This window comes from Phoenix dactylifera, unplaced genomic scaffold, assembly GCF_009389715.1.
Source record: "Phoenix dactylifera cultivar Barhee BC4 unplaced genomic scaffold, palm_55x_up_171113_PBpolish2nd_filt_p 000085F, whole genome shotgun sequence".
NCBI classification, from domain to species: domain Eukaryota; kingdom Viridiplantae; phylum Streptophyta; class Magnoliopsida; order Arecales; family Arecaceae; genus Phoenix; species Phoenix dactylifera.
Genome location: NW_024067677.1, coordinates 1402200 through 1473861, shown reverse-complemented (window position 1 = coordinate 1473861; position 71662 = coordinate 1402200). Strand labels below are relative to the sequence as shown.

The window sequence follows — 71662 nt, the reverse complement described above, 5'->3', positions numbered from 1 at the left end:
GGCACAGGCTCATCGTTATGTCTTACTTCACAGTGACTTAATATCCGAGTATCGCAGGTCAGTATGGCTATAAGAAATCACAATTTACTGTCATATCAGATATAATATTCAAAATAAATAATTTTTTTTTCGTGCAGAGAATTTTTAGTGGCTCAGCGAAGCGCCAATAATAACATTCATCCTACCCCAAGGATTGAGCAAAGATGGTTGGTTGAGTTATTTCCTGAATGGTTATTAAAATAGATTAGACATTGAATCCTATTAGGTCTTTTATTATATTTTACGATCGGAACTTTGAAAAATTAATTATTATTTGACTTAAATTTTTTTAGGTACCGACCATGATGGAGAGACATTGTTCCAATGAATTAATAATCCTTGCTCGAGGTCCGAACAATATTGTCAACAGATATGATGGGTTCATTATAAATGGTTTTAAATTTCATACAAAAAATGTGAAAAATTTAGAAAAAACCCAAAATAGTGGAGTTATGGTTGAAGCGGATGGAAAAAATTATTATGGTGCCTTAACAGATGTTTATGAGTTAGATTATTACGGAAACTTTAAGGTAGTATTATTTCGATGTGATTGGGTGGATATAAACTCATCTAGAGATTTGAGGCAAGATATAAATGGCTTCACACTAGTAAATTTTTCAAGATTGATACATACTGGTGTGCTATTGAAAGATGACCCATTTGTTTTCATCTCAAGCTCAACAAGTGTTCTTCATGCAAGACTCGAAGGATGAAGATTGGTCTATTGTTATTAAGACTAAACCTAGGGACTTGTATGATATGGGAAAAGGGTTAGCAGAGGAGGAGGATGAGACTTATACTCAGTGTATGCCTTTTAATGTTCCGCCAATTAATGAACTTAATTCTACTAGTTTGGTTAGGATGGATGTTGAATGAGAGTTGGCTAGTTTCTTAATGGTAAGAAAAACATTACTTTTATGCATTAAATTATTTTGCAATTTATAAATTATTTCTATACTTTTAATTTTTAACTAATATTGATTCTTTTTTGTGCATACTAGATTACAACATGCCGCGAGGAAAACGTTTCAGAGATATTGAGTTTCAGCACACATCCGTGGGATCTACTTCTGATCGTTCCCAGCAGCCCGATGAGCCCCATACTGAGTCCGGGTCCCAGTCTGCGCACGCGCCACTTGCAGATTGTCCAGACACGGATGACGTGGACGTCCTGGGTATTTTGATTTACAGTTTTTATATTAATTTCTCTTACAATCTAACTATTTTAAATCATTTGCCTTTAATGGACTTCTTATTTTATAGATGGACTGGGGAGAGTGAGGAGAACACAAGGGCCCACTCGAGCACGGGATGTATGGTCCCTACCTGAGGATGAGAAGATTGTCGTCCATTGCAACGAACTGGGGCAGCCCATCAAGAATGCTGCAAGCATTTTATCCACTTTTTTAGGATCGGTTGCGCGGAAGGGACAATTGTGTCCGCTCAACTATACGAAATGGAACGAAATGCTTCATTCGTATAAGGTTGAGCTTCTTAGAGTTGTTGAGGTAAAGAATTGAAGTTGCTTACTATCTTCAATTATTTTTTGATTTAACATTGATATAACATTTTTGACTTTGATGTAGACAAAGTTTGTCCTTCCTGCAAATAGCCATGATTGGTTGCTGAAGTCGGTCAACCGCAAATGAAAAAAATATAAGGCGAAGCTAAAGGCGGATTGGAAGCACGAGGGCATGACTGAAGAGGAGGTGGCCTGTGTTTGTCCTCCAGATGTAATCTCTCATCAGTGGAGGGAGCTTGTCCTCTACTGGTTTTTCGAGAAAGCTCAGGTTGTGTATATTTTTTCAATACCTTATGTTGCTGGAAATTGGACCCGGGGGCTGCCGCGAACCGAGGGGGGAGGAGCTCCGCCGCAGGGACGGTGGACGGCGGTGGCGTCGCCTGGCGGCGTCCTCCTGGCGAGTCCTGCAAAAAAGCCGGTGGCCGGGCTTTCCGGCGCCGGCCCTCCGATGCTTAAGTCAGAGGGGGCTAATATGTGAGGGGAGTCAGGAGAGGAATGTTTGTTCTGTGTGTATTTGTGTCCGTGTTGTATTGTCTCCCTCCCCCCCTTCCTCCCAGGTCCCCTTTTATAGGAAGATATTATGTTACCTGGGAGGTGACGGGGGGATTTGTCCTTTTTTGTGATAATTGAGCACGATTTCGCTCATTAATGGCGTAGTGGAGAATAAGGCCGAATCAGACCGGAGTCAGGGAGTTGTCGCGATTGATCGGACCCATTGGAGTGGTTGAACCGTCAGCCGTTGTGGACCTGGGGTTCGTAGATGGTAAGTGCATTAATTACCGAGTGAACCAGCGGTCAGGGAGAGCCATACGCTTTGATGGTTCAGCGATCCGGAGATCATCTTGAGCCGTGTTCATTTAATGACTGAGTGCATCGGAGGCCTGAGGGGGCGTCATGCATTAATGATAGGTCGTGCCAAATACCCACGGAGATCTCGTGCTTTGAAGGCTTAGAGATGGTGGCAGGTTGTAGTGGAGTTGTCAGGTCCCTTAGAGGGTTAGGTGGGGATTGAATATTTGGCTAAGGCACGGGCCCGGCCCAGGTTCCGAGCCGAGCTGGTTGCCTAAGGGAATGTCCTGTGGCGGAGTTGCTTCTGGTCGGCGCTCTCTGGTCGGCTCTTTCTAGTCGAGCGCCTCTGGTCGGCGCTCTTTAGTCGAGCGCCTTTCTGGTCGGCGCTCCTTGGTGGGGCGCCTTTCTAGCCGAGCGTCTTTCTGGTCGGCGCTCTTTGGTCAAGCGCCGCTGGTCGGCGCTCTTTGGTCGAGCGCCTCCGAGGCGGCATGACTTGGGTTTTTCCCCCAACACTACCCCCCGACTTCCGAGTTCCAGCTGGCTATCAGCTTGAGCGCGGGAAGTAGTTTTAGTTGGGTTATTATGGATTCCGAAAATTTTAAATAATTGCGCGTTTCAAATTATCGGGTGCTTCGAGGTGCCTTTAATAGGCGGCGTCTCTTCTTTCCCGAAATGTCTCATTATTGGGACACCTTCTCCGAAGCGTCCTCGCGTCGTGGGCTTATGATGGGGCCGCACGATCCGATGGGGCGCTCCGGTGTTCGAAGCGTCAACCTAAATTAATTGTGACGCTCCGTCTTTTGCGTTGACACGTATCGCAATCTGAACGAGATGCAGCATTTTTCTCGCTGATCCAGGCCGTTGGGGAGGTCTATATAAACTCTCCCCTGGCCTCCCGTTCCCTTCTTATTGCCTTCTTCCTTCAGCTCTTTTTAGTCCGAAGTTCTTTTTCTCCGGCGTCTTCCACAGGTCCCTTTTTTCCTCTCAACCTTTCCTTTTTCCTCCTAATGGGTTCCGTCCCAAGTGAAGTCGAGTCCACCATGAGCGTTCTGGAGGTCGAAATGACCGAAGAGTGGTTTTTTCCTCTTCAAGGGTTCCGTTTGGAACCCGCCAAGCGGGGGGATCGGGTAACCGATCCTCCGGTAGGCCGGATTGGAGTGTATTTGGAATCACTCTGGGCTGGCCTACGATTTCCTCTTCACGGCTTCGTGAATGAGTTGCTGACGGTATACCAACTGGTTCCGGCACAACTTGCTCCGAACGCCTGGAGGACAGTGATCGGTTTTCTGTCCTTGTGCTTATTGCAAGGGATTCCGACCTCTGTCAACGTCTTCCGGCGACTTTTCGTGTTAAAGTCGAATCCGGGAGACGGAGAGTGGCTCTACATCGCCCTTCGGGCGGGTCGGCCACTCTTTCAGGGCGCTCCCTCGTCCATTCATGACTGGAAGAAGAAATTCTTCTTCCTAGGTTCTGAACGGACCTGGGGGTTTGACCCTAAGTGGGGGCCGACCCAGCTCAGGTCTATCAACAAACCCCCCAAGCTTTCTCCACGTGAGCAGGGGATCATCGACACCATCCGGAGCCTCGGAGACGGTATTTTACTGAGCGGCCTCATAAGTGAGGACGCTCTAGTAAATGTTGGCTTGAGCTCGGCGCGTCCCCATGGTAAGAATAGCAGCAAGGTGTCTTTTTCGTTTTATTACTGTTCTAATGTTCTAATCCTGCTCGCCCTTGCAGATATCGCAAAAATGGTGACCAAGAGCGAGGTCCTATACGCCCGATTTCAAAAGAGGGCGGCCGAGCTCTCAGGGGAACCAACCGAGCCGAGGAAGAAGGCAAAGACCTCGGCGACCTCGGCGACCGCAGCGGCCGAGGTGGGCGCTTCTCGCCCCGCGCGCTCCGATGCTGGTCGGAGGGAGGGCGCGGATCTCAGGGGCACGGGCTCTCGGGGAGGTACGGTGGTGCTCCCGTGCCCGGTGCCATTGTCACAGATTCCTGGTCGGCAGGATGCCCCAGTTGCCGACCAGGGGGGGAGTTCCGCGGGTCTGGCGCTTGCGCGCCCCGCTCCAGTCTTGCGGCAGTCAGACCGGCCGCCTGTCCGACCCCAGCCCTCCAGCTCCGAGCCGGGGAGCAGCCAGGGGGCTTCGGGGTCGGCTCCGCCCAGGCCAGCCGAAGTTGGCCTTCCGGGCCTGTCAGGCTCGGGGGAGCGGGTGCCTTACGCACCCGTCTGGTCGGTATTCGAGGGCGATTCAGCCCTCGATAATCCTCAAGTGGCGCGCGAAGTATTTCGGGTCGCGCTGCTTCCGGCCGACCAGGTTAAAGTACGGTCCATGAGCTACGGTGCTTTTATGGACGCCACCCTCTGCAACGCCGTCCGGGTAAGTTTAAGTCTTCCTGTTTGCACAGTTGTGCATATTTTATTTTAGTTTCTTACGTTTTTTGCGTCTCTTTTACAGCATTTGCATGAGACGGAAATGCTGATGCACATCGTACAAGACTACCGGGAGCGGGCCCGGAAGCATCAGTGAGGGCACGAGGAGGCCGAGGCGAGATGCCAGGCGTCCGAGGCCGAGCGTCAGGTGCTCCAAGCAAGGGTGGGAGCAGCCGACGACGAGATCCGAGCTCTGACCGCCGAGCTCGAAGAAGAGAAGGGCGCGCACACGCTGGCGAGATCCGAAGTGCGCGCCGTAGAGGCTCGTTTGGCCGAGGCCGAGCTGGCATTGGCCAGCCGCGAGCAGGAGGTGGGGAATGCCCGCCTCAGACACTTAGAGCTCGAGCGGGAAATAAGAAACCTCGAGCGGAAAACTGCATACCACGAGGCTCGGGAGCTCGAGGCTCGGGAGCAAGCCCAAAGCGCGGTGAAGCTCTTCCGTGAGTCGGAGGAGTTCCGCGACCTCCTAGAAGAGGAGGGCGTGAACGGGCTGATTCAAGGCTTCAAGGACTTTCGCAACCAATTGCGGCAGCTCCTTCCCGACTTCGACCTAAACCTGCTCAGACCAGGAGCGGGAGTTGAAAGGTCCAAGGCGGCGGCTGAGGCTCCGGAGGCTGAGGCAGAAGCTCCGGAGGCCGACCAGGGGGGTCCGGCCGAGGCGGCCGAAGCCATCCCCGAGGTTACCGAGATGGCTTCCGAGGCTGTTCCTGGTGCCGCCGAGGCTGCTGAAGAGGAGGCCTTGACCGCAGAGCCGGCTATTCTCGAAGCCGCCGAGTCCGAAGCTGCCGAGCCCGAGCCTTAGTGTATTTTTTAAGTCGGGATGGTCCCCACACTTGTAAGGGCCGAGCCCGAGCTCTGTACTTAGCCTACGGGCTTTTTGAAATGAATATACACGTATTTTCCTTATATTTGCGACGCCTTGTCTTTGGTAGACTTAGGTTCCTCTGCCTGGATCCTCTCTAGGCTCCAAAGGCATGGGCTCTATGGCCCCAACTTCGTCTGCCACAGGACTTGCGTTTAGGCTCGGCTTGCCGAGCTCCATTGCTCGGTCCTTCGACCAGCAATATAGCGATGCTTACGCCTAGGGTGTTTGGGCTCGGGGAGTCTTTCCGAGCCTAGCCCAGAATTCGGCCGAGCCCTAGGACGGTCACTAGGACTTAATTTTTTAGCAAAGCTAGTGAACTTTGAGTCCGAGCCTCGAGTTGCCGGGGCGGACCGGATTCTTTTCCGACGAATGGGTTGAATGCTCGTCAGCTCGCGACGGGGATTCACCGGGCCTAGTATAAACCAAGCTTGCTGTTAATCGGTGTACGTAGGAGGGGCGAGGCCGGGCGATGATTGGCCCGACCAGGTACCTCGACGTCAGTCGGGGGTTTATTCAGATAATTAACCAGGGATGAAAGTAAATTGAGAACGTAGACATTGAGTGGGTACCTGGTACCGTGAGCATTCTTACGCCGAGGCGACTGAAGACGCTCCTCTGCTCGGAGTCCGTTCTTTGAGGACGTCGGCAGAGAGAAAAATCCAAGAATAGATAAGATAATGTAAAAACATTAAATAAATGGGTACCTGGTACCGTGAGCGTTCTTACGCCGAGGCGACTGAAGACGCTCCTCTGCTCGGAGTCCGTTCTTTGAGGACGTCGGCAGAGAGAAAAATCTAAGAATAGATAAGATAATGTAAAAACATTAAATAAATGGGTACCTGGTACCGTGAGCGTTCTTACGCCGAGGCGACTGAAGACGCTCCTCTGCTCGGAGTCCGTTCTTTGAGGACGTCGACAGAGAGAAAAATCCAAGAATAGATAAGATAATGTAAAAATATTAAATAAATGGGTACCTGGTACCGTGAGCGTTCTTACGCCGAGGCGACTGAAGACGCTCCTCTGCTCGGAGTCCGTTCTTTGAGGACGTCGGCAGAGATAGGAAAATTCAGCTTATTGCCAACCACGGACTTTTCGCTGATCATGAACAGGACAACGAGCCGAGCTCGCTAGTCGATGAAGACCGCATCCCGAAGTATCGGGGCATCCCGACCGTGGTCGGGGTAGGAGAACGAGCCGAGCTCGTTGGCTGAAGTCGGTGGAGAACGAGCCGAGCTCGTTGGTTGAAGTCGATGGAGAACGAGCCGAGCTCGTTGGCCGATGAAGACCGCATCCCGACGTATCGGGGCATCCCGACGTATCGGGGCATCCCGACGTCTTGAGGCATCCCGGCCGTGGTCGGGGTAGGAGAACGAGCCGAGCTCGTTGGCCGATGGAGAACGAGCCGAGCTCGTTGGTTGAAGTTGATGGAGAACGAGCCGAGCTCGTTGGCCGATGGAGAACGAGCCGAGCTCGTTGGTCGGTGAAGACCGCATCCCGACGTCTCGGGGCATCCCAACGTATCGGGGCATCCCGAGGTCTCGGGGCATCCCGACGTCTCGAGGCATCCTAACCGTGGTCGGGGTAGGAGAACGAGCCGAGCTCGTTGGCCGATGGAGAACGAGCCGAGCTCGTTAGTCGGTGAAGAACGCATCCCGACGTCTCGGGGCATCCCGACGTATCGGGGCATTCCGACGTATCGGGGCATCCCGAAATATCGGGGCATCCCGACGTCTCGAGGTAGGAGAACGAGCCGAGCTCGTTGGCCGATGGAGAACGAGCCGAGCTCGTTGGCCGATGGAGAACGAGCCGAGCTCGTTGGTCGATGAAGAACGGGCCACGAACTCACGAACAGCTTCAGGGAGTCCACGTAGGTACTTCATCCCGAAATATCGAGGCATCCCGACCGTGGTCAGGGTAGGATAATGAGCCTGGTACCATGTGATAGGAGAATTGGTGAGCTCAAACAAGTGCACAAACCAGTACAATTTATCAAAAAATGATACTTATGGTTGAATAATGAGGACCCCCTGGGGTTCTACTGGTAGTACACGCGGAGGTTTTCAGAACTCCAGCTTCGTGGAATGGGAGTCCCATCTAGGGACTCTAGCTTGTAAGTTCCGGGTCGGCGGATGCACGTGACTCGGTAGGGTCCCTCCCAATTCGGAGCTAATTTCCCTTGCTCAGCTGGTCGGGAGGCCTCGGCTCTTCTGAGGACAAGGTCCCCTGCTTTGAAGGATTTGACCTTGACCCTGGCGTTGTAATACTGAGCTGTCTTTTGCTGGTACCTCGCCATGCGAACTCGGATGGCCTCCCTTGTTTCCTCGATCAGGTCAAGGTTGTTTCTAAGCTGCGAGGAGTTGGAGCTGGCATCATGATGTTCTACTCTTGGAGAAGGAAGTCCGATCTCCAACGGGATGACAGCTTCCGTCCCATATGTCAGGTTGAAGGGAGTCTCGCCGGTGGGGACACGGAACGTGGTCCGGTAAGCCCACAGGACATTGTATAGGTCTTCGACCCATTGTCCTTTGGATTTGTCGAGCCTGGCTTTGAGCCCCTGCAAAATAGTACGGTTTGTTACCTCGGTTTCTCCATTCGTCTGAGGGTGCGCGACCGAGGTGAAGCGGTGGTCAATGCCAAGCTCGGAGCAGAATTCTCTGAAATGGAAGTTGTCGAACTGGCGACCGTTGTCGGATATGAGGATGCGGGGGAGCCCGAATCTGCAAATTATGGACTTCCAGACAAAATCCCGCATCTTCTGCTCGGTGATCCGGGCAAGAGGCTCAGCTTCCACCCACTTTGTGAAATAGTCGATGGAGACGACCAGGAACTTCCTTTGCCCGGTAGCTAGTGGAAATGGCCCTAGAATGTCAATTCCCCACTGGGCAAAAGGCCAAGGGGAGCTGATTGAAGTTAAGGGAGCCGAAGGTCGGCGTTGGACATTGGCGTTTCTCTGGCATCGGTCACATCTTCGGACGAAGTCCACAGCGTCCTTCTGGAGTGTCGGCCAATAGTACCCTTGGCGCAGAATAATTTATGGGCCAATGCTCGTCCTCCCAGATGGTTTCCACAAATCCCTTCGTGGACTTCGCGCAGGGCATAATCAGCCTCCGTTGGGCGAAGGCATCTGAGGAGGGGAGAGGTGAAAGATCTCCGATAGAGCTTTCCCTCATGCAGTATGTACCGGGTGGCGGAGCGCTTTATTCGGCGAGCCTCTTGTTCATTACTGGGGAGGACTTCATCTTGCAGATAGCTGATGAGCTCGTCCATCCAGCTTGGCTCGTACTCAATGCAAAGGGCCTGCTCGGGCTCCTCTGTACTGGGCTTTTGGAGATACTCCAGTGCTGCCGCCTTGGGGAGCTCGCTCATGCGGGAGGACGCCAGCTTTGATAGCTGGTCGGCCCTAAGGTTCTCCGACCTGGCAATATGTTGGATGTGGAAAGAATCCAAGGTCGAGGCGAGATCCCGTACCTTCTGAAGATATTTCTGCATTGTAGGGTCTCTGGCTTCGAAATCACCCATGATTTGGTTGACGATGAGCTGAGAATCGCTGAAGGCCTTCAGGTCCTTTACTCCCAGCTCTCTGGCTAGCTTGAGCCCGGCGATGAGTGCTTCGTACTCCGCCATGTTGTTGGAAGCAGGGAACTCGAGGCGCAAGGCTTGTTCAGCGACCACCCCCTCCGGGCTGGTGAGGATGAGACCTGCCCCGCTACCCCCCGAGTTTGAAGAGCCATCGACATGCAGAGTCCATGTCAAACTCGGGGTCTGCTCCGTTGGTGGCTCAGGCTCGGGCTCGACCTCATCCGGTATGGTACACTCGACTATAAAGTCTGCGAGCGCTTGTGCTTTGATCACCGGTCTGGGTCGGTACTCGAGGTCAAATTCTCCGAGCTCGATGGCCCATTTAGTGATCCGGCCTGCACGGTCTGATCTTTGCAGGATCTGCTTGACTGGCTGGTCGGTCAGCACAGCCATTGTGTGGGCTTGGAAGTAGGGCCGGAGCCTCCGAGCTGAGATGACCAGAGCATAGACAGTCTTCTCCAGCTTCGAGTATCGGGTCTCAGCATCCCTCAAGACCCAGCTGGTGTAATATACTGGCTTTTGGAGTTTGCCCTCCTCTCGGACCAGGACCGAGCTCACTGCTATAGGGGAAACGGCTAAATACAGGTAAAGGAGTTCACCCTGTTGAGGCTTTGTGAGCAGGGGAGGGGAAGCCAGAAGGTGCTTGAGCTCTTCAAAAGATTGCTGGCACTCGTCCGACCAAAAAAACGCCTTCGGCTTCTTAAGAGCCGCAAAGAATGGAAGGCAGCGCTCGGCCGAGCGGGAGATGAATCTCCCGAGGGCTGCAACTCGGCCCGTGAGCCGTTGTACCTCCTTGACCGTCCTGGGAGGCGTCATTTCTTGGAGGGCTCGGATCTTTTCAGGATTCGCTTCGATTCCCCGCTGTGTAATGATGAAGCCGAGGAATTTGCCAGAGGTGACTGCGAATGCACATTTGGCTGGATTGAGTTTCATTTGGTATCTTCGGAGTGTGGAGAATGCTTCATCAAGGTCGGCCACATGATCTTGCGCCACCTTACTTTTCACCAGCATGTCGTCTACATAGACCTCCATGTTCCGGCCTATTTGATCTTTGAAGATCCGGCTGACCAGCCTCTGATAAGTTGCCCCGGCATTCTTTAAGCCGAATGGCATCACTTTGTAGCAGTAGGTTCCCCCGTCGGTGATGAAGGCCGTTTTTTCTTCATCTTCTGGCGCCATGTGAATCTGGTTGTATCCGGAAAAGGCGTCCATGAAGGCTAGGAGCTCGTGACCCGAGGTGGAGTCCACGAGCTGGTCGATGCTGGGGAGTGGGAAGCTGTCCTTTGGGCAGGCTTTATTCAGGTCGGTGTAGTCCACGCACATGCGCCATTTTCCGCTGGCTTTTTTGACGAGGACCACATTGGCGAGCCACTCCGGGTAGGATATCTCCCGGATGAAGCCAGCTTCAAGGAGCTTGTCGACCTCCTCGGCTGCTGCTCGCTGTCGCTCAGGGGCGGCGCCTCGCTTCTTTTGTCGCACGGGCTTGCAGGTTGGCTTTACTTGAAGCCGGTGGACCATGATCTCTGGATCTATTCCCGGCATATCCGCGGGCGACCATGCGAAGACATCCATGTTGTCTTGCAAGAAGTTGACGAGGCGATCCCTCTCGTACTCATTGAGGCCAGAGCCGACCTGCACGGTTAGCTCGAGAAAGTTCTCGCGTAAAGAAACTTGGATTAATAACTCACCAGGCTCTACCCGCTTTTTCTGAGGGTTGACCCGTGCCTCCAGAGTCTTAGTTGGGGGCTGGTCGGTTGCTGGGATAGGCACCTCGGCTGGTCGTTTTGCCTCGTGGGTCGCCAGGTAGCATCGCCTTGCTACCATTTGGTCCCCTTGAACTTCGCCAACTCCTTGGCTGGTGGGGAATCGCATGAGCAGGTGGCGTGTCGAGACCACTGCTCGGAGGGCGTTGAGACCTGGCCTTCCGAAGATGGCATTGTAGACCGAGGGCAGACGTATCGCGAGGAAGCTTATCCCCACGGTACTTTCACGGGGGGCGAGCCCGGCTGTGACCAGGAGGTCAATCTCGCCCTCTACTGGGACTGAATCCCCAGTAAATCCAACTAACGGAGCATTCATCCTCCGTAGCTGCTCTTTTGTCATCCCCATTTTGCAGTAGGCATCAAAATACAAAACATTCGCCGAGCTTCCATTATCGATTAAGATGCGTTTTACATCAAATCTATTTATAATCATGAAGATGACCACAGCATCATCATGGGGAGTTTCGACTCCCTCTAGATCATCATCTGAGAAAGAGATGGCTTCTGAGGTGCGCAGGCGCTTCGAGGAGGTTCCTTCCCCCGAAGCTTCTCCAGCCGAGGCCCCGCCTCGGATGGTGTTGATGGTGCCGGCGATGGGCCTGTTGGCATTTGAACCTTCAGGCTGTGCGGCTCCTTCGGCTGGCTTCTTTTCTTCACGCCGGCCTCGCACAAATCGATCGAGCACCCCTCGGCGGATGAGTGCTTCGATCTCGTTTCGGAGCTGATAGCAATCCTCGGTATCATGGCCGTGATCCCGGTGGAAACGGCAATACTTCCGGGGATCACGCCGAGTTCTGAAATCTTGTTTCGGAGGTGGGAGCCGGATGCAATCTCGACCCTCAATCTCCATGAGGATTTCAGCCCGAGGAGCAGTGAGGGGAGTATAGTTTTCATACCTCCCTTCGGATGCACGGGCCCGTGGTGGGAACCTCGGGCGAAGCGGTGACCTTTGCTGAGGCGGTCCCCATAACCGGGGTGGACTCTTCAAGCGGGGCGGATTTTTAGCCCGACGCGGGGACGGGCTTCTGGGCTGGCCATGCTCCTCGCGGCGTCTCTTCTGTTTCTTGGGGTTCTGCTCGGCCCCGCTCCGCCTAACAGCCATGGCTTCTTCAGCCTTGGCGTACTTCCGTGCCCGAACAAGCATCTCGGTGAGGTCCGCAGGGAAATTCTTCTCGATAAAGAAGAGGAACCTGTAAGACCGGGCTCCAGTCTTTAGTGCTGACATGGCAATTGACTGGTCAAGCTCCCGGACTTCCCATGTTGCGGTAGTGAAACGGTCCAAATACTCCTTGAAGGATTCTCCCTCCTTTTGTTTGATATCAAGGAGGGAGTCCGATGTCCGCCGCTGGGGCTGGCTGGCGGCAAAATTGCCAGCGAATTATCTGCCGAGCTACTCAAAAGAGGAGACAGTACTCAGCTTCAGCCCGGTAAACCAAAGCCGGGCCGGTCCTCGGAGTGTTGCTGGAAAGGCCTTACACATCATGGCCTCCGAGGCTCCTTGTAGGGCCATTAAGACCCGATAGCTTTCCAAGTGGTCGAGGGGGTCAGTCCTGCCGTTGTAAGGCTCCACCTGGGGCATTTTGAACCGCAGTGGGACTGGTTCGTCCTCGATCTCCGGGGAGAAGGGGGACTTCGTGGTGAACTCGAAGTCACCATCACGTCCCGATTTTCTTCCGTGGAGTGCCTGGATCTGGCGCTCCAACTTCTCGACCTTCTTATCGAGTTCATCATTCTGGAGGACCGCTGCGGCGGTTCGTTCGGGTGCAAGTTGCCCTGGAACCGACTCAGCCTCCGAAGGTTGCGGCCAGCCTCCAGGGCCTCTGACTGGGTGTTCTCTCCAGAGGGAGGCCTGGACTTGAGAGTCCTGGCCTTGAAGGGGGAGCCCGCTTGTAGGGGGCTCCGGTTGAACTGGAGCCGGAGGAAGTGGTGCCGTCGGGATGCCCCTAGGTTGCAAGCCTTGGACAGCGGTAGCCAAGGCTTGCACCTGTTGCACCAGGGCATCAAACTGCTCCGGCCGAACTTGAGGAGTTGTCTCGGCCGGAGGCGGCGAGTTTCGGACAGAATGTTCAGGACTAGTTGGAGGACGTCGAGAGGTATTGGAAGCCCCTTTACTCCTTAGCTTCATAGCAGCAACTCGGGCCCTTCCTCTAGCGCCAACTGTTGCTGGAAATTGGACCCGGGGGCTGCCGCGAACCGAGGGGGGAGGAGCTCCGCCGCAGGGACGGTGGACGGCAGTGGCGTCGCCTGGCGGCGTCCTCCTGGCGAGTCCTGCAAAAAAGCCGGTGGCCGGGCTTTCCGGCGCCGGCCCTCCGATGCTTAAGTCAGAGGGGGCTAATATGTGAGGGGAGTCAGGAGAGGAATGTTTGTTCTGTATGTATTTGTGTCCGTGTTGTATTGTCTCCCTCCCCCCTTCCTCCTAGGTCCCCTTTTATAGGAAGATATTATGTTACCTGGGAGGTGACGGGGGGATTTGTCCTTTTTTGTGATAATTGAGCACGATTTCGCTCATTAATGGCGTAGTGGAGAATAAGGCCGAATCAGACCGGAGTCAGGGAGTTGTCGCGATTGATCGGACCCGTTGGAGTGGTTGAACCGTCGGCCGTTGTGGGCCTGGGGTTCGTAGATGGTAAGTGCATTAATTACCGAGTGAACCGGCGGTCAGAGAGAGCCATACGCTTTGATGGTTCAGCGATCCGGAGATCATCTTGAGCCGTGTTCATTTAATGACTGAGTGCATCGGAGGCCTGAGGGGGCGTCATGCATTAATGATAGGTCGTGCCAAATACCCACGGAGATCTCGTGCCTTGAAGGCTTAGAGATGGTGGCAGGTTGTAGTGGAGTTGTCAGGTCCCTTAGAGGGTTAGGCGGGGATTGAATATTTGGCTAAGGCACGGGCCCGGCCCGAGTTTCGAGCCGAGCTGGTTGCCTAAGGGAATGTCCTGTGGCGGAGTTGCTTTTGGTCGGCGCTCTCTGGTCGGCTCTTTCTAGTCGAGCGCCTCTGGTCGGCGCTCTCTAGTCGAGCGCCTTTCTGGTCGGCGCTTCTTGGTGGGGCGCCTTTCTAGCCGAGCGTCTTTCTGGTCGGCGCTCTTTGGTCAAGCGCCGCTGGTCGGCGCTCTTTGGTCGAGCACCTCCGAGGCGGCATGACTTGGGTTTTTTCCCCAACACCTTAGATTGTATTTACTATTATTATAGATTAGAAATTTATATATTGTATAAATTACATTGTTTATTTTTTTCGGAAAAGACATATTCCAATATTGGTAGAGCTGCTCGAGCATCACAGATTGTTCCTCACACTTTAGGCTCCATGAGTTATGCGAGGCGTAGAGCTGAATTCTTAAGTTTTTTTGAAACTCTTTAAATTTATCTTAAATTATTCTATCATATAGCATGTATACTCTTGAAATATACTTTTTGTTGTAGATGGATGATAATGGGAGGGAGCCTGGTAGGGTGGAGTTTTATAAGATGACTCACATCCACCGAGATGGCATCTTTGTCCGGAAGGAGTCAAGAGATATAGTTGTATGTATTCATCTTCGACTTGTGCTTTATTTTTTTTTATTTATAAATTATTGGCATACATTAATTTGAATTTTTTTTGAGAGATATAGGATAGGGCAACATATTTTATTTCAGAGCGCGTCGGGGGGTCATCATCATCCGACGCGACCAATCATATTGAAGCTCAAGTGCTCGCTGAATTGATGGGCCCAGAGCGTTATGGTCGAGTGAGGGGTTACGGCGTTGGAGTTACCCCCACTCAGTTGTCTTCAGTGGGCACATATACAAGCAATGCCAGAGAATCTAATAATACTGCAGAAGTTCGTCATTTTCAAGCAACTATTGAAGAGCTGAAGCAAAACCAAGCAAATTTGCAGTCTCAGCTTACGAATATTTCATCCATGTTACAACGATTTCTCCCTTCTCAGATAAATAACTATATATATTTGAATACTTTATATATTATCAATTATGATATATGAGTTAATGTATCACATTATTCCTAACTTCTAAGGTTTCTTTTTTTTGGTAGATTTCTGATACTTCAAATGCTTGTAGAGATGATGATGGAGCGGAATCCCGTCCCTGATGCATTCTAGATTATCTTTTATGAGTTTAATATGTATATGTTTCTTATTTTTCAGAGTACATTGTAATTTGAAACTTATTAAGCAAATTTTTAATCAGATATGACAATATTCATATTTCGAATGATCTGAGTGTTTGTCTCAATGTATCAATGTAATACATGTTCATATTATTATAATGTATGTTTTGTAATGTGTATTTTATAATATGAATTGGTGTTTTATTTTTTTTTTTGAAAAAACAATTCCCGACGCTTTTAAGCGTCGGTAAAAAACGTCGTGGCACCACCGGCACGCTTATGCCAACGCTTCAAACGCTTATGTTAGCGTCGGGGAAAGGGATTTGCAATTTGCGACGCTATAAAGTGTCGAGGAAAACCAGCAGGAAACCCATGACGAAATTGTCCGTCGGGTTATCGCTGACGCTATATAAGCGTCGGTAAAGCCCGATTTTTGCCGACGCTTTCCTCCTACGTCGGCAAAAACTTTTGCCACTCTGGTATCTCCGACGCTTGGTGTTACGTCGGCGGTACTTTAGCCGACGCTAAGTAGCGTCGCCAAAGGTCCAAAAAAGCATCGGGATGGGTCCTTTTTCCTGTAGTAACCGAGTGGGTTGATCTGCACCGTCCACATCTCGAATTTATCAGAACATGGCCGGCTAGGTTCTGAGCATTAACAATTAGAATAACAAAGTGAATACATACAAAAAAAAAAAAAAAGAATACAGCTTAGCAAAATCAATGGACTGCGTTGACTTGGTTCTCCGTTTACTGCATGCACGTCAAGTAGTGCGGCTGAAAAATATTCGAGCAATATTCAAAACCATGGAAGAAGACTGTTCCGTCGCTACCGCGCGCTCTAGAAGAATGGACCTATAGTAGGCCAGGAAAATGACCACCACTCAGCTCTAATGCCAGTCACCCACGCAGAGTAAACCCCAATCTTTAGTTGCCAAACAACCATGAAAAAGCACTCGCTGCTTAATTAACGGCTGATGACCTGAAACATTCCCTGTTTTGCTGTCTGACTCACATGGCTGTAAACCACTGAGGAAATTGGTGCATTCCCTCGCCACCTCCCCCACAGAGAGTCAAAAAAGCCTGCGGCATTCGTGCCTGATCTTGGCCACCACTCATTATTTAACGTTGGTGGAAGGGGTAGAAACCTATAGAGGAGAAAATGACAACCACCCAAAAGCTTCTCCACCTTCTCTACTTCTTCACCTTCCTCTTCCTCCTGCCTCTATCCTCCAACTGCACAGACCCTCTTGGCAACTTCTGCAACAATAGCAACAACATCACCAACGGCCAAACGTCCGCCAACATCAACCAAGTCGTCGCTGAATTACTCGCAAACGCTTCTGTCAGCGGCTTTGCGACAGCATCCTACGGCTCGAAGAACGACCAAGTCTTCGGGCTTGCTCAATGCCGAGGCGATGTGAGCGCCGATGGCTGCAAGTCCTGCCTGGCTGACGCGGCTGAGCGGCTGCCTAAGCTGTGTCCGAAGCAGGCTGACGCCAGGATATGGTTTGATTACTGCTTTCTACGTTATGACACCAAAGACTTCTTCGGAGAATTGGACACCGGGTTTGGGATATTTTACTGGAACGTCGAGAATGTTACTGAGCCGGAGAGATTCGATGCCGAGCTGGGGAAGCTGATGGACGGGGTGAGGAAGCAGGCCGTGGCGCCGGGGAGTCGGGGACTAGGGAAGGGAGAGTCCCAGTTCTCAGATTTTGTGACCATCTATGCATTGGTTCAGTGTACCGACGACTTGTCCCGGCTCTCCTGCGCACAGTGCCTGGCGATCGCCGAGGCCAACTTTCCAAATTTCTGCCTCCATAGGAAAGGCTGCCGAGTGCTTTATAGCAGCTGCTACGTTCGATACGAGCTTTATCCTTTCTTCTTTCCTCTTGATTCGAGCAAGAGTATGGTAGGTACGTCCGCAATGACTGTCGTGTATCCCTGACCATTCTAGTTCTTCCCCGGAACCTCAATCCTATTAAAGATTATGCCGATGTTGATGTTGCCAAGTCATTACTGTGTTCATCTCGAAGTCAAAGTCCGAGTTGCAAGCCGATTCATGCAAGAGTTAGGTGAGGTTTGCAGAAGGGCACTATCACAAACCTTGTGGAGTATGTTAAGTCTGATTCAAACTCTATAATTTCTACGTGACATTGGAAACAGCTCGATAGAGTTCCCTATCTTGAGATATTATATTATTTTATCTTCAAAAATGTTCCACTATATATGTCTTCAACTTTCATTGGTTCATAGACTTTTTCTTGCTTCTACATCAACCTATGCACTACGACTTATAAAGGTAGAGTAAATAATAAAAATTAGTTTTTCTCCATCGTGTATCCATCATCTAATGTGAGGCGTCTCCTTCTCCTCTCTCTCTCTCTCTCTCTCTCTCTCTCTCTCTCTCTCTCTCTCTCTATATATATATATATATATATATATATATAATGTGTGAGTCCGATACACATTAAGCAACATAATACTCTTGATCCTAGGATATCACCATAACAAAATGGTATCAGAACAAGATTCAAGAGAACTTTAAAATGGCAAGCAGCAGTCTGAGTTTTTGTTCTTTGCAACTAGCAATCGCGATTCTCAAACAGAGATAATTACGATGTGTGAGGTGTGAAGATGAAGACTCCATTCCTCTTTCACAATCATTGGGATATATGTGGGTAAGAGGTACGATGAGAACGGCTTGACAGCTGATGCATGGAAGATGTCAAGAAAAAGAACTACAGAGCATTGCACTTCATCTAGTAGGGTGTGGATGAAACCATCTTCCATCTGAGTTTCAGCCTGGATGTTCCCATCAAGCATGGGTTACTTTGAAGCAGGAGTTTTCTGGTAATACAAAAGTAACAAAGGCTTAAAACTTTAATCTCTTAGAAGAAAATTTGAGAATGTACTTGTTCAAGTGTTCAAGAAGGTAAATCTGCGCATAATTTCTTTTCAAAAATTTTTGAGACTGTTGATCAGATGCATGCATGTTTATGGTGAAGCTACTGAAAATGAAAAAGTGGTTGAAAAAAATATTAGAAGTGTATCTAAAAGTACGATCCTATTGTTGCTGCTATAGAAGAATCTAAAGCTTTAAGTAAATTTTCTTTTAATGATTTTTTTGGTTCTTTGTAATTATATGAGGAAAGATTACGTGGATCGCGTGAAAAATCTGTTGAGCATGCTTTAAATCTCAATAGAATTTGTCAAAAAAAAGGTGGTATATATAAGCAGTCTAGATAAAACTATGTATCTTGGGAATGTGGTCGTGGCCAGAACTAAGAGATGGAGGTATAAATGGTGGCTTCAGTCAGAGGAACAAAGGGTCAGATGGTTAGAATCAAAAAATTCGGGAAGGTAATGGTCGAGTCCAATTCCGAAAAACATTCAGTGTCATTATGACAAGAAATCTGGCTACGCAAAAAAGTTTTATAAACTACAACAATATATGCTAAATTTATAGAAGAAAAAGAACATTAAAAAAAAATCAAAAAATTTATTTATACTGGTTTTGACACCACACCACCGGTGATTAGAATAGTGGTATTTAGACACAGTTGCCACTAGTGGTTAATAATAATAGTTTTTTGCACTTTATGTGACCCATGCCACTGGATTACGTGGCCATAGCCTATTGATGTTAAGATTTTAGTATCAGTTTTTTATGAAGATGATAATAAATTTTGAAATAAAAATATATTTATTAATGATTTATTTTTTAATTATTATTTTGTGCTTTAATTAAAATTTTGACATTCTTTGACCCCACTCTGAGGTTTTATGTTGCTTACTCGGCTAGTATAGCTCATTACTATTTTTTTCTGTTTTTCATATTTAAGATGTATAGACGCATGATCACTTGGGACTTAAGGAGTGCACTAGATTCTTAATGATTTTTTCAGTTATTGGCATTTTAGTTAGAGTAGTTAGAAAATTTAATTTGATTTATGTTATTAGTTAGCACATGGTAATTTAAAATTATTTCAACAACTATTTGAATAAATTAATGCTTAATAAATTTTAAGGATTTGTCGTTACTTTGATATATTTAGTAGCCTTACATGCCTGTACAGTCCATCGTTCAGGCATGCGGTATCTGCTGCGCTCCGAGTTTGGGGCGTGATAAGAACCTTTCGAAAAGGAGAGAATCTTGCCACTACAAGAAAAAGGGGCTTTGGCGATGCTTTTTAAGGCTTTTACCGACGCTTATAAGCGTCGGTAATTTTCTTCCCGACATTTTTCAAAGCGTCACCAAAGCGTCGGCTATGTCGGGGTGGAAAAAAAATTGCTGACGCGTTGGAAAAGCGTCGCTAAAATCCGTCTAGCAACGCTTTAAAGTGTCGGGTTTGACTCATGTTTTTTAAATTAGTGACGCTTTAAAATGTCGTCGTAATTTTTTTTTAAAGAAAAAAATATAAAAATATATTTTCTTACCGCAACTTGAGGGGGGCATCTCCAAGAAAACCGGAAGAATTCCGACGCGAAGGAGTAAGCCGCCCTGATCCCCAAAAAAACCGCCGCCAAAGCCATCGCCGTGGCCGCCGTCGCCTCCTCATGATCCCCGTCATCTCCGCCTCCGCCGCATCCGCCGCCAGCGCGGGGGCGGGCGATCTGGATGCTTCTCGAATGGAAACGGCGAGCTTGGCGAGATCTTTCTGGATTCTTTTCTGGGACCGGACAGAGGACGCGACCCGGGCCTTGTCGCGCCACCGAATGGCGGTCAGGAGCTCGGACTGGGTTTCTTTGAGGGAGATGAGGACGGATCGGAAGGAGCCGTAGGCATCGACGAAGCGGAGGAAGTCGTCGAGGAGGCGGTTAGTCCAGGGGGTGGAGGAGCGGCGGCGGAGGGTGTCCTGGGCCTGGGGGAGCTGGTGGAGGTCGTCGAGGGAGGCGTGGAGGAGCTCGATCCGGGCAAGGCCGGCGCGATCCAGTCTGGGGAGCTAGACTCCGGCTCCAGGCGGGACTGCGAGGACAGGAGGGCGCGGATCTCGTCCTCGAGCGAGGCGAGAAGGCTTTGGCGATCTGCTTCACGGTCAGCGGGACGGCACCCTGAGCCCCATGAATCTGAGATTGAGAGCATGATCGAGAACAAGGATTTAGAGGTCGAGACATCGAGATCGCGATCTCTACAGAGAGAGAGAGAGAGAGGCAATGGGTACCTTGGCGGGGGAGGAGGAGGGATCGGGGGCCTGGGTGGCCTGAGAAGGCATGAAGCCGACGACGGAGAAGAGGAAAGAAGCTCCATCGAACTGTCTATGAAGCATGACCTCTCTCTCTCTCTCTCGCTTCTTGGAAGGGATCTGATCGAGAATCGGAAGGGGGTTAGAGATTTGTAAGGGAGGGGGTTTGAGGGATCAGGAGGGGGGAGGGGATTTGTAGAGAGGAGGGGGAGGGGGCGAGCGGCGGAGAGAGAAGGGGAGGGGGGGCGGCTGGATGGGTTAGGGATCGGGAGGAATTTGTAGCGAGGAGAGGGGAGGGGGGATAATGGCCTCCGACGATGCTTTCTAAAGCATCGTTGGGAGGAAAAAAAGAAAAAAAAAAAAAGGGAGATGGCTTCGGTTGGGGGATTTTTTGCTTCCGCCGATGCCCCAAGCTACGGCTTCCGACGACGCTTAGAAGCGTCGGCGGAACCTTTCGCGACGCTTGTAAGCATCGTCTTAGGCCAGACCTATTGACGCTTTTTAAAAGCGTCGGCAAATTTTGGCGCTTAGCAAAAATTATCGACGCTTCTACTTAGCGTCGGCAGACAAAAGTCGGGAAAGGTAGTTTTTTCAGTAGTGTGCCTTTGCACATGAGAAAGAGAGGCCATCAATGCCTAGATCGCTGCTGTTTGTTGGTGCATCTGGAAAGAACGGAAGAGCAGAGTCTTCAGATTCGTAGCCTTATTAGCCATGGAAATTGCAAACAAGTAACCATTGTATACTGAGGCTAGACTTCAGTCTCAATGGATGAGGCAGTGGCTGGTATCTCGCTTCAACTTCAGCGCTCAACAACCCGAGTGAATCCCAACCAACCAGCGGCAGCAGAAATGGCGATATCAATCAGCGTCAAATGGATGACCCTTAGAAGCCACAAAATCAGTGGCAGAAGCTTTCTTGAGATTCACAAGAGTTCTACCCCCTTACTGAAAGTTCATCCTACCGATCCCTGTTCACAAGCTGCGAAGATAGAAGTGGGAACTGGACCAAAGAGACGTGGGAATCATCTGCAGGTTGGAACATCGCACACTAGATAAATACCACATAGTACCCGTGGGACCTAAGAGCTAAGACCCCAAAACGTGGTTCAATCCGGGTGTCCCTAAAACAACCCCATGGCCCTTCCCATATACTTGTGGGTCCGCCACGACAATATTACAATACCACCCTTCACCTTGTGCTGACACCTAAGTATTAATAAATTTTCATGGAGGAGTACCTTACTCCATTACATTTCCTCAAAAAAAAAAACAAAGTGATTGGTACAAAACACCCAAATTTGTTGAATGAATTTTACGAGTTACCGTAGCATTGCCCTTTGATCTTGATATATGGATAGACAAGAGCTTTCAAAAATAATGATTATTTTGCCGGCAAATATTTTTCACATATCAGCTATGCAAAGGATATTGATGCTACTTTTAATACTCCTGGGTTGTTCCCTTTATTAACTTGATGTTGTTCCTCTAATCAACTTGAGCTTTTGGACTAGAATTCTAAAATAATTATATATAAGGATTTGAATCACCATTTTTTGATTTTTTTTTAAATTTGTTTGTATATTTTTTCCCACTTCTGTCTATTACAATTCTAGCGGTCTGCAAATAAAAGCTTAGATTGCATAATTTTAATTCTTTTGTGAATCTATTATTTCTAGCGGCCGTCTAGGCACTAAGAATGTGGAATTTAAATTGGTGGCAGTGGTGGTGAAGGCAATGGTGCAATCTCAATTGATGGCCCAGATGAAATATATCTTGGAGGTGGTGGTGAAGATCAAGGTGGAAGATCAATTGGTAATAGCGAAATTATGATTGGTCGGTCGTGGTGGTAGCAAAGTCTATATAGGTGCTATATGTATTGGAGGGCATGGTTGCAAGAGCCTATTTTTATTTTTGGGCCTGGGCTGGCCACTCGGCCACATCACGTGCTCGGCACATGTGGTAGAGAGGAAAACTCCCGATTCCGATTTCTCTCTCTAATTCTGCTGGAAGGAGGAGTCTAAGCCTACCATATTAAGCCTGATTTTCATTTATAAAAGAGCCTTCTTTCTTTTCTTTGGCATCCACCTTGGGAGTTCTTCCATTAGAGGCATAAAACTCTAGATTCTCCGTGAGAGGTGCCCGAAGTTTTCACTGTCGATCCCGCCGGATGAGCTCGCTGGAGGTAAGTCCTCGTTCCCAACTCCTCTCTTATCCTCCTTTCAGCTGTTAGGCCGTCGTTTCCACCTTGAATCCGGCCTGAGAGTCACTACATTGATGATAAATAAGGTCTCCCTATTTTTATTTTTTTTTCGGTCGGTCATCATCGGGCGTGGCACGCCACCAGCATGCTTTGGTCCGTTGACTGCTGGGGTCACCAACCCCAAGCGGCCGCCGCCTCCGAGCACTCTCCTCCATCTGAGAAGAAGAAGAGAGAGAGCCTCATGACTATCTCTCTTCTCTTATTTTCTCTCCCCTCTCTCGTTTCTCTCTTTCTGTCTCTCTCTCTCTCTTCTTCCTCTTTCCTACTTTATCTTAGTATTTTCTCTCTCTAGCTTGATCCAAAAAAATTTTGATTAAAGGGACTCAGAGGGTAGTCTTGGGTTACCACGTGATAGTGAACTCTTTAGTGGACTAGTAGAGGATTTCATGTTGTCATATATCTTGGATAAATTTTGATGTTGATTTGGTTATGTAGGAGCATAATATTTCGGTCAAAAGGATGTTGAGCAGAGTTCTGTGCACCCCGGTCTGTAGATTCCAATGTGGGTAGGTGATTAGTTTGTTTGGGTTGTCAGCAAAGAGGTAAAAATTCTTGTACACTCGCCTGCATGATTATAGATATTTTGTATATATATGTATCGTATGCTGATGATCAAGATAAGTAAGATGCAAGAATTCTTTTATGATGGTTTCTATATTAAACTATATTTTGATCATATATGTTTGTGATTGATAGTATGATGGATGCATATATGAGTATAATTTACACTTGCATAATTGGACTAATAGATATGGTACTATGGACTAATCATGTTATATTGATTGCCCCATTACAGGCAGAAAATGTGACACTTATCAAATGCCTCGTCACAAGCTGGAAATGTGACACTTATCGATTGCCTCTTCATAGGCGGGAATGTGATCGTGGTTAGTCTAAAACCGAAAATAAAAAGAATTGATGTATGGGTGTGAATTTGATTGAATGAATAAAGACTTTGGGTTGATTTCAATGGTCCTTGGGCTGATCTCGTTATCATCGAATGCCCCGTCATAGGCTAGAAATGTAATGAATGCCCTATCATAGGCTAGAAATATGACGAATGCCCTATCACAGGTTGAAAATGTGATATTGTCGAATACCCCATCACTAGTTGAAAATGTGATACTATCAAATGCTCTATCACAGGCTAAAAATATAATATTATCCATTGCTCCATCACGGGCGGAAAATGTGATCAAGATTTGGCCTAAAGTTGAAAAGATAATTAATCTTGGATCTGAATCAAGTTAAAAAAAGTGGAATGAAAAGTATTGAAAATATTATTGAAGATTTATGAGATATCGTATAATATATCACTCTTGAGCGGCTGGTTTTCTATTGACATTTGATGGATATATATATATATATATATATATATATTATTTATTCGAGCATTATTGATCGACGGTTTGTGATTTCATGATGTGTGCGTCGATTTCTTGCTATTTTAAATCATATATTATTGTGCTGGTGGGGACATGTGGAAATTTTTACTGGGTTAATTATAAAGCTTATATATCTTGTTGCATATTTTTTTAGAGTCACAGGATGTGTAGATTTTGGATGGATTGATATGGAGTTCGAGCAACAGTCATTAGCTAGTTAGCTAGTTTATTTTCTGATGCCAATGAATAGTTAAAATTTTTATATTTGAATATTTGAATTATTTGAATCATGATGGAATAAGTAGTTGGATCCTTTTATAAAAATTTATGGAATTCATTGGGAAATTGTTTATTTAGGCCTTGCATGAACTTTACGGCGCCACTCTTAGGTTCATACGGGCATGTCATATGGTCAACCTAGATGATGAGTTTTGGGCATAACAATAATAGTGGTGGAATTAATATTGGTGGAGGTAGAATTATTGTTAGTGGTGGTGGCGGCGATTTTTTTGCTTCCATCGGATCTTGATTCTACAGTTGAAATTTAGAAGTTCGCTATAGTTGAAGCTTATGACATGGATGAGATGTATAACGCCCATGTCATGCATGCTGAGTCCCATGAAATTAGTGAAAAAGTCACTGGGGCTCATGACATCGAAGTCACAAAGGCTCCTTGTCAAGTGTCCGGATATATTGATGCCTCCACCAAGGACTGATCAGATAGTAACCAAAAAATCCTACCCTCTTGATGGGTTACAAACTTTGCAGCCATGATAAAATTTAATGCTAAGCTTGTGGTGTTTGTGTCAGTTTAGTGGTCTTGCATAATCCAAATCAGGGTCTTTTCTTTGAAGGTTTTTTCTTTGTTCCAGTATTTAATTGAGTAAGAGTACGTTTGTATGCCCAAAAAAAAGCAAGTGTTTGTTTTTTCAAGAAAAAAATTGACATTTTATCTACTTATGTTTACTTGTATTTGTTTATCTCCATTTCATTTTGACTTTTAAATTGGTAGCAATCACTTTGCAAGAGAATTGAAATGAAGTATCTTGTTAAAATTCTGTGAAGTACTCAGACATCATATATTAAATTTTGGCATAAATTATTGAATCTTTTGAAATCTTGCATGCCAATTTGTAACTGTTGCGGGATTTTTTGGGCCCGCGCAACAGCATAGCCCACGCCAGCCGAGCAGAGAAAGAGACCGCGTCCTTCACAAGGTATTGTCCGCTTTAGGCGCGCCTGTACGCCAGGGGGTCCGCGTAGGTACTGCCCCCACCCTCACGGTTTTGTCTTACAAAAGAGCCCTTATGAGGAAAGGGCTTCGCCCTCCTCATTATAAGACATAGAACCTTTCCGCTGTTAGCCGATGTGGGACTATGTTCGGCCCCCCCACAACATAGCCTCCCCAGCGGGAAGGTTCAGTGCGCCTCCCAATTTCGGAGGTGGCCTGCGGCAAGAGGGCGCTTCTCACAGACGGCGCCATCTGTTGCGGGGTTCTTTGGGCCCGCGCAACAGCATAGCCCATGCCGGCCGAGCAGAGAAAGAGACTGCATCCCCCACAAGGTATTGTCCGCTTTGGGCGCGCCTGCACGCCAGAGGGTCCGCGTAGGTACTGCCTCTTGGCCGTACGCCACGGGAGTCCGCGTAGGTACTGCCCCGACCCTTACGGTTTTGTCCCACAAAAGAGCCCTTTCCTCACAAGGGCCCTTTTGTCCAACAAAAGGGCTTCGCGGACGCCCCCCCCCCCCCCCCCCCCCCCCCCCCTCTCATCTTTCATTTTTTTTTCTAAACTTTATTTTACTTCTTTATTTTACTTTATTTAGAAACACTTGCTAGGTCAGGAAATGGAGCAGGAGAAAGCTTGTTAGCCTTTTTGATTTTGAGATGAGAGGGAATCGAGTGGGATTCAAAATTATTCTTGAAACCAATTCCTCTAATTGAATTTCTAAAAGTTAATCATATCTCAACCAATTTATTTTTCTTTAAACAAATTTATCTTGAGAGTATCCGATTAATAACAATGCAAGTCCATGATTTGATGTATTTTGGTCATTTAAGTGGTTGGAACAAGATTATTTATTAGCTTCATAATAGCATGCATCAAATTGTTCATATAAATAAAAACATGACAGAAAATGACCTGATCACAATTGCACGTTTCCATGCCATGTACTCCCTTTATTTAACTACATCATTTGTCATGGAATCATAGCCATATGCTACTAATTATGTTTATGGCACATGCAAAATACTAGTTCACGTAAACGCTCAATGAAGTCGGCATCATTGTCACAGACTTTCCATCAGAAACCATTAAGACCTTGCATTTTCTTTCCAACATTCATGCTTCCAAAATCGCCCCATTCTCGAAATTGCGCAAAGAGAGAGAGAAAGAGAAAAGGACATCTTGAATTATTCGATCTAGCCTTCTTCCATTTGTCTTGAAGAACAACAAACCTAGTGCTTTACCTTGCCCTTTGCCACCACTCCTTTAAAGGAGCTAGTCGTCGCCTTTGATGCCCCTCTCAATGACTCCAGCATGGTGGCAGCAGAGGGTTGTTAGATCTTCGACATCTCAATCCCAGAGGCTGAGCTGCAAGCGGTTTAGATGGGATTGTAGGATGGGCGATGTGTACTTCGGACGAGTTCCATCCTCTTGGAGGGAGACTCGACCACAATAATTAGCTGGGTTCGAAAGGGCCCTCATAACGATGGAAGAGTTCATCCTTTGCTCCGTGACATATGATTGATGATGAGGGAGGGGGTGCTCTTTCGAGCTATGCATGTATATCATCAGGCCAACGGGGCGGCGGACTGGGTGGCGACGTATGTTGTGAGCCACTCAGAAGACACATTTTGGGTTGGTGAGGACGATTTGCCTGGTGCTTTTCGGGATCTTTTGTATGCAGATTCTTCTAGGTGCATTCGTACCCGTATAGTATGAAACACCTGCCTTAGCAAAAAAAATAATAAAAATGACTCCTCCCCTCTCCTGCCTCCTCCTCCCTTGCTTAAACACCCAACTCATTCCACTTCCCTTATTTGGATCAATGTATGGTGGTCTTCATTGGTGATATTTTGTTGTACTCCAAGAGTCATGGGAAGCATGTTGAAGATAGATCCTAAGAGAGACAAACATTTATGAAAACTTAAAGAAAAGTGAGCTCTACCTAAGAAGTATCACCTTCTTTGGTGAAATGACTTCGAAGGCTGATATCTATGTGGATCTAGTGAAGACAATTGTAGATTGGAGCCGACCAACTAAAATATCCGAGTGAGCACTTTCATTTAGGACAATAAGTTTCACGAGCTAAATTTGGGCAACTCAGACTAGAGTGTTGGTTTAGTGTTTGGACTGAAACCCAGAATGAGATGACCTTCCTATCTCGGTGAATCGTTTGGGTCGATCATGAGCTAATCGTGGCTAATTCTAAGACCAACTCTGCAACGGTCTCAATCGTAGATGACATCAAATTATTCTCTGTTCATGTTTTGTCGGGAAGAGCAGACAAACGAGAAGCTCACGTGTTCAAAAAAAAAAAAACGTCAACTTACTTCAAACTCGAGAATTACACCGCTAATCAACACCACTAATTCAAGCTACTGAATAAGAGCCGGCGGCGAACAAGGTCTCCAATCATATCGCCCATCCGTCCAAACGAACGGCGGGTGATTTATGCGTTCAAGGCCCACACCGTAGAGGAGCCGGGCTCGATCGGAAGAAGGGAGATAAAGATTCTCGCGCCACCTTCGTCCTCGACACACGCCTTTTCTTTCCTCTTCGCGTTGGATGGGGGAAGTCGTGCTTCCTTCCACTCCCAACGTCGACGAATTCCGCGAGCTGTAACCCTAGGCTTCGGCGCTCGAGATCGAGAGAGGGAGAGAGGATGTTCTCCCGGTGGGATTTCTTGCGGTCGACGGCGATCAAGCGCGTCTGCAAGTTTCTATTGAAGAAGAAATTGGGGGAGTTCATCCTGGGGGACATTGACCTCGACCAGCTCGACGTCCAGCTCGGCTCCGGGACGATCCACCTCTCTGACCTCGCCCTCAATGTTGATTTGCTCAACCAGAAGGTTAGGCTACTTGGAAATCCTGTAACCTTTCGTGTTAGGGCTTCTTTGGCTCTTTTATTGCTGTTCGTCCGTTGATTGTTCTTTAGTTTCTGTGAGGTGGAGATTTTGGTTGGTTTTGCAAATCATAATTGGAAAGATAAGATTTTTATGAGAGAAAAGATGATTTTCTCAAGGATTTTGGATTGTTCGATTGATATTTGAGGGAATTAGGTTAAATTTCCATAGTTCAATACCTTGAAAAAGGATGTAGATATTTGAAACTTTTAGGGGGAAAAGCAAAAAAGCAAACATATATGCAAAGATCAGGCTCCTCAAGAGTTTTCTTTGTTTTCTCAAGGGTTCAATTACTCCGTCATGTGTGAGGGCAAGGATTTGGTTGGTTTTACAATTTTCGGATAGAAATGATGGTCATTGGAGAATGAGTGAATGGGCATGGAGAAAGTTAAGAAAGGATGAAGGAAGGATATCAGTGTAAAATTGTAAGATTCCTCTGAAATTGTTTGTTCTTGCCTAAAAGCTTTGGGTTGCTTTTTCTCTTGTTTATGGGCTAAAATTGTGTAACTTTTTATGTTATGACTATAAATAGTGTACTTCTGAAAATTGAATGGGGAATAACACTGCAATGTATTGAAGAAGGTCCCTTTTGGATTGGTTTAGCAGAGTAGTACCACTAGAAAACCTCAATAAATTTTAAGAAAGAGAGAGAGGGATAAGAGGAAGAACAGAAGAACATGAAATAGAGACAAAAAATAGTATCAGAATTTGGTAATGTTCTTTCAGTTTTCGTGATTTTTGAACAATCAGCCCTATCGTTAATCATCTCACTCCATTATAGAAGTTGAAGTTGATGATAACTTACCAAACTTCAGTTATATTCATCATTTCTTGCATGAACTTATTTATCCCCTTTGTTCCATGTTATGATGACCACTATAGAAATAACATATTTTTGATATGCAATAGATAGCACTCTATAACTAAATGGATTTGATTAAATAGCCACACTCATAAATATGAGTGAAATGCCAAAAGTTGTTATATTTATGATTTCTGCTAAAAGGCGGAGAAAAATATTTGAATGCACAAGGGACTAAAAAGCTTCAAAATTGCTAAACATAATGAATTTATGAACAATTGAAGTTCCAGGGAAGTAAAGAATATAGATATATTCATAATACAAAAGACTAGCATATAATATTAATTTCAATCTAAAGTTGTTAAAACAATAGAAATAAAGAACCTATACAACAAAATACTTTAAAATGTTGTTTAATAATCAATATTATTTTTTTTATTTTTCTATTTTTTATTTTTTTTGATTTTTATACCAGAGCTCCAGAACTCGGAGGGGAAACTCCTGAACTACTAAAACTGTTAAAATTGAGATGCCACAGACCTAGCCGAAACCAAACCGAAACTGAATGGAGTGTTCAAACCTTGGGTTAAAGCATGAATCTTGAGACTGTAGTTGTAGATTTCAAGAATTTGTATTTGGTCATGTCACATGTACAGAAATAATCTTGATAGAACCATGATAGCTTGTGGTGGAAATTTCATGAGATGATACTTGATGGAAGAAGAACTCTGAAAACTTTTCTTTAATGAAAGTAGTGGAAAACATGAACATGAATGAGGAACAAACTCAGTGCGGCTACATAACCTTGATATGATAATTGCAACAGACTTAGGGCTTATTATCTCTTCTATTTTAACTACAGAGATCAAGTACTTTGTGATATATTCTTGAACAAATGGTTATTTCTATTTGATAGAAGCATGAGTATAATGCCACAATTCGTCCAATAACAACATTACAACTTCATGGTGAAAAATCAAGTTGATTATGATCATGCATTTGATATTTCCCATGCATGCCCTATCTCTAGTGTAAGGAATTCTTTGATTATTTGTTGGATTGTTCTGGTAAGCAACAAATGAAGAAATCAAATGTAGATGATTATGTGCAATTATTGCTTGTGCCACCATTCTGAAGTAGAATCGAAATTGTTATTATTATCTTTAAGGCAAAATTTTGCTTATTTAATTTCAATTTCAATTTAATTGTGAAGACTATAATTTCCAAAATAGAGGTGTTCTTCTCACTTTGATAGAGCACTGATTGGATCATCTTATCTTTGTAAGTGAATCTTTTTAACATTCCATATTGTAAATGCCTTGAACACATAATGATTGTTTATAATTAAATGTATATAGGAATTTGATCAGGAGTATCGGCTGTTTCTTAAAATTCTAGTTTGTGTTCTTGTCAGATAACATGAGCCACACATCTAATATAATGTTCAATTTTAGTAGAAGCATAATCCGAGATTCAACATGAGTTGCGACAACTCAGTACAGATGCATGCTTTATGAGAATCAATCATGATTATATCTCATGAAAATATATCTTTTGTTTATTTTTGATTTTGGGGAAAAGAAATAAGTGAAATAAAGAAGAGTGGGATATGGTACCACAATAATTTCTTTTCTATTTGAAGTCTCAAGTTCAAACTACAAAATTCAGATCTCCTCTCAACACATATAAAAGTACACTTATATGACAATAAAGTACAATTCTAATCAATCCAAGGATTCCTAATCCCAACCTGTTGCTTGACTAGAGCTTTTCTAGTACACTACAAATAGGATTCGTAATTATTTCCTATCAGAATTATTTCCTAACCAGGATTCTCTCATGATTGAAGAATTAAGACTTTTTCTTTGATGCATTTTGGAGAGAGAATCTTTAAACTTCTTGATTTTCTGCCCTAAATTAAGTTCAAAAATATTGACAAATAGAAAACATGTCTCCATTTAGATATCAATTATACTTATCATTTCTGCTGTGTAGTGTCTCGAGACTGTGCCAACTAATGCTACCTCTATGTATCACTTTGTCTCCAAGGTCTCATGACAGAGATTAGTATTTGACCCTTAAATGATGGAAATATTAAATCTTACTGCCCTTCGATCTTGACTGGTGATCTAAATGTGCTTTGCCACAGTGAAGATGCAAAGATGATGAAACCCTTCTTGTCTAATATGAATAATTTATTGTACGGTCATCCATGAACACAACAAGAAGACCTGCTCCATGGATCTCTTTTTCTTTGGTCAATGATTCCTAATAAACTTGGATCTTTGCTTTTGTCTCCTTAGCATTTGTCTTGTCAGAGTATAAGGTGGTTGGATCTTTCCTATTAGTCCATGATTTGTCAAACGGGCTTCAATGGAACTTAATTTCACCAGCTCAAATAATTACCGAAGATTGCCCACATTGAGGTCCTCTAAAAAGGCATAGTCCATCTATTTCCTTAGGCAATCAAATCTTGTTCTTCCAAATTTTCATGAATTGTTTCAAAAATTGGCCACTATGGCTGCTAAAAAAAGCGGTCATTTAGTGGCTCGGACTTGCTATGCTAGTTATTATAGTGCTCGCTATATGGCATTTGGGGTATGAGCATCCAAAATATCAAGTGAAAACTAGCTATACAGCAGCTACCTATGGGTTCATAGTGGGCAAATTATTTCATAGAAGACTAGATCGGTTTCCAATTGGACTAGTCTAGTAATCAATTGCTCCAATAGGTTGTTTAAAGTATGAGCTAATCTAGTTATTTCATGCCCTAGCTGAATGGAGCATGGGGGAGAAAAGGAGAAGGAGAAGTGAGGAAGAAGGCAACCCTCTGCACCTTCCACTCTTCTTATTCCTCTGGCACTCTCTTGTTGATGATCTATAGCTGGTACACAACCATGAACACAAAGATAGCTCAACCTAAAAATGCTGGAACTGTTTCATCTTCACTATTAAAGAAACCAAAAATCAAAAAATAAGTATGAGATTTAGTTTAGTCATGAGGTCCATTGAGGAAGAGGAGAAAGAGGAGGATATGTTTAGATGGATGTCTTGATGCTCAAGTCTCCTAGAAGTGATACGTGATGTTTAATTATTGAGACAATTAATTATCAAGTTATCTTTTGACTTTTTTGCCTAGATGTTGGAGGAGTCTATTATCAATTGATGATGATATTTTGTTTGGTGAATTATATTATATAATTGTGGACATGTTTCTTCTATGGTTAAATGTTGTATGATTGTGGGCGTCTTTATTTTATGATTGATATTATGTGATTGTAGATATTTTTTATTATGATATATGCTATTATGTCTGGTTATGATGATATTTATCATTAGATTGTGGATTCTTGCATTATATTGATGTTGACATAATATTATGATGTTACATTGATTATGTTTATGACATTGTATTGGTGCTACCACCCTGTACTGGACATACTGGACCATATCGTTGCCAAACTGAGAATCGGGGTACATGAGGGCATCCTGAGTCTCGATATGCCAAATTAACCCCTATCTTGGGTGTATTGACACTATATCAGCATGCTACCGGTATGGGATCTAGAATCGAGATGGTGAACTTGGTCTATAGCTTGTCCTCAATATTTTTCTTTTCATTATTTTTGCGTGAAATTGAATGTAGATCATTGAATTTGATGCTTAATAAGAAACTATATTGAAATGTTTCACCAGCCTGCTTCGGGTATATGGTGCCTGCTTTTTGCTATCTTTATTGGTATTGAATGCTTAGCTACTATATGTTCGCTATTCACTTTTCAATACATTGTTCTCGATAGCATTGGACACAAACCTCCTATTTTTTTTGGTACTATTTGTTGCAAGGTTCGCCGTACCGGTACCGGTAGGCGTATCGATCGCCTACCAGATTGGTATGGTTCTGGTTCGGACCTGTTTAAACCGGTACTGATCCGGAACACTTTTTTTTGCCGGAGCTGGAGAAGAAGAAGAAAACGAGAGAGCGAGCGAGGGAGGGAGGAGAGGAGAGGAGAGGAGAGGCTGCCTGCGGAGGGCCGCGAGGGGCGGCAGAGGCCGAGGGGGGCGGCGGAGCCCGCGGGGGGCGGGGGAGCCCTCGGGGCTGCAGCGGAGGCCGAGGCTGCAGTTGCATCCCCTGTTTCTGATTTGCCGACTTCAGTTAAAAATTTATAAATTTTTTCTGCGGCCGCGTCCCCTGTTTTGAAAGAAATAGGGAACACGGCCGCGGCATCGGCCTCCGGCCCGCCCCCGCGGGCTCCGTCGGCCTCCAGCCCGCCCCCGCGGGCTCCGTCGGCCCCCCCCCCTCGGCATCTGCCGGTCCCCCGCGGCCCTCCGCGGGCGGCGGAGGCCTCTCCTCCCTCTATCTCTTCCCGACTCTCTCTTTCCTTCTCTTCGTCTTTTTCGGCTCCGGCTGGATTCGGCCTGTACTAGTTTTTATGGCTTCGACGTACCGGTTATAGGCCGGACCGGTCCGATACGGCCTGAACCGGCTGGTACGGGCCAGTTCGTCAGACCTTGATTTGTTGGGACATGATCATGATGATTGGATATCGTGACGTTTTCCCTGTATTAGATTTGAGTGGAAAGTAGACAAGACTAAGAAGTAGATATGAACAAGGGAGGGCAATGTGGAATTCACTTGAAGGAAAAAGAAACCTATGTCAAACTTGTCTTCAAATTACATAACCGATGCTAGTAGACTAAATTCATAATCAATCCATGATTTTCCTTACCAACCTATTCGCTAAGTGGGTTTGACACAAATATAGTTAAAGTAGGACTCAATTAGACTATAGTGACTATCCTAATCAAGATTATTACTTCCTTTTGAGAATTCCTAAACCAATTAAGGCTCTTAAATCCTTCCTAATTTCTTTGCCTGAAATAGCTTGAGAACCACTTTAAAAGTAGATTAGTAACCCAAATATTCTCCTAAGTCCGAACTGAAAAGCATTTAAAATTGACGATTCTTTAACCAATTAAAACTCTCAAAAAAAACATTCAAGGATGGCATAATCCAAATGTTCTCCATCTAAATCTAACTACATCAAATATATTGTTCGCTACTTTTACTTGTTTGTTTTATTTGTGAGAAACAACCTACCCAAACATTCACTATCGGAACTCTGAAATTTTCATCATTCGAATCAGGATTTCTTTCTTGGAGTAGTTATATGTGCTAGCTTGGACAATGAAAACCTTGTTGTGGCTATCCTAGATAGATTTGATTTATAACTAATGTGGAAGTCCTCTTCTTGCACAATGTGCATGCGTTTTAGATGTTGTAAATGGGTCCTACTCCTACCTTACATGTCTTTGCTTAAGCTTTTGCTCTCTCAAATTATATGGAAGTCTCATAGTTTTCTCGTTGCAGTTGGCTGGGGCAGCAGTTCTTGTGAAAGAAGGATCTATTAAATCCCTATCAATTAAAATTCCATGGAAGCGAAAAAACTGTCAGATAGAAGTGGAAGTGCTTGAGCTTGTCCTTGCACCGTTTGTCCAGAGCTATACTTCTGCCATGGATTCTGATTCTTTGATGCCTAATTGTGATAAAGAACAACATACGTGCATTGATTCAGAGAAGATTGAGCTGGGAGAAGTCAAGGAAAACTCTGGTTCTATTTCTCGAGATGTTCATGAAGGAGTGAAGACAATTGCTAAGATTGTGAAATGGTTTCTTACAAGCTTTCATGTAAGAATAAATGAAATTTTTGTTGCATATGATCCCCATTCAGATGTGGAAGAAAGGAGATCAGCATTCCATAAATCCTTGGTTCTCCGAATTAAAGAAATAGAGTTTGGAACATGTGTTTGTGAAGATGCTATGGCTAAGTTGACTAATTTTGTAAAATTTCAAGAAGCACTCATCGAGTTTCTTCATTTAGAGGATGTTGATAATTTCCCGCAGCTCCATAGTGGTTCAGAAACGGGCTTTAGCGAAACATATGCAAAAAAAAGTACTGTTACAATCTTGACTGGGCCAAGTGGTGGATTCTCAGGGACATTGAACTTAAGCATACCATGGGAAAATGGATCTTTGGATATTCGTAAAGTTAATGCAGATGTCTCAGTTGATTCTGTGGAACTGAAGGTGCAACCCAGCAGTATCAATTGGCTCATAGCCATATGGGAATCCCTCAAGAATGTGAGCACAGCTCAACAGAGAAATATTTACAAGGCTGCAGATTCACCTGACCGTAAATGTAGATTTTATAGCTGTTCATCTACCTCAGGTTCTGCTATGCCAGATTCAGACAAAGTCACACCAGGCAGTGGAAACTATTCAAATGACATATTTCGTACAATCAATCAAGATGGTGCTTCAGATGCTTTGCTTACAAGAACACATTTAATTCACAACTGGGTGCCAGAATCCATTGATCTAGAAGACCAAACTGATTTAGAGCCAGATTATGGTGCAAGGTTCGTTTCTTTATTTCTGATAACAACATGGTATTGTTTGGCAAATGTAACCATACATGGAGTAAAATTGGTTTCTTGCATTCACCATTTGAGTTATGAGATGGTCTAAAATTCTTCTATCCCAGGATCCTGCAATTAACATAAAAGGGATGTTTCTTCTGATTTTTGTTGATCTTATTTTAGCCAATTCCGGGCTATCTGGAAAACTGTCTTTTGTTTCTATCTGTCTATTCATCAAAATCTTCACATACACTTTTTATCTTGATATTCTAATGCACTGTTTTATTCAGTTTATCGATAATCATGATGAAGAAATCAAAATTTTCTAAGTGGATTCTTTTTTTTTTTTTAATTTTTTAACATGAGGTGTTCTTTTAGTGAATTTTGGATGATTGTTCCCATCTGAACATTGGGATATAAGTCTTTTATGGCTATTGCTTATTGCATCAATAAAGAATATGTTAGCAGGATCCAAATATGGGAGGCATCATGTGGGACCTACATATCAAATAGTTTTTCTATAAATCAATTTTGATATGTGGATAAGACATAGTTCAAGAATCTTTATAAATCAACCTGGAAACATCAATTTTGATTCTAGTTTGCATTTTTATCCTACTAAAGGTCCCAGCCATTTTCAATCAAACTTTAAAAATTTAGTCATGATTCATGTATAATAAGTTTCTTCCGTTGCTTTTAGATCCTTAACATAGATTTCGGCCCTTATTTTTAACTGCAAAGAAATGTTACAAAATAGTAAAATACCTACTTTATATGGTTTTACATGAATTGATCCCCTTTTGATTATATTCGGTTTTCTCTGCTGTACTCGAATGGTCATTTGTATGTTTCTTCCTTAAAAGATTACCAGATATCCAACATGAGATTTAATCTCAAGTTCACTCTTGTTATCATTGTGATCATTCTATTTTTGGCAATGTTGACCAGTGTGAAATTTACATTAGCATGTGGGTATCTGATGAAAATTTGATAATAGCACACCCCCATTTAAACCATCCTTCACACATCCTGTCGTTGTTCTTTTTTTTTATATATATATAATTTTTGGGGAATACAGTGGTTATTTGCCACCCAACAGCATTGAACCCTGGAGCTGTCCTGAGGATAGAAGGGTTCCAACCAGCTGTGCTAACAGTTCTTGGCTTTAACATATCCTATTCAACATGGAGTGATTGATCTCCTTTTTCTTTTGTAAGATAGGTTTAAGATTTGGATGATAAGCCTATTTTCTTTTAAACATTTAAAATGACACTTTTTTGGGGCCATGTATTTAAGTCTGTTCATCTCTCCATAAGAAGAAACATACATTAGGGGGTCAGCATTTGGTTCATCTGTGCAATCATAAGCTTTCTATGTTATAACCTTTTAGTATTGCACCAGTCCCTAGTTTCCCTGGTGCACCTAATATGGTCAAATTTATAAAAGATTTTGGCATTATTCGTTAACTTATGTTTTAATTCTGGTTATTGATTCAGTTATATTTCTTTCAGCATTGATGAGTTCTTTGAATGTTTTGATGGAATGAGGACTTACCGGGCAAATTCAGGAACTAGTGGTATATGGAACTGGACCTGTTCTGTTTTCAGTGCAATAAGTGTTGCATCTAATCTTGCTTCTGGATCAGGACATGTTCCTACAGGTAACATGCTGCATGAACCTTGTTAATATCTTTCATTGGTGCTTCTTCAACCTTTTATATGACATATCAAGTCTAATTATTGTATGTGCATGCTGAATTAAATTAATCTTGTTGTTTACCATTTCAGAATAATTGCTCATCATTTTTTCTATATGTTTCTGTTCTTTCAGCTTTTCCAGGCCAGTTTTAGAACCCAACATTTAGTCTATATTCATTTAGTCTACCATCACAATTTTCCTTAGGTTTCAGACCTCAACCGTAGGCCTTAAACCCTTTATTACCACGTCCAATTAACGCCAACCCAAGCCATCACACAAGAAAATTAGAGTGAGAGATTTCTGCTGCATATTCTAGGCTGCCCCACACCCCTATTCTTTCCTCTATGCCGTCATATCTACTTCAATATTAGATCTTCAAGGTTTATAGTAAAGTTTTTCTGCAGTCAGCTGATGATTCCTAAAAGGGACAAAGTGCACCCAAGTTAAGAATACTATGGAAGAAAGGGGATGAAAAAAGGAGAGAGATAAACAGAAGAATTTACTGAGCACTTTGGGTGCTGACTCATATCAAAATTCCTCCAATAATTTTCCAGCCAAAACAACATAAATTATGGGTTCTAATATGGCCTTTATAAAGTTCTTATGTGTAAAACAAGCTTAAAAACACTTTTCTTTGTCAATTTGTTTTTCTCTAAAAGTCAGAAGACAAATGAAATGATCAAACAATGTTCTCCTTTTGTGACCAATTTTACCAGGACTTTATTTTCATATTTGTTTCCAGTAAAATTTTATTCCATATTATGATTTTAGTTTTACTTGTTTTGGACTTTCATTCTATTGAGCCTTCAATCATAGTATCAGCCCACTATCCATCCCATTCGCACTTGATAAATTAATATGATATCATTGCAAAAAACATATACCTGATACTGTCTGGAATAGGATATTAGCCAAAAACTCAAATACAACTAGTGTAATGAGATATAGGCTTCACGACTACCTTAGGTGGATACCATTCGGAGAGCTTCATAGTCTCCCCACAACTACTTATGTTTATCATAACTAAATTATCAATCTCCTTAATAGATTTTGATATAGCCTTGTATATCCCGTCTCAGTACCGGGCCTGTACAGGTGCCATCCTATTATTGTATCAGTACGTCCGGTACAGGGGCTATTTCGGCATACTGAGTGTCGTACACCCCTCATACTGCCTATTGGTACTAAATCAGTACAGTACGGTATGGTATGCTCCGTACCGCCTAGTTTGGTACGATATGACATACCTTGGTTATATATTTTTTTCTTAGATCCTGTGTGGACACCCGTTTTCCTTATCCAGGACTATCACCTACTTTTGTGGAAAGCCACAAAAAAGAGAGCAGGAAGAGGGAAAATTTTCAGGGATCAGAGGAGGGATTGAGTTCAACTATTATGATATTTTAGGGATATAAAAAACTCAACTCTTATTCTGATTGAATTATTCAAAATTTTAGGGACTGAGGTGTTGACAGAGTTACCGGCAGGTTCAATAATCCCTACTTATTATATTATCTCCTTTACATGTTGGGAAGATTTCTGAGGGATAAGAAAAGGGACATCTGAACAGGTCTTTAATGTTTGTTGAATTACCTCAGTGAAACTCATAATATGCTTTATGGTGCTTCATCGTGATGCATTCCCTAAGTTGATGAAAGCTATGTGAAGGTTCTTTCCAAGTTGATAATGTTCATTAGTGGATTAAGCATGAAACTATCTTCCACTGTTTACTTTCTAGAGTTCTAGTTGAAGTTTGGACTATCCCCAATATTATTCTCGTTTCACTGGTCTTAATTCCATAACCGCCTTCTTTAGATTCATGTAGCACATATTATAGTCACCTTGCTCCTCGTAAATAGTTTTTCCTTAATTGGTAATTGATCCTAGTGAATAGTTATTTTTTTCTCCTAATATTGACATTTTGAATAATCTAGTTAACCTGGACCAGCCTGTTTTCTCCTCTAGCGCTCTTTAAGTATTCATGCGATCAAAATTCTTGATTCCTTTTTTTTCATAGTACTAAATCTGTTTCAGTTAATTGAAAACATTAATAGTCCATGCCAACTCCCTAATTGATCTTTATTTAGAAATCCCTCCAATAGTGTCCTCATCCTATTCTAGATATTATGTTTTCATGAATCTAATCAGTCAACAAAATCTTATTGTCCTCAGGTTATATGCATCGAACTTCTTAGCTCTCGTTTTTCTTTCCTTATCCTAGTCTGTCTATAAATTTGCTGCTTGCCTTTTTTTGGTTCCGAAATTAGTATGCAGGCCATGCTTAGATGCATTTTTAATCTTGGTTATTTTTTTTCAATCCTTTTTGGCTCTCTTTCTATGTCAAAACTGTAATATCTTCTTTGTCATTACTTACTGTAAGTCTTCGGTCATCACCTTTAGGACATCAATGTTCCACCATCATGTTTCTTACCAGTATGTCATTTACTTAAAGATTCTTCTAGTATAAAGAAACTTCATGCCATCCGAAACTCCCATATCAAATTCATTGCAACTCTTGAATTCCAATTCCGCCTTTTCAGTGTTCTCATATGGATAAAACATCATCTCTTTGAGAATCCACACTATATTCTTACATCTGTAATGAATAAAAATACAAATTTCTTCATGCTTGTCACTGAATACTCACTGTGTTCTCTTTGGGCTTTACTAGCTTGACATTTTCAGGAGGCTGATTAATATCATTACCATTCTTCCTTGTGCAGAACAAAATGTTGAGACTAGTTTACGAGCTACTATTGCTGAGATTTCTGTTGTCCTTTCCTTCATTGATGAAGATCAGACACAGTCATATGATTCCAGCGATTCATTATTAAATGGCCAAAGTTTTAATTCTTACATGAGCTGTCACTCAACAATGAATATAGAGGAGTCAACCTTGAGTACCGTTAATTCTATGAAAATACACCATCTTGAAGCAAGGTGTCAACATCTGACTCTTGATTTGCAGGTAAAAATTGTGCCTTCTGATTTTTTCTACAAGCATTATTTCCCAATTCTATAAAATTACCTTTTTCACAAGACATGTATTTAACCGAATCCTGACTTTTGACGAAGCAACAGACTTATCCTCAAATCATGAAGTTTGGAGCATCACTCAAGCAAATTAAGGTTGATGAGTATTATGATAGTAGGAACCGTGCTGAGGGATCTAAGTTCCCTGATTACAAGAATGATTCCTATTACCAAATGCTATTAAATCAGCATTTGCAGGCACAAGTTCAAGCTGCTCTTCCACCATATCCTTTTTCCACCCAAGACCATGATTCAGAATCTTCTGTCACTAATTGTAGGAATGGACTGATCAAGGTTACATTGTTGGAATCTCTTGATATATGCCGCTGTCAGTATTCTGTCAGTTCCACAGGTTTAGATGGCAAGAAAATGGCATCAACATCTTTCTCTGTTCATCTGCCACCATTTGTTTTGTGGGTTCACTTTCCGTTAGTAAATACGCTGCTTAATCTCTTCAAACAAGTTGAATATTCATTTAAGAAAAGCAGCATGAACAAGGATTTTGTGACTAATGTTCAGTCTGAAAGGCATAATTCTTCCTCTCTTGGTGATGCTGAAAGTGGCAATATTTCTTACTTAACAACTATGTCTCAAACAGCAAGTCTGCAAGGGAATATAGTCCTTTCTCAGGCAAGGGTCATAGTGTGCTTTCCTTCTGAATATTATGGAGATTACAGACATTCAGCCTCTTTGGATAAGTTTATTGTTCTTGAACATTCTTCCAGTGTGGGAGATTTTGTGGATTTTCTTCAACTTCCAAAAGAAAGTGCTCCAAAAGATGCTTACTGTACACCTGCCACTTCTGTCCATCTACATATGGGAAATTTAGACATTTACTTTGTTAAATCTTCAAGTGAAAATTCTTTGGTGGATGGGTCCCATGCATCAGACAAGCAACCCTTTTCTGCCGTGAAGATTCTCTCTGTCACCAACAGATCAAATGGCTATCATTCTGGAATTACGATGCTTTGGCAGAAGGGTCCTGTGACTGGTCCTTGGATGGCAAGCAGAACTTGGAGTTTGTCCAAATTACATGATCAAAGTAGGAATAAAGTGGTCAGAGAAAGGGCTGAGTATTCCTCGGTGGTGACAGCTACAGAAGACCTTGACGGGACAAGTTCAAGTATTCGTCAAGAGCTGATTCTGAGTTCTGCATTTTTATTTCATGTTAAATTTTCTCATGTTTGTATTAATCTTCATAGTCATGATTATAAATTGCTAAATCAGCTGCTTAATTATCTGTTGGATGAATTGTCTAGTGGAGCCCATGGTACGGACACTAATTATGAGGGGATCAGAAATGAACAATCGTCCCCAAATGTCTGTGTTGCATCTCAAACATCTGTTCGTGTGGAATGTGATCTCCTGGACATTTGCATTACCCTAGATGAAGTAATAGAAGTCAGTCACTTGATACAGAAGGAACTACAGGGATCATGGAATTGCCTTAAATTGAAAGTTACGAAGTTTGAGTTGCTTTCTGCATCAAATATTGGTGGAATTAGCAAAGCAAAATTTTCATGGCTTAACCATGGCGAGGGTGAATTGTGGGGTTCCATCTTAAATAGGAATGAAAATGCTTCTGAAGTAACTGAAGATCTTCTTCTAATCACCTGTAAAAACTCTGCCATCAGAAGGGGTGATGGTGATGGTACTAATGCATTATCTTTTATCTCTGCGGGTACTACTGTTACACACATCTGGAATCCACAGTCATGTCAAAGCTACATGTCCATAATCGTTCGTGGTGGGACAATAGTTGCTCCTGGTGGTCGCTTGGATTGGATCAGTGCAATATGCTTATATTTTAGTTTGCCTTCTCAAGAGAATGAACAGTCAGGCAATGGTAAAGCTTCAGTTAATGGTGCTGCTTCTGAAACATTATTCTTTCTTGATTTGGTGGATATTGCTTTGAGTTTTGAGCCCCACATCAAAGATCCTATAATCGCTAATGGAGTTTCCAAAAGAGAGCATAGTTGTAGTACTGAATCTAATGAAGAGATAGAGAGAGAATATGTGGCATGCCTTTTAGCTGCAGCATCATTAAGCCTTTCTAATTACACCAAGGCAAACTCGTCTACTGTTAATTACAATATCCAACTACAAGATGCAGGACTTCTTATCTGTGAATCGACTGGCACAAGAAAGGGCAGTGATGGTTATCATGTAGGTTGTCTGCAAGAGATCGGCTATGTAAAAGTTTCCCAGATTGCTCTTGTTGAGGCTGTTCTTAGAAGTAAAGGTCTTCATTGGGAAATTGAATGTTCAGAATCGCATATCAGCCTTGATACCTGCCATGACACAGCTTATGGTCTTTTACATTTGGTTGCTCAACTTCAACAGCTTTATGCACCTGATGTGGAGGATGCTCTTATGCATTTACAATCAAGGTGGAATACTATTCAGCAAGCTCAAGAAGATTGCAGTTCAAATGATGTGGCAGATAACTCTGAAAGCACTGCTGTTGGTTTGGGTTTTGAGAAGAGTTCGCCAGCTAGTGGTGAAGGCTGTGTATCTGTTGGACTGCTGGATGAGATACTTGAGAATGCTTTTTATATTAATGGGGAATACAGATCTCCATCTGGTCATTGCGACATACAATCTAATGTTTCCCTTGATGAATATGTGCTTGGAGATAGGTTTAAGTTGAACATAAACAACTCTACGGCTAGCAATGCTTCTTCTCTGATTATTCCTAAGGATGGTTCATCGTATGGTTCAGAAACAGGAAACACTCAGCAACCATCTATGCACAAACAAGGCTCAGCTCAACTTATTGAAAGCTATTATGCATCTGACTTACTTCAGCCGTCAACATTAACTGCAGGCCATCATTCACCTAAGGAAGATCACAAATCTAGATTCGATAATACCGCTCGTCGGGACATGGAATGTGGAAAGGGTGGTTGGTACCAGGACAGTTCTCTAGTGATAGTAGAGAACCATATTTCAAAAATATTCAGTCAGCCTGAAGGAAAACAACACAAAGAAGGGGATTTTACTTCCAGCAATTTTGGTCCTGCTGAGTACCATATTCCAAAAGGAAGGATACTTCTTAAAAATATTGATGTGAGATGGAGAATGTATTCTGGACTTGACTGGATTAAGCCAAGCAAAAATCCTTACAATAGTTTGAAAGGAAGAGATGGTAGTGCCTGCCTAGAATTTACTTTGTCAGGGTTGAATCTTCAATATGACATGTATCCTGATGGAGAAATTTGTGTATCAAAGCTTTCTGTTTCTGCTCAGGACTTTCATCTTTATGACATGAGCAGAGATGCCCCTTGGAAGATGGTAACACAGCTTAATTGACTTTTTCTGCATATTTCTCATGGCTATATCAAAGCCAAATGCCTAACATATATTATTTTTTTCACTTTTGAAAGGTTCTGGGTTATTACCATTCAAAAGATCATCCAAGAGAATCCTGTGCCAAAGCATTTAAGTTAGACTTAGAAGCAGTAAGACCAGACCCATCAACACCTCTAGAGGACTACAGGTAATTGCCAGATACCTTCAGCCCTACTGTCCATTAAATTGACATTTCATGTGAGACATATCCTGGGTTTCATTTCTGTCCTTTTTTTACTTCTTCAATCCAGTCAAGGGAATGATATAAGGAAGTAGTTGTGGTATATAGTACCTGCATTCTTATCTAGGTACCTCAGTATGATAGGCTTTCTGTATCAGTACCTAGCCCATATCATTTTGTATTAATTATGGATGAACTCACAATTAATATTGAGGATGTGCCATGATGTATGTCATTTGCAGACAATATTGTATTGATTGATGCAAAGAAAAATAGTTTAAATATTACGATGGAATTATGGAGGAAAACTTCAGAGGATAAGGGCTTATAAATTACTAGAACAAAGATAGAATATATAGAATGCAAATTTAATGAGAATGAAAATGAAGATGCAATATTAATTAAGATTGATGGACTAGAAATATCACAGAGTGACCAACTTCATTATTTAGGCCCAATTGTACAATATAATAGGAAGATAGATGAGGATGTATGTAATAGAATTAGACTTTGTTGGATAAGGTGGAGAGGTGCATTTGAGATATTACTTGATAGATTACATCTTGGAGACCTAAGTGAAATTTTGTAAAACAATAATAAGACCTTTTATGGCTCAGAGTACTGGGAAATAAATCAAATACATTAAAACAAATTGAGTGTAGTAGAAATGAGAATGTTTACATAGATGTTTGGTAAATCTAGGAAGGATAGATTAAAAAATAAATAATATTAGAGGAGCTGTAGGAGTTGTACAAATTAAGAACCAAGTGATGAAAGGTTGATTGAGATGGTATGTACATTTACAATGAGGACCTGAGGAGGCTCCTATAAGGAGAGATACTTTTGAAGGTGTAAGGGAAGAAGTGGAAGATCTAAATTAACATGAATGGAGATTGTGATTAAGTATATGGAGAGATTTGGCCATAGATAGGAATATTTGACAAATGAGTATCCATAAAGCTGGCTATAGTAATTGGGAAAAGGCTAGATGATTATGATTATGAATATGACAAGATTCCATATCTTTCTTTTGTCTCTGTCACCATCTCTTACGAGCTCGATCATTGTGATGGATTGTTCCAAATCCAATAACTATTTTTTTCCTCATATAGCTTTGAGCTTAGAGCAACAACATTTGTTTTTGACACACTAAATTGAGTTAAAGTTAGACCTTGTATAGTATTTTTAAACAGTTGAAATAAGTCAAACAACAAGATCTTATTATTTTCAGAGTATTTATACCACCTTTAGCATTCATCAATTAATCGGCAAGTGCACCAAATATTTTTTCACATCTCGTACACTTTTATTTAGCTATTCAATTATGATTATGAAGTTATGATGAACTTCTGTGTGTATCTTTCCCTAGCTCTGTTGTAAAAGGAAAGTTGATGGGGTGTATATTTTAATAAAAGAAAACATAGGAAAAATGCATTAGAGAGGATCAGAATGATTTAAGTTACTTTTTCTGACAAGCATTTGTACTTATGTGTTTGTGGTTATGATTAATATAATGAACAACCCAGATTATCTGAATTTTAAATTATTCCTTAAGTTCAAAATGTATGTCTGTGTTCTTTGCTTACCATTGTACTTCACATTTTCTGTGCATTCTTGCTCTTTCTGATACTTTATAATGAAAATGATGGTGTCATAAGTTCTGCGAGATTTAAAATTACTTATCTACTGTTTAGCATCTCAGATTGAAGTGTAAACATTAATTTTGCTGGTACTAATTTTAGCATAGAATGTTTGATGGAGAAAGTTTGGTAAAGGAATGGCTAACCCAGGGAATGTAGTTTTGTTCTTATGATCTGTGTTTTGGGTTTATAATAAAAACAGTTTGTAGATTTTATTCTTGTAGCAAAAATTACCAGCTTCTAGAGGTTTCTCAAGGCTAATATATTGGTTGTTCTCAGGTTACATCTTGAGTTTTTGCCAATGCGGCTGCATCTTGATCAAGACCAACTCAACTTCCTCATCAGCTTCTTTGGCAAGGATTCATTTGTTGATGAGCCTCCCAGTCCGCCTAATAATTTGAGTGAGTCTGTCACATCAGGAAGAAAAAGCAGGAGCTTTGGGAGCCAAACTATTATGGAGGAGGCATTACTTCCTTTCTTCCAGGCTAGATATTTTAAGCCCTTATCTTTTCTCGTCCCAGGGCATTTTTTATGTTTTCATTTTGAAACATTCTAAAGCCCTACCTTCGATTTATTTAATTTTTGTTATTCTATGCAAATATTCAAGCATTGTCCTTAAAAATAAAATCTTTCTTAAAATATGTAGAATCAAGATTCGCCGTCTCAGTACCGGATCCCGTACTGGTGTCACACTAGTATAGTGTCAATATGGTATGGTATGCAATTTTTTTGGCATACCGAGTGTCGATACACCACCCATACCGTATACCGGTATCGAATTGGTACGGTATGATACGCTTTGTACCCCTCGGTTTGGGCCGGTACGATGTACCTTGGATAAGATAATTGTTAAGCGTAGATTATATGTATTTTCTAAAATCGGTTAAGAAGTATTTGTTGATTTTTTATATTTACTAGAAATAAGCTATAGCCAGTCCTTTAAATTTATTATGCCTTTACATTATCTCCATTCCTATGAGCTAGAAGATTACCAGTATGCACCACTTATCCCACATTTTTTGATACTTTTCCTCATGGGAGAGAGATGAAGTTTGTCTCATGCATATCCAGGATTTTGAGTTTGGGATTGACAATTTCAACGTGTAGTTGATGATCCAGATGGACTATTCATATGAACTTATGTTAATAGGATATGAATATTGCATGATATGGGATTGTTACTTATTAGGCCCACAGGTCCCACACACACCAGATACTTCACTTTTAGAATCAAGGAAATACTGGTGGGCCTTCCTTTTATCCAGGCCAATAGGGATGGAAGTGCATAAGGGTCTTGTTTTACACTAAAGGAAAAGAAAATTACAGAGTGCATATATGGATGCTAGTTTGACAACCCAAAGAAGATTCTAGGAGCAATATGCTACTCTATTTTCCTTTTAAATTTAAATTATATATTTTCTTTAATTATCTATTGCTCTGGCACTTCAAGTTTTATCGGTAGATCAATGTTTAATCATAAATCATAGGACATTAAACATAGTTGGTTCCACTATTTCAACTGATATAACTTTCATATTCTGTTCTTGCATTTTGTGTTATTACTTGCTAGGATGACACCATTTGGATCTAAAAAGTTAATATGCTATATTATGTTGGTCATTATGTTATGAGTGTTGTTACATATCCGCTTTGTTATAAGAGCAAAGTATGTTTCATGTTGGTCTTGTAGGATAGGTTTGGCTAAGATGGCATTTTCCAATGTCATGTTTTATGACTTCTAATGTTTCGTTATTTCAGAAATGTGTTGTAAGGCCCTTGGTTGTGCGTGTTGACTACATTCCTCGGCATTTTGATCCAGCAGCACTAAGAAGAGGAAACTATGCAGAACTTCTCAACTTAGTTGCATGGAAGGTAATTCTTAATTATTATTATTGCCCTATTGTTGTTGATTTCTAATAGAGCTAATGACCTTCAAAGTGCAAACTCTCGGCTCGGAAGGAGAATATCTGATTACAATAGAACCACCAGTAGCTAGAGAAGCGAAAGTTTTTTTCACTATAAAATAACAAGCTGGTGACCCTGTTTTGTGGTGATAGCAAATCTTTCCCCTAATTCTGCAGCAGAGATCAAAATTAAAACTTGATATAATCCTCCAAGAAACATAATTTAATAAACCACTAAACCACAGGACCAGAATTTTAGATTGAATACTGATGCATTGCATTATTGACCATCATTCCATTTCATGGAACTGATCACTGATACAGGTAACTGTATTCTCTAAGTTTCCTGTAATGTTTATAATATATTAACTGCTCATCAAATGCATCTATTTGTTTGTATACTTTACTAATCGTCTGTAGAATCAAAGTAGCTGATCATCTTCTTCCCAAAACCCTTGGCCCACCTTATCTGTCACTCTCTATACCCTAGTTTTCTTTTTAGTGAACCGAACAGCATTGAAAAAATTTAAAGAACTACCAACTGCGTTATATCTGGAGCCAGCTGGTTCCTGACTGGTTCATCCCAGTGACCCATTGGGTGCAGGGGGCTCAACCCGAACTCACTTATTTATAATCAAGATGATTTTGGGTCACGCTCGAGCCTTCTCTGTGTTAAGAAACCCCAACAGAACCTATCTAATCCAGGTGGTTTTGGGCAGGTTGCTGGGTGCAGGTCAGATTTTCCCACACCCTAAGCATGCACTCTACATCCTTTTTTTTGGACACTTCTTGCTATGCATGTTCTCTCTTTGATGCCCAATACTTTCGTATATAATGTTGCAGGCCTTACTGCTGTCATATGTAATGCACATAGAGTCTAAACATGCCAAGATCATTAAAAAATGCAATAGTCACCCTCTACTTCATCCATCTCGCCCTGATTATATTAGGCATCATCATCATCTCTCTCTCTCTCCCTCTCTCCCTCTCTCTCTGTGTGTGTGTGTGTGTGTTCTCCTGTTTATTGATCCTAATTTTATTGAAACACAATGGTTCTCGAAGGTGTTAAGAAAGATCATGCCTCCAAAGCAATGCTCTGGATTTTTATAGTTTTGTATTTGACATCCAAATTGAGTGTTCAAATATTTGTACTGCTACTAAATGCAAATTACCTGGGTTAAGGTAACCAAAACCAAGGGAGACATGCATTTGCAGGTGCGTTAGTGGTCTACAGTAAATATAATAGTTCTGTTCATATCCTCCATTGTAGTGTGCCCAACCAAGCAATTAATTTTAGTCATAATTTGATATTCATTTTTATATCTCTGCTGCTGTAGTATCGACTATAATTTTCCTTTGGCCTTCCTGTAATTTAACTGCAAACATGATGGTTATGTGGTTTATTTACTGCAGGGAATTGACTTACATCTCAAACATGTTTGTGCTGTTGGTGTTTATGGGTGGAATAGCATCTGTGAAATGGTACTTGGGGAATGGTTGGAAGATATTTCTCACAACCAGGTTTTTACTTATTCTCTTCATGTTCATCATCAACAGAATAACAATTATACTATATGATCTACCAAATTTTTCATGCTAACCGGCAATGTATACAATTTTCTTTTAGGTTCATAAATTATTAAAAGGGCTTGCTCCTATAAGGTCATTGTTTGCTGTCAGTTCTGGCACGTCTAAATTGGTTTTATCTCCAGTTAAAAGTTACAGGAAAGATCACAAGTTGCTTAAGGGAATACAAAGAGGTAAGACAGAAATTCTGTTATTTTTAGGTAACGAATATACTTTACCACTTGCAGGAAATAGTTTTTTCCTGATATGTAGTTTCTTCCATTTTAACATTATAGTCTCCAATAAAACAACTGCATGAGACCACATAATTGACAATGATATAAGTGAAATAACAGGCTGATCTAGCACTTATCTCTAGAACAATGCTAGAAGAATGATCAAGAGATATGAAACACCATGGCGGAGACACATTTAAAAAGAATTTACACCAGCATTACAAATTGCACCTTATTCTTCTAATGTGTTGCATTTGCACTGGAGTGACTTTGTTCTAGACCTTGGTCGGCATAAATAAGTCTATTTTACCACATAAAAACTCATTTTTATAGAAAATCTATTTGTTACATATTCTAAGAAATATCTTTGTGGCCACCAAAATGCTTAAGCGACTTCTAAAGTAGCTAGGTGGTTTCAAATTAATTATGTGGTAACCATTTGACCTAAGGTCTGGCGAACTGTGCCGAACCGGCCAGTTTGGGGCCTACCAAATTGAATTGGTCTGTTACATGCATAGTTTAGGAGCATGATTCGAGACGATAACTTCATCTCCCTCATGACACTTCGAACCTTCCCCTCCCCTCCCCTCCCCTCCTCCTCCCACCTCCTCCTCAAGCTCTTTCTCTCTCTCTCTCTCTCTCTCTCTCTCTCTCTCTATCAAGGTTCGCTCGAAGCCCTTGCGGTCGGATCCGGCCTCTCCCTCGTCGCGAAGCCCATCGAAGCCCTCCTCCAGATCCATCCTCTCCCTTGTCGCGAAGCTCTCAAAGCATGTCGAGCTCTTAAAGCCCTCCTCCTCTATATCCAGTCTCTCTCCCTTATCGCGAAGCCCTCAAAGCTTGTCCAAACTCATCAAAGTCGGGTTAGGTGAGTCCCCTCTCTCTCTCCCTCCCTCTCCTTCTTCCTCTCCCCCTCCCACTCCCTCTCTCCCTCCGTCCCTCTCCTTCCTTTGGCCCCTCTTCCTCCCCACCGCCCTCTCTCTTCATCCCCCTCCTCCCTCTCCCCCTCCCTCTCCCTGTTTCGGAATGCTCCAGCATTGGTATGGAATGGACTCATACCATACCAAACCAGTTGCCGGCTGGTGCGAGTCCCAGTATCGGTTTGGCTGACCTTGATTTGACTATTAAGCATGATTTAGTTACATTTCAGCTTATATGTTAGACTGTTATTTAGTTTGTTTAAAAGTTAAAATGACAAGCAAGTAGTTGATTTGTAATCTTGAGTCAGTGTTTAGTATACCGGTGATTAATCTGATGGTTCGAATATATCTTCTAATATACTATTTAACAAGAATTTTTTGATTGCATTGCGTTTTGATTTCATCTGATGTGCTCCTTTTGAAGGTACCACATAACCTTGTATATCATGCATGTGTTGCATGACTATACAATTCATGCTAAGAATAGAGAAACAGGTCCCTTGCTTTATTTCCTAAGTCTAGCCTTTACTCCCATGGAACTTAATTGCTTTCAAGTTTCAATAATGTTAGTTGTGAGAAAAGTTCTCTGTCCAATTGCTCCATTGAACATTGTGCATGCCTCCCCTTCTCTCTCTTTTCAGTGTCTTTCTCTCGTAGTATGATTACTACACTTCTTTAATTTTTTTTTGAGGTATTTTGTTTTTTCAAGCTGATTAGATTTTTTATGCATCTTCCTTTGTTGTGCCAGCACACAAATCTTGCTCATAGGATTCCTGTATTTTGCATTTGTATTCTGTGCCTCCAGAACTAGTTCCATTGTCCAGCAACAATGATTTCTTATCATTCCATGCTGCATCTAGTCTTTGAAAATTAAGCCCTGTCCATTTAGTCATGATGACTATTTCATTTTGTGGTGGATAATTTTAATTGATTTATTTTTGGTTACATTGTCTTTTTCCCCCCTCTTATGGTTGCATTTTGAACTAGCTATATGAACTAAAATTTAATGATTTACACACACTATTTGCAGGGGCAATAGCTTTTATTAGAAGCATTTCAATTGAAGCTGTTGGGCTAGGGGTGCATTTGGCAGCTGGAGCCCATGAGATCTTGCTTCAAACAGAATACTTCCTTACAAGCATTCCATCATCTGGATCATTATCTGAAACGAACAGAAGAAAAAGTAATATAAGATCTAATCAACCTGAAGATGCACAACAAGGGATCCGCCAGGTAGACTTCCTTGAGCAATGTAACTATGATTTGATAGTAAAATGCATTCTTCATGATATATCAAATATTTGTTCTGTTTTGATGCACATTCAGGTATTGATTGCTTGGTTCCAAATAAGCAGAATTAATTCACAGAATTTTAAAGATAGGTTTAATAATTGGTTTTTAGGTATAAATTACACAAATGTGAAGCTTGATCTGATAAGAAACCAAATTTTAATATTTTGTTGCTTGAGATGTCATCCACAATCACCAGTTGGGATTTAGATTAGCCTGTTATATGCTAAAGTTTTTAATTTAGGAGGGGAATGAGGATTGAAAAGCAAGTTATTAGCTGATATTTGTAGTTTCTCAATGAATAGGCATGATATTATGAATGTATTGACAAGAATAATTTGTGAAATGTCCACAAAGGAAGTAATGAAAATGGAAAAAGAACTATTTTTCCAAAAAAAAGAGATTTTTTTTAAAAGATAAATTGGAGAATCATTACATCACCAGGGTACTAGATAAGGAATTCTAAATGTTATTTAAAATCATGGTCTGCCAAACCAGCCCTGAACTGCTTGGAATTGATCCGAACCGGGCTGTTCCAAGTGGAGCCGGTTCTCCCTTCCCCCGCTCTTCTTTTAAGCCTTCTTAGGGTTTCCTTCCTAATTTTTTCAAACCTCCCCTCTTGGGGCCACTCGACGAGATTTTAAATATCGGTATGTATGCTGTACTTTAAATATATATATTTAATTGTATCATTTATATTTTATATCACACTAATTGATTTTAGGATATTTCATGTTGCTTCTTCTAGCATGCAATATCTCACTAATCATTTTATATTTTGCATCACTCAAAACTATCAAGAGACATCATTTAGGATGTATCAGGATCATAGAAATATTAAAAAATATTAAAAAACATCAAGAAACATTAAATTGTACTTAAAATCATTGAAAAAATAAAAAAAATTAATTACCAATAATTCAAACTTTAAAAATATTGAAAAAAATTAGCGTGCCAGTTTGAAACTGGCACGCCATTGCATACCGTGTATCGGTAAGGTACCGAACCAGCCAAATTGGCATGCTATTGCATACCGTATGTCGGTACGGTACCGAACCAGCCAAATTGGCATGCTGTTGCATACCGTATGTCGGTACGGTACCGAACCAGCCGCCGATCGGTATGGGTCCTGATACCAGTTTCGCGGACCTTATTTAAAACCATCCCATAAAGAATTGCTAACCTACATAAGATGCTTAAAGATACATGCAGAAAAATTAAGATTAGTTTTAGTCTTCATATAATCATGGTATTAACAATATATTATATTTCACTTTCACAAACAATTTGTGCATTGTTAATCATCTTGGATGTGTGTATTGATGATTATAGCTCACTAAACAACACTAAAGAAAAACTCAAATATAAACTTCATAACATTATTTATGAAATTCTTTTAACCTAGCTGAAAAACAAACCGTAAAATCATTACTTGTTAAAACCATATTGGAATCATTGGATGCATCATATGGGATTTAAAAGTATGACTCAACCTTTTGCAAAATTAAGGACCTAGATTCAACACAAGTGGTATTGTAGTGACCTAGGATTTCACCCTAAAAGGCTAGCCAAAAGGCATTCCAGGTACACAATACTTACCCAACACACACCCGGTGTGGGAATAAACCTACACTTGCATGGGTGATCAAACACTCCCACTATTCAAATGTGGGACTAAATACATCTGGCAGGTTATCACACTCTTCCACAGTTTAAGTTCTACCATCCTTATCATTAAAGGTTCAATCACAAACATGTCGCATTGTAGTCGGACCTAAAAGGGCCCATGTTGCATAATACTATTGTTGACATAGGCCATGGGCTGGGTCAGCTTTGATAGCATTTGTAATGGCCTAGGATGTCACCCCAAAAGTCTAGCCTCAAGGTTATTGACTAGGGTCCTTGAACCTGCTTAAGGACTGAAGACCTCCCTTGTGCACCTCAATGTGGGACTTAACATGCCTAGGCAGGTTATCACAAGTATTATATGAAATGTGCTGGTACATTGATACATGATGCATGTGGTTGATTTTTCTTTCCTTTCTTGTTAGAGTTATGCATATTGAAAATTTTTCAACATTTTTCAACCTTACATGTTTAGGGTTGTAGACATGGTCATCCATGCAACTTGACTGCTCAGATCTTCATTGAAGGAGTGAACCACAGAAAAAAAGGGTGAGAAGTGCCCATAAATCGAGATTTTGAATATGCAGGATTTGAGTGTTTTAAAAAGATAATGAGCTTTTGTAACTATTCTTCATCATAGTTATCAAATTGACTACATTCTATGATCCAAAAGTCACATTTTGTCAATGTTCTAACTAAATGATATGGTCTATGATTTACTTATGGTCATGGCTAGATCCAAAATGACCTCTAGTGATCTCTAGGCCTCCACATCTGACGATATTCTCCATCATTCCTCACTAAATCAAATGGAAAGGAAATCAGAAAATATAGAAAATTCTCAAAAAAACTTTGTAGATGATAAATTAAAACGTAGTTATTATTTGATAGAGTTAAACGTTTGTGTATAATGGTTGTGTGACCCACAAGTATCTGATAGTGATCACTAGACAAAATTCCAGCACTTAGGATCAACTATGGAGTACAATCATGACAATGAAAGGTTAAGGGAATATTGTATGTAAAACTATTATAATTAGTGAATGAAGACTTGTATTTCAAACATAAACCTCCAAAACTTCTTATTAGATATATGCTAGGTCTTTATGTAGATTGGTATCTTTCAAATTAGATTAAAATGTTCATCCTAATGTTAATGCATGAAAAAGAAAAATGTAACAAAATTCTTTGATCTGCACTTGTTCCCTTTGGGAAATGTAGAGACAAAAGATGAGAAATGTCAACAGTCTAAAGTCTAAACTAAGAGACACCAATAAAATGGTATTTGTTTGGCAGAGGCATCATTGCCTAGATTTGCCTCTCATTGAATGCTTCACCTATTGTAAAGCTGTAGTTCCATTCCAAAATTCAGACTGGAGTACAAAGACTGAATTTTAAAGCTTACCATGCTTGGTGTGCTCGATGTTTGGTCAAAGATAGCTCGTAACCATGAGAAGTTTTAATTCCTCAGAGATGTATGGTACTGGCATGACTAGCCTATCCTGTCAAGCTCTTAATCCTTGTTCATCTCTATGTTGTCAAGTCCTTACTCCTTGATCATCTCTATTACAACTTTTTAATATTGGTGTGCCTTTTCATTGTGCATCTTCTCAATCCATACAACAAACCTATAAACAAAACGTAATATTTATTCCGACAATACAATCTCGATTAAGGTTCGCTATATCGGTGCATACCATCCCTATTGGGCATACTGTATTGTATCGATGCTGAACTAAGACTTAGTATAGGGGGATTATTGATTCTCAGTATACTAAAGCGACCCCTGTACTAGGCATATCGACATTGTACCAGCATGGTGTAGTTACAGGGCGAACCTTGATCTCGATTTTTTGAATGTTACTTTGACCTCACTTCCTTTATGAAAGCATATCCTATGCAATAAAATCTTCTTTTTTTTTTTTGCTTTAACGGGTTGATCATACTATGCGTGTACGAACACACCTAATAAAATTAGAAAATACAAGCTCACGGAGTGCTCGAGGCAACTCTCTCTCTCTCCTGACTACAGGGTACTCCCTGAATGATTAGTTAGATAAGCCGCCACCCTGTCGGCTGCCCAGTTGGCCTTTCTAAATACATGCTTCGCCTGAAAGGGCCCCCATCCCACGTCATCGTCCAGATATCCCAGAGCAAAGGGTGGTCCAAGCTCGTATCCCTCGGACCTTCTGGATCTATCTAATCACCGTGGCCCAGTCGCCCTCTAAGATCACCGAACTAGCCTGTAGTACTCGCCTCGCATGTCGAAGGCCCTCCCAGGCAGCCCTCACCTCCGCTCCGAAGACCGATACGTCGAATAACTGGCAGCTGCTCGCTACCACCACCCTGGAGTACGGATCCCAAATGACAAATCCCGCACCTCCTCTTGTGCCTCCGTCGAAAGTAGATCCGTCGAAGTTGACCTTGAGGAAACTCGGGGGTAGGGGCTTCCAGGTGAAGAACACCATTTGAGAGACTGCCTGAGTAGAGAGGAAATTCTAGGTGCCCCAAGCTATCAAAGGTTCATCAAAAAGGGCTGTGTGTCTGACAATAAAATCTTTGCTATATCATTTCTCACAATCACTGTGTGATGTCCTTATCCTTTTGCTCAAAGTTCTCGAACTTGTGTTTTTGACCTCTCACTATGCCATCTCTGGCCTCATTACATTTAAGACCATGACAAATGTTCAATTCAGCTGAAATTCCATAGTTCTTCAATGTTATTTATAATTAATTATAAACATCTCAGTTTCATAGTATTCGGTGTATCTCACTGTGGGCCACTAAGCTTCAAATTTTGGTAAGTATTGATCTTCATTTTGTTAAATTTGCCTATGTAGTTCTGACTCTTAGTATGGAACATTAAAGGGTGATTCATTTATCTAGATATATGGTAAAAGTTTTCATGAATATTTTCTTGACAATGGAAAATAGAGCATCCAGATAGGAGAAGCCATTGTAATATTTCATGACTTATTACATGGGAATTTGTGTTTAATGAGTCTGGTTTGCTTCCGTAATTGTTGGTCCCTTTAGTAAAAAATAAACTGCAGCTATAATGTGAAGTAAAAGAAAGTTTGCTATGGTTTAATTAAGAGGGTTTGACTTACATTTAACAGCATGAAGTTTGTTCATTGCATGAGACCATGGGACCTTGTACTTTTTATAGGTAAATTTAACCAATTCATCAAACCTGTTTTGGTAGAAGTAGCTTTTATTATATGCAGAATATGTTACTGATCTCCTCGTCCAGACTTGATTTGCATGATTAACTTGTTTTCCAGCCTCTGTAAGATCTGTTTGTGCTTATAGGCCATTTTCCATTTCATTCTAGGCTCTATGTAGCTTGACGAGTCTTTTCCTTCTTGTCTGCAGGCTTATGAGAGTCTTAGTGATGGTCTTAGTAGGACTGCCTCTGCTCTACTTAAGACTCCTCTAAAGGCTTACCAGCGGGGTGCTGGTGCAGGATCAGCCCTGACATCTGCTTTCCGGGCGGCTCCTGCCGCTGCTGTAGCTCCTGTCTCTGCTTCTGCTGGTGCAGCACACTGCGCACTTCTTGGACTTAGAAACAGGTTATTTCTTCACTCGAATTGCTTAAGTGGAAACATTTTTTAAGTTCATTTATACACCTTAGGCAAATACCCCATACATCATAATTGAGGCAACTAAGTCAGTTCAGTAGGACTCTTCCCTATTTATGGACTTGACACAGAAAATACATCAGCCTGTACATGCAAACTGGTACTTTGTCAGTGTTGTGTACTGGAGTGATTAATTTTCACAAACTAGAAGAGTGTCAAGGATATAGCACTTCACAAAAGTACAAGTATTTTAAATATTCAATTTTTTTGTGAAAGCAATTAGAGAACTGGATTAAAACTACTTAGCGGGACTGGATTCTTTGGTGTAGAAGCTGGACAATTTGAATACTTGTCATGTTTCTGGCACTGGTTTAGCAATCTGGTACCTTACAACATAGTTGATATTTCATAAGATTGTAGTATTATAACAATAATATAAGAATAGGTGATTAACTGGATAGCACACACTCTTGGCACTGTTTTCCTTTTGTCTTCTAGGGATGACAGTATTTTATGAATTATGCTGGTGCGCAGACATCTCTCAGTAGTAATGAAATATACAATTTCTTTTTTTCAAACTTTCGTTTCTTTTACTTATGAATATTGACATTAATTAACTATCCAGCAGCTCAGTGCCCTTTGCTAACTATTAAGTTTTGAACTGCAGCCTAGATCCCGAACATAAAAAAGAATCTATGGGGAAATATTTGGGATCTTCTCGATCATAAAAGTACAAAAAGCAACGGTACAGCTTGCTAGGTGGTTGCACTAACATCCTTACGGGCGTTGTTGAAAGGAATACGAAGCTGTATCTTTGATCCTTGTCATTCAGATTCATTTAGTTTATGAGTTGGATATTTTCTCACCCAGATTCAGGTTACAGCCGCCTGTAAAAAGTAAGTTAATATAGAATTAGTTAAGCTTCCCTGTGTAATGGGCCACAATTTTTACAAAAATTGATTGCTTTTCTCTGGATCATGCAGGTGTATAGCAATTTAAACAGAGATTCTTTGTGGAACAGAATAAGAAAGTAATCCCTGTACAATATGTAAATAACCATATGACACTGTCATTCACTCAGCCATATAATTGTACTATGCCTGTAATCAGTGTGTATTTACAGTTTAGCACCACATTAATTGTAATATTTAACGCGCTTCATTTGTTTGAAAAAGAAATTTTTCTCCTGATTACTTTCTGGAGGCAGCCTCAGGAGCAACTAGGCTAGATCGAAGAAACTTTATGTGCTTATAGATCTTATTGTGATTGTCACTACTACATCGAAGCTGTCATGTCTGCTACTAAGAGACATATGAGATGCACTTCAACGCATGGAAAATGTTATGTAACCCATGATTTGCTCTAGTGTGTGCTAACTTGATTTTTGGTGAATCACCTAGGGCAATATAAGCATTTTTGCCCTGATAACACCCCAACCCTCTCTGAATTGCACGAAAGAGTGGATTGGCAGAGCTCTGCTTTCATATATAAGAAGCTTGATGGCTAACATCAAGATTTGTGTATGCAAAATATCCAACATCACGTTACTGGTCACCTTTTTTGGCCTCATTTCTGATCTCACACGCTTGGTTCCTCTCTGGGCCAAGAAGTCCTTATTATCCAAGGCAATCCACACTCATGCGTCTTAAAAGTACGCGCCAAAGCTGAATCCACTCCTGGAGCGTGCTCATGATGGAATAAACTATAACCCATAGAAGAGCAGGATGTTTTCAATCAATTTACTGATAGCTCGTCAATTGCCTAAGATTCTTTTATAGGCAACCTGATGCTTTTTCTGCATTGAACAGGATGACCATGGGGCCGGGTGCTTGACCTCCAATTGGACTCAAAATGAGAGGATCATTATGGGTTGAGTTGATAGCATTTACACATAGAGTTGTTAAGCAGTTATAAAAAAAAAAGAAGCATTTTTTTTGATTTATCTTATTAGAAGTACTTTTTTTATTGGCATAATTTTGATGTGATGCACATAGAGAAGAATGTTTGTGATAATTTGATTGGAACTTTGCTAAATCTTGATGGGAAGACCAAAGATGACTTGTAAGCCCATCTTGATTTGAAAGACATGGGCATAAGACAAGAGCTTCATCTGAAAGTGTTTGTTAATAATAAAATTTATATACCTCATGCATGTTATATAATATCTATTTAAGAGAAAGATCTTTTCCTAACAGTTCTGAAAAATATAAAAAAATTTAATAGGTATGCATTGAATATTTCATGATGTATAAATCTCAAAAAATAAAAAATTTCAAATACAAAAAGTCATGATGGTCACATTTTGATGCAAGACATCTTGATCGTCAATGCCAAAACAAATTGTTGTAATTGTTTCTCAATTGTCATTATTTTTTAAGGTATTATGTTTCAAAGTCCTTGATCCTTGAGAGCTTGATTAATTGGAGTCAAATGTTGCACTTACACTTTGCCATATAAAAAAGATCTTTCCTCCTGGGTTTTTTCATTATTATGGTTCATCTACTTATTCACTTAGTTTTGGAAGCTAAACTTGGTGGACTAGTAGACTACAGATGGATGTATTCTATTGAGAGGTGATGGTTCTAAACTCTATAATTCTAATTTAAAAATCTTTAGCTTCGACAATATCATATTGATGTTGATATTTCAAAAAAAAAAATAATTTTAAAGGTATATTATGCGCTTAAAGAATTATGTATGCAATCAAGCCCATCCCAAGGGCTCGATTGCTGAAGAATATGTTGCTGAGGAGTGTTTAATATTTTGTTTAATATATCTTAAAGATGTGGAGATTGTTTTCAATCAACATCAAAGAAATTGTGACATTATAGAAAATGCATAAGTTTACAAGTTGTGAAAGAATTTTGGGGTTGAAAGTGTTGTTTTTGATCAAAAATTATTGGCACAAGTACATCGTTATGTCTTACTTCATAGTGACATTATATCCAACTATAGAAGGTAAGTATGGTTAAAAGATAATTTAATTTAATATCATCTTATATATAATATTCTCAACTAAAAATTTAATGATTGTGCAGAAAATTTTTGATTTCTTAGCAACGAGTCAACTATAACATTCGTCCTAACCCAAGGATTGAACAATAATAGCTGGTTGAGTTATTTTCCAGATGGCTTTTCAAATAGGTTAGACATATAATACATTAGGTTTTTTTTTTAATTTCGGTGGACATTAACATCGAACAATTAATTATCAGTTGTATCATATTTTTTAGGTCCCAATGATGATGGAGAAAAATTATTCCAATAAATTAATAGTCATTGCTTGAGGTTCGAACAATATTATAAACATATATAATGGTTTTATCATCAATGGTTTTAAAGTTTATATTAAAGAGTATAAGAAATTTAGAAAAAATTAAAATAGTGGAGTTATGGTGGAAGCAAACATAAAAACTTATTATTGTGCCCTTACAGATATTTATAAGATGGATTATTATGGAAAGTTTAAGGTAGTATTATTTTGATGTGATTGGGTGAATATAAACTTACTTAGAGGTTTGAAGCAAGGCACAAAGAGGTTTATACTTATAAATTTTTCAAGGTTGATACATATTGGTGTGTTATTAAAGGATGACCCATTTGTTTTTTCATCTCAAGCTTAATAAGTATTTTTTGTGCAAGACTCAATAGATAAATAATGGGTTGTTATTATTAAGACTAAATCTAGGAACTTGAATGATATGAAAAAATGGTTGGAATAAGAGAGTGATGAGACTTAATACTTAGTATATGGTTTATAATGTTGTGCCAACTGATGAACTAAATGCTACAACGAGTTTGGTTAAGACGGATGTTGAAGGAGAGAATAATAATGTTTGGTTCTTATTGGTAAGAAATATTTACGATGTATACATTGTACGAAATATTGTTTTATTTTATCATGTTCATTTAATAAATATTATTTTTTATCAGCAATTCATTTAGTATTGATTTTTATTTAACTAATATTGATTTTTATTTATGTATATTAGGTAATATCATGCACTGAGAGAAATGATTTAGAGATGTGGAGTTTTGGCATTCTCAAGCTGGATCATCTTCTGATCAATTCTTGTAGGCCCAATAGCCCCACGAGCCCCAGTAGCTCGATATACATCAGCAGCACGAGCCCCAGTCCAAGCACGAGCCTCCTATTGATTATCCAGACGAGGAGGTTATTATGGATGACTTGCAGATCTAGAATAATTTAATTTAAATATTATATTTTTATTCATGCAAACAATTTAAATATTTTATTACACTTGACTTCATTTCATATAAACCTATTTAATAGTTTGGAATATGGTTTTTCTTTTAATTTGATTTTCGTGGATGGATAGAGGAGAGGGAGGACGAAATAGAGACCCACTTGAGCAAAGAATGTGTGGTAGCTTGTGAGGCTGAGAGGATCATCATCTCATTCTACCGAATAGGGCAGCCCATCAAGAAGGCTTGAAGCATATTAGCAATTTTTTTAGGATCGGTTGCGCGGAAAGATCAGTTGTGCCCGTTTAATTATGCTAAGTAGAATGATATACTTCCTTCATATAAGGTTGAGCTTCTACGAGTTATGCAGATGAAGAATTAAATTTGATATTGTATATTAATTTGCTAACTATCATAATTATGTAATTTGATTTAATATTTATAACATTTTTTACTTTGGTGTAGAGCAATTTTGTGCTTTCTCAAGATAGCCATGACTGGGTGTTGAAGTCCCTCAACTACAAATAGAAAGAATTTAAGGGGAAGTTGAAGATGGACTATAAGGAAGAGGGTATGACAGAGGAAGTTACTCATAATTATCCTCCAGATATATACTCTCATCAGTGAAGGAAGCTTGTTCACAACTAATTTTCTAAGCTTTCTTATCTCTAGTTCTAACGTCTTTGGGTCTATGCTCTGGAGTGAATCTAAAAGTAACATGCATGGCTTCTCCTAAAAGAAACATGAGATAAGAAGATTCCAATGTCCTCTATTAACACATCAAAAAAAAAATCAATTGTTAAAAATATTTTTTCCAAGAAAAAGAAATAATTATTTGCAAGTAAAATATACCAACAAAGAAGTAGAATAAAAGTATTCTCTCAAGAAAATATGTTTCTCCTTAATCCACCTGAGCACCTTTCCTTTGGCAATTCTTGTTCCAATAGATATACATAAACTCATGTTCTCTTTAGGTATCCTCCTTCATAGATCCCTAAAAAATCACATTCTTTTAGAAAGGCAGCTTTCAAACACAAGTTCTTGTCTGTATAAATTTACAACTCACCTCAAATGAGACTCGAACACCTTGGTGTTTAGCTTCTTTTTATTGTTAGAATTGATCCACTTTAGATATTTGAGCCTTTTGGTCTCCCGTGATGAAGGGAATCATGTAAAGATTCTATGGAATTATTTTTTCGATGTCTCTAATTAACTACAACACTAAATAAGAAAACTTATGTAAATCAATCATCTAAGAAAAGAAATAAGAAAAAACAAATCAAATAAGATAGAACACTCACAATAATAAAAAACAAAACTAAATAGTATGTGTTGTTTCCCTCCCATAAGGCTTGATCCTGCAAGCAAATCATAATTAGCGGCAATTGGTACAATATAGCATTGGTATTAACTCTTAGATCATGTTGGACAAAATCCATATTACTATTGTAAATATTCATATTGAAAATCAAAATTAATCAACCCTTACGTGGGTTAAACATGAGAAACTTATTGATCCCATGCTGCCATGAAATGTTCTACTATTCACCTTTCCTTTGTACCCGCCTCTTTCTCACGTCATTTCCCTCCGAGTATAGGCATGACATATGAGAAACAATTTGATCTCATTAATCCATCAACATGAGAAAAGTTAAAAAAAGAACATGCCTTTTTTCTTAAGCTATACTCACTTCAATTGACAAATATCCTAAAGCTAACATTAAATCTTAACTCTAGAAATTAGTAAATATCATTGGGAAATGATGTGGGGTCGGAACCCCGACACCAGCCCGCACACCGGGCGAGCAGGGAAAGCATCCGCGTCCTTCCCAAGGTATTGTCCGCTCTGGGATTGCCGCTTCGGGTCTGCGGGAGGTCGCCCAGGGCCGTGGCCCAATGACAGTCCCGAGCCCTGACGGCGCGGGGGTCCGCGGAGGTTGCCCCCTACCCTCACGGTTTTGTCCCGCAAAAGGGCCCTCGGTGAGAAGAGGTGTTTGCACCCCCCATTTAAGGCACAGACCTTTCCGCTGATTACCCGATGTGGGACTAAACTGGGAACCCCATCCCACAACACAGCCCCCTCAGCGGGAAGGTCTGTGCGTGGCCGGGGCCCTTCCTCTAGCGCCATCTGATGTGGGGTCGGAACCCCGACACCAGCCCGCACACCGAGCGAGCAGGGAAAGCATCCGCGTCCTTCCCGAGGTATTGTCCGCTCTGGGATTGCCGCTTCGGGTCTGCGGGAGGTCGCCCAGGGCCGTGGCCCAATGACAGTCCCGAGCCCTGACGGCGCGGGGGTCCGCGGAGGTTGCCCCCTACCCTCACGGTTTTGTCCCGCAAAAGGGCCGTCGGTGAGAAGAGGTGTTTGCACCCCCCATTTAAGGCACAGACCTTTCCGCTGATTATCCGATGTGGGACTAAACTGGGAACCCCATCCCACAACACAGCCCCTCCAGCGGGAAGGTCTGTGCGTGGCCGGGGCCCTTCCTCTAGCGCCAGGATCCAAATATGCTCCCACTACCACCTCAGTGGTATCCAAATATCCTATTGGATCTAAGACGCTTTTCCCAACTTGGCCCTATCATAACTTGCTCCAACGTCGGAAGTCAAAATCCAAAAGCTAATCAGGTTAGGGTTAAGTTTGGGTCCAGCGTACCCCAGTCAGGCCACATCCGTTAGCGGTGAAAAGTATGTAGCGGGGGAGGCATCTAACTCAAGTCTGACCCGTTTGTTGCAGCAGATGCGGTCAAGATGCTGAGTGGCGTACGGCGTATCGCTGGGGCGAGCAGGTGAAAGGAAAGAGAGCATGTACAATTGCAGATACCTCATCTCACTGCTGTCAAGTCTTCCAACCCCCTCGCTAACCGCGTCCGTCTCCAAGCATCGCCACCGAAGGAGATAGCCATAATTTTTAAATAAAGGGCGAAAGAGGGGCAGTACAACTTTTTTATTAATTAATTCTTCCGTCCGGCAATGGGCTGATTAGATAGGTCATCCTACCCGTCTCCGGAACCAAACCGACCATCTCCCTATATACCAATTCGGATCGCAGCAGCAACTTTTCCGAGCCGATGAAACCGCGGACATTTCTGGAGAGCCTCATGAAGCGCATCTTTCGTCGTCGTGATCGAGGTAGCTGATTCGGTAGATCCTATATCGTTTTTGGTCTTCTTAATTAGTTCCAATTTGTGGGAGGGTTTTGATTTGGATTGAGTATTGCAAAAAAAGCAGAGGCGAAAGAGGAGGAGGACTTGGAGGCGATCGCGGCCAAGGAGCAAAAGATGTTCAAGTACGAGACGCTGATGGCTGCCACCCGTAATTTCAGCCCCAAGCAGAGGCTCGGAGAGGGCGGATTCGGACCGGTTTTTAAGGTAAGAAGGTGTGTGATGATGATGAGATCTATTTATTATATTTGCTCGGATTTTTATTTTTTCAAAGAAGAGGTAATTGGATTTGGGGAATTAAATCAGATGATTGAATTGAATCGAATTGGTTGGCTTATAGGGGAGGTTGGAGGATGGGAGAGAGGTGGCGGTGAAGAGGCTGGGTCGGGGGTCGAGGCAGGGGGGGAGGGAGTTCACGAACGAGGCGATGCTGCTGTCGCGGGTGCAGCATCGGAACGTGGTCAATCTCTACGGCTACTGCTCCCACGCCGACGAAAGGCTCCTCGTCTACGAGTACGTCCCCAACGAGAGCCTCGACAAGCTCCTCTTCTCCCGCCGTAAGCTCCCCCTCTCTTCTTCTTTCTTCTTCTCCATCCCCAGGCTCATCCCCTTTTTTTTAACTTTTCCTTAATTTTTTTCCTTCTGTTTTACTGTAAATTTTTTTTAAAAAAAAGAAAAGGAAAATAGTAAGGGTCGCCCATTTCCCATCGATTATTTCACGCGGCGGTTAAAAGGCTTTAACCGTGGTCTTCCTATATGAATCTCTGCGGGTTCACCATGTAGGAAGAAGTCAGCAAGGACGGAAGCTGACGCTCAGGGTGGCGTCATAAGGGTGCCTTTAGATACGAGCAACCTTTTGGATGGCAAGACCTGAGAGCTTGTGCTACGGCCTTGTCAATTGTCAATGCCGTTTTGAGTCTCCTTATAAAAAATAATTTTTTCTGGCTGATTCAAATGAGGCTCAGCTTACGGACAGGTGTCCACTGTCGGAGCTGGACCAATAAGTCATGCTTTGTGAATATTGTGGGACATTAGGCAAGCCACATTTTCTTTGGGTGCATGCACCAAGCACGTATATTGGAGAGAAGATTTTGGAAAGGAAAATGCTGGTCATGGGAAGTCTAATTCAATATGAGCAAGACTAGATATAAGTCTTTTAGGTTGTTACTCGATTACACACGGGTCCCATGAAGGTTATAAACATATTACCTTATTCCATGATTAGCTGATCATAGTTATATGCTCGTCTTCTTCCTTCCAAGGTAAAGCTGTTCGTTTATTATATGGCTACATCTCTTTATTTATTTATTTCCATGTAGTATTTTGTTAAGTTCTAAACGTTTTGTGTATGTGGGGTGGGGGGAGCTGGTGGGGTGGCCGCATCACCTAAAACGTGTGGCTTTTATCCAAAACTAGTCTGGTTTCACAGAACCGTTTGTCTTTTATGTTGGTGAAATCGTTTAAGACACATGGGTTAGTGAGATGGTGGCCAAATTTAGAACCTAGTCATTGGGTCAGGGCTGGGTGATGATAACCAAATATGCTCTTCCTTAACATAGAGGGAACAATAATGTGATGCGGACGTAGTCATCAGAGATTTATGTTCTCCTTCATCTCCACGATGCCTTGTGGTCGTATTCCTAGGATGAAGAAAAGTCACCCATTTCTAAGATGGATGATATAGTAGTTATCTAGGGATTTTGCATTGCAAAAGTCAACTACAGAGAATATGAATTTAGATGTAGCAATCGTGTTAGGTTGGTTGTAAGACATATCAAAAGTCTATCAATCCAAATATGATTTGTTTATTAAATGGGTCAAAAATTTAGATATGCATCTAACTATTTTATAAAACAGACAATTCAATCAAATCTACGAAACAAGTTAAATATGTTAAAAGGTTAAGAATTGCCACCCCTATTTGAACTCTATCCGCAAATGCTCGCATGAGATGTGATTCGCGAGCCATGATTCCATATTTTTTTAAAAATTTCAGTACTACTTTCTTAATAAAAAACCTTTTACTTGTATTGGGATCTGAGAATGTGATGCTACTCGATAATACTTTTTCCCTTTTACTCTCCTTCCTAAGAGTAGTTTCACTCTGTAGTGATTCTATATTTCCACATTTCCTCTTATCTGCGTCGAAGGTGACTACTAAGATTTCTATATTTTGGAGAACATGGTTTCTTTGTAGCCCTCCTTGTGTTCACACCAAACTTGTGGCGGGTGGCCCGCTTGAGAGGATCTATGTGGGCCCATAGGCCGATCAAACCGCACTCTTTGCTCGAAGCTCGAGTAATTAAATATAATTATATGATAGAAATTGAGAGCGTAAACACCCTCGTCAAAGTCGCGACTTGAGCAGGAAGCATTTCCTCCAAGCAAAACCTACGTCAGTTGGTGGAATTCCATCACGATATCACTTTTTATATCACTCCTTTCGCTCTCGGCTGCAGCTGGTTCGCTTCAGCCCGCAATAGTAGGCTGACACGTCGGCAATCTAACTATTTTTTAATAGAATTAATAAATTATGTCAACAATTAAGAAATGATATGATGTCATGTATAGGTTTCATGACTTCCAACAACAGGACATCTGATATTTACTCCTCTCGCTCTCGATAATTTCCGCTCGGACAGGAAACATAGCGAGCCAGGACGATTCCCGGCCACAAATATAACTATTTTCTTAGAAACTACCCATAAAATATTTTCTTTTAACGTATTCTTTGCGGACTCACAACAAGCCGACAACTTTATGTTTACCGTGTCTGGATCCAATTTGTCAGTTTTGATGGCAAAGGTTTGGGGAATTCCATCACGGTATCATTCACGTTACTCCTTCCACTGTCAGCCATGGGAAGCTTACAATGTCCGCTAAGTAACTATTGTTTTAATAAAAATAACGTGTTATTTAAATATTATTTTAAAAATAACTTTTGGTGGACTATATCAATCGTCCCGTGGTGCTACTTTGACCGTATCTTCTATCTTGAACCTAGTTCTTCGTTTCACACCATTGTTCTCCAGCTAATTAACGCCACTTGTGACGTTTTATACTCATAAGCTATTTGACAATTAGAACGAATGGTGGCCAAAAGTGGACGCAAAATAGAAATGGCCTTGACCCCACGGAAAACACTGCTGATCTTTTGAAACAGTCGTAACGGGCAGGCTGCTTCGCAGAAAGTGGCAAAACCAGAACGTGATGTCTTTGTATGTGAGTGATAGTAAATCCAATATTTAATAACAACTATAATTTTTCTGATAATATGATTGAGCAGATAATTAGTGGATTAATGGCGTTGGGCTGACGTGTATATGCATGGCAGGAGGAGGAGGAGGAGGAGATGAACCGGAGGTTGGCCGGCGGCGGGTGGAGCTGATGGACTGGAAGCGGCGGTATGAGGTGATCGTGGGGGTGGCGCGGGGGCTGCTGTACCTGCACGAGGACGCGCACACACCCATCATCCACAGGGACATCAAGGCGAGCAACATCCTGCTGGACGACCGGTGGGTCCCCAAGATCGCCGACTTCGGCATGGCCCGCCTCTTCCCGGAGGACCTCACCCATGTCAACACCCGTGTCGCCGGCACCAATGGCTACATGGCGCCCGAGTACGTCATGCATGGATCCCTCTCTGCCAAGGCCGACGTCTTCAGCTTTGGCGTCCTCGTCCTCGAGCTCATCTCCGGCCAGAAGAATTCCTCCTTCGTCCCCAACGCCGAAGCTGACAGCCTTCTGGAATGGGTTTGTGGACCTCTTTGTCTCTTGCCTTATGTTTTGTTTCTCCTTGGCTGAAACTAATGTTCATGAAAATTTATACGAAGATTTGAATTTAGAACATAACATTTTATCAAGATAAACGGTTGAAATCAACAAATATTGGATATTAATGGGACAAACTTCCAAAATAATGGCCGTTAGATGTAGCAAATGCGTCTACAACCATCATAATGGCCACTACTTTAACTCTGTAAAGATTGTAGTGCGCTCCACGGATCCACTCCTGTTATTTTATTGTTTGTTGGAGCCCTGATTCAACTGGTTGAAAGTTCCTTGTACCTTTTTGAAAGGTTCTTTATCTTTTTTTGAAGAAAAGTTCAACTGGTTGAATGTTCCAAAGGTTATAAGCTTGAAAATTTCTATGTGCAATATTAGGCATTGAGCAGTTGAGGTTTATAATTTTTATATTTGGAGTTGGAAATGTTTGAAATGTCATTGCAGGTGCTTATGAGGCTTACCCTGTGCATCTGGTTCCAGTATTCTTCAATTTTGATATGCGCCCTTAAAGCCTTCCATGGAAAAAAAAGATATTAGAATGTAAAGTTTTGTCAATCAACTAAGCTTGACTTTGTTTTCTTGTTTAGCCAACTTTGGTTACTTGTAGAATGAGATCAGGCCGGTCCAAATACAAAAGAACTTCTTTCGTACATTGAATGCAAACAAACTTCACTGTCTGCTTTTCTGCCCCCTAGTTGATTGTAACAAAATTGGGAGGAGTATATATGAATAAGGTAATAAGGCTTGTTTAGTTTAGCTGTTGTTTTTGCATTTATTGTTTCTAATATAAATTAATAAAATACCACAGGGAAATTGATGTTGAAGAAAGCATTTCCCAAAGAAACTTATGCTCTTGCCTGCTTTTATTTTCACTCATTTTTGAAAGCAATAAACCTATGCTACCAAAAACTCTATAGATTTTACAAAAAAAAACTCAAAATGCAAAAGGGTGTCGTCATACATGTTGTTCAGTCTTTTGTTCATTTTTCTTGGGTCTCTAAAAGCAGAAATAGAAAGCAAAAGCAATACCAAACAGGTCCTTAATTTCACCCCTTACTCTTAATTTTGAATGTTTTGGAGCACCATAGGACACCAAAGCTTTCAAGCTTTCTACAAGGTATACATGACCAACCTTTTGTGGGCTATATAAGATAATGAATTTTCGTTGGAAACATTTGGCAAAATTCTAAATTAATGTGTTTGAGTTCTGTCATAAATTTTGAAACTCAGTATCTACTAGTTATTTTCTTCTCCTGAGGAATGGAATGTTGGTTAAGTGAAGGATCAAAACTCATTCTTAAATGTCTAATGTATTAATTACATCCTTTTTACATTTTTGAAGTAGACAGTGTTACATGTTCTCTTCTCCCTATCAAGTAGGCATCTGATTAAATTTATTCTCTTTGAAATTGTTGGCAGTATTCTCCTTTTCTTTTGTGGTGAACACTCAAAGGCCATTCTATTCAACTTTTCAAATCTTCATGAGATGATATATCCATTTGACCAACTAATTAATGTTCCCTTTTTCTATTTATAAAAAGAGAAACAAAAACTAATCAATGTTAGAAGCTGCAATTCCAGTATAGAATATTGGATGGGAATCTTCATCTTAAGCTGATTTGGAGTATGATTTACTGTCTGATGGTTGACTTGTGCGTCTCATTCATTATACAATTTGATGGATGGCTTGACAGTGATTTGTGATACAAATTATTCTCTTTACATTGTTTGTGTAGTTCTTGTTTTGCATTTCGATAAACATTCAAAGGCCATCATGTTCGACTTATGATTGCTGCAGTTAGTTTTTCTAATGGAAGAGCAGAGATTTTTTAGGCCAAAGATCATTACGGATTCATTAGAATTTGGTGTCACACCACCAAGGTGGTAGCCCAGTTGGAACGGGGCGTTTGCTTCTAACCAAGTGGTTCCAGGTTCGAAACGCACGGGCGTCGATTAAATCTGGGGACCGGATGCCCCGCGCCTGGACACGGGGTCTGGAAGTGCTACTGGTCGGCTGGTAGCCTGGGTGGTGCCAGGTGTGACGTACTCACACGGGATACTCGTGCCAGAGCCCAGTGGGGTAACTGAGCCGGGGCCACGGGTGGGGAGGGTATGAGGGTATGAGTAAAATATGGCTGGGGTCTGGTGAGCTGGGCCTATACCAAACGGTCATTCTGCCCGCATCGAACATGCTCCTGGCGGGGTGGGGGCCCAGTGTGGGGCTGCTACGTGGGGCGGGCTTGCCCTTCCTCCCTCTTCCCCTTTTTTTCAGCAAAAAAAAAAAAAAAAAAAAGGGGGGGGGGGGGGGGGGGGGGGAAGCACCCATCTGGATTTCCTCTGTATCAATGGATATTAGTATTTGAAACCTTTTAAAATTTGATGATGAAGCCTAGGTGTTTCACATGCAAAAGTCTCTTTGTGTTCTTCTCTTGATTTACCCACCAAAGCAACGTCTATAAAAACCTAGGATCAAATAATCTGTACGCAAAGAACATATTAGGTGTTTTGACCATTCAATCCTCTGATTTGTTCATCAACTTAACAGCATGTGTCTTTTCGTTGTCAATGAGCTCTTTCCACTAGGAATTTATAAATGATCACAATTATTCTAGAAAAAGGAGACACTGTTTTAGGCAATAGTAAGAGGATACCTGCTATACACCTGAGTTTGATTGCAGCAACCAACTCAGTGGCCAACAGGGTATTCATCCTGACTCCAACATTAAGTGATCCAGTAGTCACTCAATACGAACATTGGTTGAGAACAGATGACAAAATGGATTTATCTGAAATTCCTTATTTAAAACACTAATTCTTGTGTATTTGCATCCAAAAATCTATCACTTTCTGTTTCTTATGGTTTTTCTTAGTATACTGATATTATAACCTTGAGTTTATGTCTGCTTTATGTGCTCAGGCTTGGAAGCTCTTCAAGAAGGGGCGGAGTCTGGAGATGATGGACCCTACCATGAGATCCACAGCAGTCACAGAGCAAGTTGCGATGTGTGTGCACATAGGGCTCCTTTGCACTCAGTCAGACCCCAAGCTGAGGCCTCACATGAAGAGGGTGGTGGTGATTCTGTCGAAAAAGCCAAGTACACTAGAAGAGCCCCTCAGGCCTGGCATCCTTGGTTCCAGGTACCGGAGAAGAGCTCATGGGACCCGAGGTTCCAGCTACTCCTTGGGTGAATCCTCATCAGGCACGACCTCTGCCTCCAACTCTACTTCTACCTATGCCTCCACTTCCAACTTAAACAACACAGCTACCACCTCTACACCCACCACTGCAAGAAGCCAGACACCACATTCAGAACAACACTCTATAGAACACTAGATTCATGCTTATTTTGAATTCTTTTTTGTATTATATCGGTAGGTTGTAGTTGTATTTAATTGTCTAGTTTTGCATGTCAAATTTTTTATCGGGATTGCTTGGATGGAGTCTAGATTTTTTTTATTTTTGGGTACAAAGGATCGAGTTTAGATGAAGATGCAGGAAGTGAGTGTTCTTTTTCTCAATAAAGATATTGATGTGAAAATTTTCCTTTGGAGGTTCGACATGGAAAGTGAAGTGTCTGTTGGTTTGTTACTCTGCAGGAGGGTTATCCTCCACACTCGTGGCCTTCGTTGCCATTTACTCTTCAGACGATGTAAACAGGTGATGAGGAACATAGTGAAGGATATTATTAAGTGTATCAGCTCATGCTGTTCAATTCTTCGGTTTGTCCACTTGGTTGTGGGGGAGTTCTTGCGAGGAATTTATTTGTAGTTGCGTTTGTTGCAAGTGAAAAAGCTCCAGAGTTTGCTTCTGAATACTAGGTAGAAGTATGCTACGTTGATATCGGCATTGCATGGAAGATAAGTATGCTATCAAGAAGTATCAATGCTAAAATAAAAGACCTGAAAGAACCAGGTTTACCGAGCTTCTCCATGCATATGCTCAAGGGTAAGTTTGCATGATGATAGATTAGCCAGGTTCAGGCTTCCATGGATCATCCACGAGGCACGTTGCTAATTACATGCCATAGGCCTATAAGCACATTTTGGCAGAGACTTTTGCTAGTTAGCCTGCAATCTAATTAAGAATATAACCTCTGTAACTGTGCTTACCTGGCCCCTAGGGCTGTTCTAAGAGGGTTATTTGGAGTTATTCTAGAATTCTTCATCAAGAAATATTTGTGCAGCCCCTAGAGATGTCCAGGAATGGC

General features: G+C 41.8%; 3 protein-coding genes across 10 annotated transcripts; all 3 read left to right on the top strand.

The window, feature by feature from the left end:
- Positions 1–16258: 16258 nt before the first annotated feature.
- LOC103706215 (cysteine-rich repeat secretory protein 55-like) lies at positions 16259–17354 on the top strand. Its single transcript, XM_008790255.3, has one exon. The coding sequence runs from the start codon at positions 16259–16261 to the stop codon at positions 17045–17047; it is 789 nt and encodes a 262-aa protein (XP_008788477.2). The 3' UTR covers positions 17048–17354.
- A 10248-nt stretch (positions 17355–27602) lies between these two features.
- Positions 27603–57507, top strand: LOC103706192 (autophagy-related protein 2-like). Of its 3 annotated transcripts, XM_039116340.1 has the most exons (15): positions 27603–28002; positions 34230–35278; positions 36790–36938; positions 39700–39944; positions 40058–43303; positions 43396–43508; positions 45461–45665; positions 46940–47053; positions 48499–48606; positions 48713–48845; positions 50835–51037; positions 53196–53269; positions 56096–56292; positions 56969–57197; positions 57285–57507. In XM_039116340.1, exons 1-13 carry the CDS (start codon positions 27817–27819, stop codon positions 56157–56159), a joined length of 5889 nt encoding a protein of 1962 aa, XP_038972268.1. In that variant the 5' UTR covers positions 27603–27816; the 3' UTR covers positions 56160–56292; positions 56969–57197; positions 57285–57507. The 3 variants fall into 3 exon arrangements, with proteins under 3 accessions (XP_038972268.1, XP_008788454.2, XP_038972269.1); XM_008790232.4 differs by lacking the exon at positions 53196–53269 and having other exon boundaries at positions 27607–28002; XM_039116341.1 differs by lacking the exon at positions 53196–53269 and having other exon boundaries at positions 27608–32413.
- Positions 57508–63333: 5826 nt separating this feature from the next.
- Positions 63334–71155, top strand: LOC103706191 (cysteine-rich receptor-like protein kinase 10). 6 transcript variants are annotated; one of them, XM_039116344.1, is made up of 5 exons: positions 63334–63636; positions 63733–63875; positions 64009–64225; positions 67009–67421; positions 70372–71155. In XM_039116344.1, the coding sequence occupies exons 1-5, from the start codon at positions 63576–63578 to the stop codon at positions 70786–70788; spliced, it is 1251 nt and encodes a 416-aa protein (XP_038972272.1). In that variant the 5' UTR covers positions 63334–63575; the 3' UTR covers positions 70789–71155. The 6 variants fall into 6 exon arrangements, with proteins under 6 accessions (XP_038972272.1, XP_008788452.2, XP_008788453.2 ...); XM_008790230.4 differs by having other exon boundaries at positions 63335–63636; positions 67003–67421; XM_008790231.4 differs by having other exon boundaries at positions 63336–63636; positions 63736–63875; positions 67003–67421.
- The last annotated feature ends 507 nt before the right edge of the window (positions 71156–71662 follow it).

Excerpts from the sequence above, each read along its gene's own strand:
- LOC103706215 (XM_008790255.3), top strand. The coding sequence starts at position 16,259 with ATGACAACCACCCAAAAGCTTCTCCACCTTCTCTACTTCTTCACCTTC.
- LOC103706191 (XM_008790230.4), top strand. The coding sequence starts at position 63,576 with ATGAAACCGCGGACATTTCTGGAGAGCCTCATGAAGCGCATCTTTCGT. Across the intron at positions 63,876-64,008 it reads GATTCGGACCGGTTTTTAAG|GGGAGGTTGGAGGATGGGAG; the intron begins GTAAGAAGGTGT and ends GTTGGCTTATAG. Across the intron at positions 64,226-67,002 it reads CAAGCTCCTCTTCTCCCGCC|GAGGAGGAGGAGGAGGAGAT; the intron begins GTAAGCTCCCCC and ends TATGCATGGCAG.
- LOC103706192 (XM_008790232.4), top strand. The coding sequence starts at position 27,817 with ATGTTCTCCCGGTGGGATTTCTTGCGGTCGACGGCGATCAAGCGCGTC. Across the intron at positions 35,279-36,789 it reads GAGCCAGATTATGGTGCAAG|CATTGATGAGTTCTTTGAAT; the intron begins GTTCGTTTCTTT and ends TATTTCTTTCAG. Across the intron at positions 51,038-56,095 it reads CACAACAAGGGATCCGCCAG|GCTTATGAGAGTCTTAGTGA; the intron begins GTAGACTTCCTT and ends TCTTGTCTGCAG.